The sequence below is a fragment of the Suncus etruscus genome, chromosome 4 (assembly GCF_024139225.1).
Source record: "Suncus etruscus isolate mSunEtr1 chromosome 4, mSunEtr1.pri.cur, whole genome shotgun sequence".
Lineage (NCBI taxonomy): Eukaryota > Metazoa > Chordata > Mammalia > Eulipotyphla > Soricidae > Suncus > Suncus etruscus.
In genome coordinates, this window is record NC_064851.1 from 93004846 (window position 1) to 93076934 (window position 72089).

Genomic DNA, 72089 nt, shown 5'->3' on the forward strand with positions numbered 1-72089 from the left:
CAGTGATTTAACTGGGGTTGTCCATGTGCAAACACCCTGCCCTTTATACTATCTTTCTGGCCCAAAACTCAGTACTATTTTAAATGAATTACATAAAAATGTTTGTAAAGGACTTTTGTACTGGAGAGAGGGAGGGGAAAGCACCATCAATTAGCAATTTATATGACAGCAGATATATAATACCTAGTAATTAAAGATACTTTTTTTAAAAATAATTTTTATTTTGACCACAGTGGATTACAAATCTTTCACAGTAATGTTTTAGGTACATAGTGAGATTGAATCTGGGACATTCCCACCACCAATATTGTCCTCCCTCCACCCTTGTTCCCTGCATGCATCACATATCCCCTTCTTTTGCACCCCCCCCCCCCCCCGGGCTGCTAGTATAAGTGGTTCCCTCTGTGTCTAGCTGGTTGTAGATTGGGTATCGATTCTATTGTCACTGGTTTTGGATTTGGTGTTTAAGTCTGATCATTTTTTATTTCTACTCATTCATACGATTGTTTGGTCTTTGTACTCATTACTTTTCCTCCAATTTGTGAGGCAGAACAAGATGGTTCAAGTTATGTGGTTCTGTTAGAAGGAAAGAAGAAAAAAAGAGGGAGGCAAAAATCAAACAAGCAAAAAAACGGGAGGAGTCCTTGTAGAGGCTATACATATCAATTTAAGAGAAGGAAAAAGGGAAGAAAAACGTTACCAAAAAAAACAAACAAAAAAAAAAAAGCAGAAAGAACCCGAAAAGTACCACAGCAATAAATGACATCAAACAAAATGATGGTCCCGAAATAAGAACAAGACAAAGCACAAAACAAACAAAAAAAACAAACCAAGGAACAACAACAAAAAATTAATTTGTGCCTTTTTTTTTTTTTTTTGCCAAGGCACAGTAAATATTGGAGAAATTAGAAATTCCCCTGGCTTAAGAGATACAGGGTTTCTCCACCCTTGAAGCATATTGTCATGGGAATAACTACAGGCTCTGTACATACAATTTTTTCTCTCCTCTATGTCCTTTTGTGATGTCTGGAAACTTTCTGATCAGTCATGGATGATAAAATCAGGCTTCTGTAACTAGGATCTTGGTATTTGCACAGGTCATAGGATGGAGCCTAGAATGGAGTCTTTTAAAGACACTTTTTATACTGAAGGCACATTGAGATCTAACTTCAGAGGGATCAAATGGTAATAACATCTTTAAACACTTCATCAGTTTGGGGCTTGAGTGATAGGACAGCAGATAGGGTGTTTGCTTTGCATGCAACCAACGGAATTGGATCCTCGACAACTAATATGGTCCCCCAAGTGTGTCATGGAGTAATTTCTGAGAACAGAGTCAGGAGTAACCCTTGAGTACCACTGGGTGAAGCCCTCAAAACAGAAACAAAAATCATTTTTTTCCAGTCAAAGAAAGGGCAGCTTATCCAACAGTACCAATTTATTTTATACAGAATAAAGTAGGTGAGTTACTCCCAACATCTAAATTTGAGTTATTTAATAAATAACAACACATATTTGCTTGAAATTTATTTATTATATAGAACTGTCATTCAAAACCATGGAACAACACAGTATCAATACAATAAAAGGTGGGGAATTAATGTGAATTATATTTATATTAATAAATACCTTAAAAGAAGCAAAATATTTTAAGTTACTAATAACACAGGTTACTAAGTTTTTTAAGTTAACATACTGCTTGATTTTTAATTTGAAGTTAGAATATATATATATATATTTCAATTAGATGGCAGCAAATACAAAAGCACTTAAACATGTCTTATTCTGTATACTATACTGAAAGCAGGAGTTTATTCTACAGCATTTCAACATTCTCCTGTCCTCAGTTTATGGGTTTACAGGCAGAAGGCATGCTGGACACCAGCAATCCACATCACAAACTATACCACTAATATGTGAAATCTATTATACACGTAATTTGAACAAAAATTATTTTTGAACACCAAAAAGAATGCCAGCTATTTTTGGCAGACTTGAAATTTCCTAGTTTGGTCACTATCAGAGCTGTTTTTCTGTTTCAGTCTGTCTTTTTTATTTTAATGTGAAATGGACAATTTTTAGCTAAGCACCTACTATAGCCAACTATTTTGTGACCTCAATTAGTCAAAATTTGACTAATTTTCAAAACTTTCAAACTGAATTCAATGAACTTTCTTAAACTCATGATTATTCCCCCCTTTCAGAATCTTTATCATCATGACACCATTCCTTTCCAGTAAGCATTATAATCTAATTGGATATCAATTTAGTATATGCCACTAGTTGGACTTCCTTATTTTGAAGGCTCTGTGCCTCGATCTCTAGGCATAATTGCACTGCTTTCCATCAAATACTCCTAGCTTATGATCCTATCTTCCCAAAATCTGGAAAGATTTTTCAGATGACCAGTATTTAAGTGACTTATTTATACAACTGTAGAACCAACACATTCACTGCAATCTACAGTAGGGCAAGGCATCAAACTTCACACAGCAATCTACTTCCTCATACTTTCTTAAAACAGCTTAAAAATCAAACTTGTAAGTTTTCTTTTACTGTTTGACAGACCAGAAATGAAACTAATCATATCCACTTTTCTAAACCACGACCATAATCATAAAGCTCTTTGTGATTCATACTAACTCACCTATAATTGACCTTGGAGAAAGTAATGAAAAACCTGGCAAGCAGTAAAATCTAACTCATGCCAGAACATTCAAGGAGTTACATGAGTAGCACACACATATATATCTTTACAAAATATATGAATACTGTTAAATTCAAACAAACAATTGCAGAGGAACTTTCATGCCAGAGTCCAGTTCAGTCAAAATCACGGTTTGTAAGAACTAATGGAGCCACTAGTGTCCAAACATACAGCACAATGCCAATCCAACTAGAAGAGATTTTCACCCAGACAGCTGTCCACTGACTTTTCATTTCATGTGAAGGTTCATACCTAAAATGTTTAAAAGGAAGAAGTTGGACTATTAGCAATCAAGCTACTAAGCTTCATGCTTCAGAAGTATTCTTTGTATAAAAGTTACGGTAACAGATGATTGCTGAACTTACCTGTTGCCTTGCTTTCCATACTACTTCAATGACTAATGTAACAGTAAAAAGTAATTTTTTCTTTAGGGAAGTAAATACACAGACTCTATTGTAGCATTTTTTTTTCAATAAGGATATCATACTGGGGTTTTCTATGTATTTTGACTTATTTATTAAATAGCAAGGAAATGAACTGCGACTTCTGGGTAAGGAAATTCATAAAAAATAGCGTTTATTCAAAATATATATAGGGAACCTTTCCCTCACTCTCTGCTTCCACAGATCTGAGTTAAAGAAGCATATTCCAAATTGAGCAGGTATTTTTTAAGCAACTTTTATGTAAAGTAGAGCCTGATAGCCAAAACTGAATTATTCAGAACTATTTGGACTCAGACTTCTATTTTTTTTTGTTTTGTTTTTTTGTTTTTGGGCCACACCCGTTTGACGCTCAGGGGTTACTCCTGGCTATGCGCTCAGAAATCACCCCTGGCTTGTGGGGACCATATGGGACGCCGGGGGATCGAACCACGGTCCGTCAGACTTCTATTTTAAAACATTCAAAGTTGTCAACAAAGATACCGTTTACTATATTACATTATTATTATTATTATTTTTTTTTGGTTTTTGGGTCACACCCAGCAGCTCTCAGGGGTTACTCCTCGCTTATGCTCAGAAATCACTCCTGGCAGGCTCAGGGGACCATATGGGATGCCGGGATTCGAACCACCGACTTTCTGCATGCAAGGCAAATGCCTTATCTCCATGCTATCTCTCCGGCCCCTATATTACATTATTTTAAAAAATATTTTATTAGATAAAATACAAATGTCTCTCTAAGAAATGTAACATAAAATTTTAATGTTAAAGATTTAGATATTCTGGGGCCGGAGAGATAGCATGGAGGTAAGGCGTTTGCCTTTCATGCAGAAGATCGGTGGTTCAAATCCTGGCATCCACAGGGTCCCCTAAGCCTGCCAGGAGTGATTTCTGAGCATAGAGCCAGGAGTAATTCCTGAGCGCTGCTGGGTGTGACCCAAAAACCAAAAAAAAAAAAAAAAAAAAGATTTAAATATTCTATTAAATTTTGGTTTTTGTTAAAGAATTAATCTACATTTCTTACACTTGATTTCTAACTTCATTAACTTCATTTAACTATAAATTTTGAAATATATTAGAGGTCTCCAAACTTATCAATACCCTGAAAAATTGCCTTGGTTTCATCCCAACTGACTGAACCAAATGATCCTTACGTGGGAATTGCTTTCATTATTTCACTTTGTTTTAGTTTTCAAGAATTTACTGATATTTAGTGAAGTTACACTGTACTCTATATATCCCTCATGTTCTGCAATGGGATAAGGAAAAGCATTCAAATTTTCCATAAGCAAAGTTTTCATAAATTATAAATACCTGTACCAGTTGGTAAGAGTCATCATGATATAAAGTGAAGCCAGGAAAAGCATAAAGTGAAAGAAGGAATAACTGTAAGTAACACCATCTCTTTCATTATCTAAAGCTCGGTGAACATCCTCTCCATCCTCCAGGGATCCATCACTTCGAGCTCCACCATCGTCTATTAAAGTTGATTCATCACTTGTAAGAGTCAGTTTATTAACCTGACTGTTGTTTGAAGTGCGTATACTATACAAAAGAGAAGACAGAGGTGAAAAAGAGCTTTAAAAAAAAAGATGCATAAATACAAAACTGAAATTATTGAAAAAGAATTCCCACATCTTACCTTGAATAAAACACACACAGTAAAAAGAGAATGAGTCCTATAATGCCTTGAGCATGCCACCACTGGACAGACTGTCCTTCCTTTGGAATAGAGCTTGTTGTATTATAGCCAATTATGCTCAGGAGACTTGGGTTGCAATTTGTTTCTGTAATATAAATTAAGGTAAACTTAGAACAGTATACAGATTATTTTCAAGGCATAGTTCTTTTAAACTATATCCTTGAAACTTCAGACTGTTTTGTTGAAAGGCATACAACTGTGCTGTCAGACAACCTATATTTATAAAGTGAGTGTCTTTAATTAATTTTGTCTTACTGGGCCACACCAGGCTGTGCTCAGGATTTATTCCTGCTCTGCATCTAGGGATCACTCCTGGAAGAATTTGGGGAACCATATGGAGTGCCAGGGATTAAATGCAGGTTGACTTCATGCAAGGCAAGTGCTGTATCTGCTGTACTACTATTGCTCCAGCAATCCAAGACCTTATAAATTGTATGGTGCTACTCAATTCTCCCAAAAGCTAAATCATTTCATTTTCAACACTATGTGGAGCTATTTTTTTTTTTTTACCTGATGAGAAAATAGGTGAATATTAGATGACTTCTATTAAAACACAAATGTGAGTTTAACTTAAAATTCAGATACTTTAAACCAGGGGTCTCAAACTCAATTTACCTGGGGGCCACAGGAGGCAAAGTCGGGGTGAGGCAGGGCCGCATAAGGGATTTCGCTTACCAAATATTCGCAATAAAAAACCGCATTTGTAAAAAGAAAAAAAAAATCGAAAAAAATCTAATTAAACATTTGCATACCCCAAACGAAATTGCTTGGAGTATGCGAATGTTTAATACGATTTTTTTCTTACTAATGCAATATTTGAAGGAGGGCCGCGGGCCACAAAATATTGTACGGAGAGCCGCAAACGGCCCACGGGCCAAGTTTGAGACCCCTGCTTTAAACTAATGTGAAGTAACAACAAACTTTTTGTTTCATTTTGTTTGCTTTTGGGCCACAGCCCATTGACGCTCTGGACTCCTGGCTATGCACTCAGAAATTGGTTGTGGCTTTGGGGGACCATTTGGGATGCCAGGGATCGAACCCATGTCCGTCCTGGATCAGCCACATACAAGGCAAATGCCCTACTGCTCCTACTGCTGTGCTATCGCTCCAGACCCCGTAACAAGTTTTTGTGAAACTCCCAAGTTGTCAAAGTACAGTTATATAAGGAAAATCATTTGAGTGCTTTTCTAAACACTTTGTAGTCATGACTAAATAAGAATATACAATCAATAATGCTCATTCTATTATTTTACTCCTCAGCTAGTGTTGGGCTGGCAAATTATCACAAAGTATACAATGTATTTATTACATATTCACTAAGATGCAATATCCCCCCCCAGAGATACAAAATTATTACTGAATTGTTAATATACAAAGCCATCTGGAAAGAATCTTTAAAGTCAATTATTAACATTTATTTAAAACACCAGGGAAGAGCTGCAGTGACACTCCGGAGCGTAGGGTATTTGCAAAAGGCCGAGCCAGATCCTATCCCCAGCATTGGCAACCCATATGGTCTCAGAGCCTGCTAGGAGTGATTTCTGAGCACAGAGCCAGGAGTATCCCAAGTGAAGGCAGGTAAAGCCCCAAAACCAACACTTCCCCCCAGAAAAACAGGGGAAAAGTTAAGAAATTTTTTCTAGTATAGTAATATAAACAAAAAATTAAATACTTTTCTTCAATAAGTGACTTATCATCTATGTAATTATAAATGTAATGAAATCAAATGCAAATATTATTCTATAATTTTTAATGAGATAATTTTTCCCTTTTCAAAAACAGTACTCAATTTCTCACTGATATTTATTAGGTTCTATTTTCATGGAATATAATGTTATTGGCCTATGAAAAGATTAATTACAAAGTTCAAGTATAATCACTGGTGGTATGGGAAAAAAATAAAAACTATTTTTGATTACAAGAAAATTAAGTGTCTATATAGCTTTTATTTCTTGGTACCATATGTACTGGATAAATTAAGTATAGATCTTATAATCTGCATATAATTTATAGCTCTTTTTTAACCAAGAACTGAAACCAAAAGTTAAGCATAACATCCTACAGATGTAAATAGTATTTTTATGTTATATTCCTCTAAGAATTTAAATGGTATAACTATGTTAATGACCATTTTTTAATAAAAAGTTTAAAATTAAAAACCCATACAAATAAAGCATACCTGGCTCATTGGTCATAGCAGACCACGTCAAATACATTGTATAAATGGTAATTACTGAAGACTGTAACAATCCAGATCTTGGCTGTGATTCCTAACCAAAATAAACACAAAAAAAATCATACAACACAGGTATCATTAAATATTCAATATTTTAAAATATTAAGAGATATTTTGTAAAACAATGATCTACAGAACATACTTGAATTTTGGGAAGTATAGACATTATAGAAGCACCAAGGCAGAGCAGCATGTTGACACTGATGAAAGCTTTGTTTTCTGAACAACTGGCTGGATGAGTGTAGTAAACAAAGAACAGGACGATAGCAACTAAAGACAGCAAATAATTCATTGCTGTAGCAGATAATAAAGCTGTGAAAGAAACATAATTGGAAAATTAGATTCCATCACAAATAATGAAATTAAGCATAGATTTCATTAAAAGATCAATCTTAATGAAAAAGTAGATAAATATGTATGTATGTATGTATCTATGTATGTATGTATGTATGTATAAATTTGTGGTTTGGGAGCCACACTGAGCTAAGCTGTGGCACTACACCTAGTTCTGTGTTCAGGGGTGCTGGATGGTATTTGAAGAGCTGGTGGGATAGGGAACAATTACACAAGGCCAGGAATAGACCAACATTGGTAACATGAAAATATTTGAACTATCTGTACTATCTCTCTAGCTTATATTAGATGGAAGGGTTTCTTTAGGGCAAAAGTAGGTAGTGCTTAGGACTTACCCTGGCTCTGGCTCAGGAAATCAAAATGGTCCTTTGTACCAGATTCCACCACATGCACTGCAAGCTCCTATATAATCTTTCCAGCCGTCAAAACTCAAAGAAGTTTTGTAAGAGAAATCTTACCTGCATACCAGCACCTTGAGTTCCCTTCTTCCATTTTTTCAACCCATGATTCATTCCAAGAGTGGGCAAAATCAATAAGTAAGACCAATTGTATAAGGATGAAGCAAAATGCGCCTGCCATGCCTACATAAAACCACACTGAAAGAGAAAAAATAAACACCAAAAAATGAATAAGTGATGGCTGAGTTTTTATAACTTAATTTTTACAATCAATATACAAAAGGGATTCTGTTGTTACTTTATTAGCAGAAAAATGCGAATCAAAAAAACGGTAAGTAAAATATCTCACAGCAGTGAGAAAGGAATAAATAAAGGAAACTATTTTCACTGTTGGTAGAAATGCTGTCTAGTTCAGACTGTATGCAAATAGGTAAGGAGAGTTCTTTAGAAAAAAAAGGTAAGCATCTCAGAGTGACCCAGTGTCCACTTCTTGACATCTAACCCTCCCATTATTCAAAAAATTATTTCTTACCAGTAGTAAAAGTTCCTTCTGGAATGAAGAAAGCCCCAATAATAATTGCAATTGCTGCAGCAAATTTAAAGAACCAGAATCTAAAAGAGAATATAATTTTTATAGACATTAATAGTTTCAAAATTTAACAGCTTTAAAAATAGCTCCATGACCTATTTTTTCCTAAATAACAGTAAGTATGAACTGTTTTGTGAACTACATTAGGACAGATCTAATTCACTGTGATAAAAAACATAGTAACAATTATATATTTTACAAGTTAACTTTACATAAGTGGAAAAAAGTTTAGAGTAGTTTTAAGAAGGCATTCCATATCCACATCCCAGAGCCTCTGCAATTTAAATGGCCCAGCTTGACAGCCTCATAACTAATTGCAGAAGAGATGCTAATCCAAGTTAATAAAACTCACAGGTAGGGGCCCAGAGAGATAGCACAGCGGCGTTTGCCTTGCAAACAGCCAATCCAGGACCAAAGGTGGTTGGTTTGAATCCTGGTGTCCCATATGGTCCCCCGTGCCTGCCAGGAGCTATTTCTGAGCAGACAGCCAGGAGTAACCCCAGAGCACCACGGGGTGTGGCCCAAAAAAAAAAAAAAAATCTCACAGGTAGATATGTCTTGAACCTAAAATTTCTGGGTCCTCCTCAGGAAGGAGGCCTACTAAGAATCGCTCACTAGGCTCAATAATCAAAAACATTACCACAAAAGGCTCAGCTAGCAGTAAGCAAATCAAATCCTCAAACAAAAAATTAATCACAGCATTGTGAGATATAACAATCTTCACAAATTTTACTGGGTTACTTTTTAATAATTCTACTTATTATTTTGTTATAACAAGCAATATAGAATAAATTACTTTGTGCATGCCAAGAGGGCAGATTTGGGAAATGGGGTGGGAAACTAGGACAATATCTGGAGGGAAGGTCACACTGGTGGTGGGACTGACATTGGAACACTGAAAGGCCAAAATAGTTGTATTGTGAACAACTTTATAAACTACAGTGTCAAAAATAAAAAAATAATTTAAATGCTTCAATTAATTAGTAATCTGGGGGGCAACCATACCAAATTTCCTAAGTCCCTATTTTCTCTCCCCATGTTTTTAACAGTTAATTAGATATTCACCACATTAATTATGGTATCTCCAGCAAGCAGCAACGCCAAGAGGTTTGAGAGGAATATCAGCTTTCTATGCATCTGATATTAGCAAGAAAAACCTTGGATATGGTGACTGTGCAACCAATAGATCTGCCTTATTCCCTCAGAATGGTGGTGAGGGACCAAGAATGCACTAAACTGGACAATTACCAATAAAAGAGAGTTTAAAAAGGCCAACTCCTGAGAGGGAGATTTTAGCATGTTAAGTGATGTTAAAAAAAAATAAGGAAAACTTTTGAGTCAAATAGAGAAAAAATAAATAGAAAAGAAAGTATATTATATAAATTAATTTGGGGGGGGCCACATCCAATGATGCTCAAGGGTTACTCCTGGCTATGCGCTCAGATATCGCTCCTGGCTTGAGGGACCATATGGGACTCCAGGGGATTGAACCACAGTCCATCCTAGATCAGCCACGTGCAAGGCAAACGCCCTACCACTGCGCCACTGCTCTGGCCCTATATGAATTAAATTTTATAACTAGTATTCCACAAAGAGAATAAAGGAAATTTTTCAGAAAACTTATTCTAAACTATATTAATGAGAAAATTCCAAAGTCTGTTAATTTTTGGACATATTAACTTCCTAAAGCTAATGAAAGCAGGCGTTATAGAAAGACCTTATCCAGGAAAGTATTAAAGATTATCAGAGGATTTCTCAGCAGAAATCCTACTAGAAGAGAGTAAATATTAGTGAGGAAAGCAAAAAAGAGCACTCAGCAGTTATCTATCAGATATAAAGGAAAAAAAAAACATTTTCCCAGAAAAACACACTATCAGGAATTCATAACAGACCTACAACTCCTACCAAAAAAAGAAAAGGTAAGAGGAATTTAAGCAGAAATGATGACTGAGTAAGTGATATGAATATAACCAAACACACTATGTAAAATAAAGATACAAATTTTGAAAACTCTTAATTCTTTGATAGTATAGTATGCTAAATAACTATCTAATGACATATGTCAGGTAAATGTAAAAGGTTAACTTAAAATTATTTTTTAAAAAATAGCTATATAATCTGTTAGTGAACACATTATTCAAAGGGTTAATTTGAAATAAAATATGGAAAAGGAGGAATAAATGAATGCAGTTTTTGTACACGATCAAAGTTAAGCTTATAGTACTTATTTATATGGGGGATAAAGGGGCGCCTTCCCTGAAATTCTTGGCTAGGGGCAAAGGGTGGTGTGATAGGATGCACTCAGGGTCCACTGGTGGAGGAAGGGTGATGTGGTGATGAGAAAGAACCTGACTCAATGTATATCTGAAATTCAACTATGAAGAACTCTGTAGAATCAAAATTGTTTCAATAAAATAAAATAGAAATAACATAATTTTAAAAGCATTATTTTAAAATTCCATTTAACAGTAATAAGACAGAACTTCTTCTCAAGTACACATGGAATAATACTCTCTAAGACAGTTCATCTAATAGAATATAAAACAATCTCAGCTAATTAAATCTAAGCAAATATCATACTAAAAATATTTCTGAACCACAGTAGAATGAAACTAAAAATAGCAGGCAAACAAAAAAATATGCAAGCATGTGAAAACTAAACAGACTACTGAAAAACCCAGGGGTCCAAATAAATAAGAGAACTGGCAAATAAGAAAAAAGTTTCAGAATACAAAAATGGAAGATGGGACACAAATGCAAAGACTACTGCAAAAGCAACTAAATCAAGGGAAGTTTAAAATAAAGGCTATGTGCTTCTTTTAAAAAATGACTAAAATGTGAACCTAAATTTAAATTTCAAGTTCTAGGGAAAAAGACCCTAAAGTTAGCAGAAAGGGAAAGGCAAAAAAAAAAAAAAAAATCAGAAAAATATAGCTCAACAAAATTAAACTATATTTCAAAAATTGGACATGAAACATCAGACACAATCTAGCACTATGAGACTATTATGAAGTACTATAAAATAAAATAGCACAGAAAATATAGATTGAGTCTTATAAACATAAAACCTTTCAAGATTGACTAAGAAATAAAAATTTTAACACCATCAAATAAGGAGACTCAGTAAGAAAAAGAAATCCAGAGTGATGGCATTGGTAGGTACAGCTTTTGCCTATGGCATGCAGCCAATCCAGGACCAACCTGATCCCTAGCATCCCATGTGGTCCCCATGAGCGATTTCTGAGCGCAGAGCCAGGAGTAATCCCTGAGCGCTTGCTGGGTGTGGCCCAAAACCAAAACCAAACAAAAAAAAATTCCAACACAGAAAGCCAATGACCAGTTTCACTATTAAGTTCTAACAAACATTTAAAGAAAAAATGATTATCGGCAAACCTCAAATTAAGTTATCGGCAAACCTCAAATTAAGTGAAGATGAGAGGGCACTTCCATAGTTATTTTACAAGTCCATCATCACTCTACTACCAGGTGAAATAACACAAGAAAACAAAATTAACCAATTTCCCTGAAATACGTGTACTTTTCAACTAACTTTTAGCAAACCAAATTAAGCACATTGAAAAGACCACATATAATGACTATAAGTAGGAGTTTTTGTGGGTTTTTTTTTTTTTTTTTTGGTTTTTGGGTCCCACCCGGCAGCGTTCAGGAGTTACTCCTGGCTCCATGCTCAGAAAATTGCCCCTGGCAGGCACGGGGGACCATATGGGATGCCGGGATTCGAACTTCCATCCTTCTGCATGAGAGGAAAACACCTTACCTCCATGCTATCTCTCTGGCCCCTACAAGTAGGAGTTTTATTCTTATTTCAATACATGCAAATCAGTGTGATAACTAAAAAAACATAGTGTTTTGTTAGTAAATTCAGGAAAATCATTTGGTAAATACAATCTTACCTGATAAAAACAAAACAAAAAAAAATGAGTGAACATGCCAAAGCCTTGTACAATAAACTATAACTACTATCATTCTCAGGGTTGCAAGATTACAATACAACCTTCTAATCAAAAGTCAGGAGCAATAAGACAAAAAGACAGTGGAGAAGGTAAGGCACTTGCTTTGCAAGCAGCCAACTTGGGTTCAAACTGGCACCACATGGGGGCCCTACACCCTGCCAGAAGTGATCCTCGAACATACCCAGAATAGTTGAGTGTGGTTCCCCCAAATCAGTGGTCCTCAAACTATGGCCCGCGGGCCACATATTGTATTTGTATCTGTTTTGTTTCTTCATTGCAAAATAAGATATATGCAGTGTGCATAAGAATTCGTTACTAAGTTTTGTTTTTACTATAGTCAGACCCTCCAATGGTCTGAGGGACAGTGAACTGGCCCCCTGTTTAAAAAGTTTGAGGACCCCTGCCCCAAATCAAAAATAAAATCAGGATCAAGACAAAGATTCTCACTTTTAATTAATGCAATACTTAAAAGTCCTAGCTAAAGTAATTAGGTGAGACAAAAAAAATAAAAGGCATTCAATAATCGAAAATTTTTGAGTACAAATAAGAGTAAAATTATTTACAGATACTTAGATTTTCTATTTAACAAAATATCTTAAAAAGAAATGAGACGGGGCCAGGCGGTGGCGCTAAAGGTAAGGTGCGTCTGCCTTGCCTGCGCTAGCCTTGGACGGGCCGCAGTTCGATCCCCCGGTGTCCCATATGGTCCCCCAAGCCAGAAGCAACTTCTGAGTGCATAGCCAGGAGTAACCCCTGAGCGTTACCAGGTGTGGCCCAAAAACCAAAAAAAAAAAAAAAACAAAAAAAAAGAAATGAGACGTCACATTTCCAACAGTTTCAAAAATAAATTTTTAAAATACTTATGAATATAAATGAATAATAAAAAAGAAATCCTGATGTGAAACATGTATAATGATGATAGTATAGGAAACTAATTAAAGAAACTAGTTTTCATTCTATAAAATCACATTAAGAAATGTTTTTTGGGCTGGAGAGATAGCATGGAGGTAGGGGTTTGCCTTGCAATCATAAGGTCTGTGGTTCGAGTCCCGGCATCCCATATGGTCCCCTGAGCCTGCCAGGAGCGATTTCTGAGCATAGAGCCAGGAGTAACCCCTGAGCGCTGGCGGGTGTGACCCAAACACCAAAAAAAAAAAAAAAAAAAAAAAAAGAAATATTTTAATAATAATGTAACATAGTTACGTATGTTCAAAAACATTCTTCCTGTATTTAATAGTGTATGGGGGAATATTAAAAAGAAGATAAAACTTAAAACATCTAAACTGAGTACTAAGAGTGCTGTTTATTATTAAGGTAGCAGACATTAAAATTTCTATGTTGCTCCATGAGTTAGAAGTATTCTATTCAGGAATAGCTATTTATTTTCACTACACTCTCATTAAGTGAATTAAATTAAATTTTAATGAGATTTATCTACCAAAAACTAAGAAGAAATGAAAGAATAAAGTGATTATTAGTCACAGAGCTTGCAGACTCTCTTTTGGGGATAGAACAAATAAAACTATGCTTCAGAGACTGTATTATTAAATGACCAAGACTACTCATACACATTTAACAATGTCTAGGAAGTTTGACAATTCTGTAGAAAGAGACAAGAGGCTTTTCTTTACCTTTCATTCATAAAAAACAAAACAGTTAAGTTCTGAATTACACTTTAAAATTTATTTAGCTAGACTCAAAATTACAGGAAAAATATGACCAGGTTTTCATATAATTGTTACAAAACCTACCCATTGTGGACTGCAGCTCTAGGGTCACTGCTACTCTTCACTTTGATCATTAGCAGAGAGAGGAGAAGATAGAACATAGCCAAGCCAAAGCACAAGCGGTAGACGGCTTTATAGCCAACCAGAATATTACAAGGGACAACACCTTTCTCGTTCTCACAGAATCCAGGAATCTACAAAAACAAAGTTTGTGGTTTAGAATCTTTATTTAATAGACATAATTCTGTGTATTAAATAGTTACAACTTTTTAGAAAGTTAAAAGTATATTTACTGTTTATGCTGTACACGTATTCAAAGTAAACATATCCCCCATCATATGGAGACTAATATATCGCTGCTGCTTGACCCTGGGTCACACACACACACCTGGGGTGTGGTCTACTAGAAAATACACATTTGGCCTCACAGCACCAAAAAACTCAACTTTATTCTTTACCATACAATTAGCCACTTTGTCTTACTGTAACTTACTAATGTGAACATATGAACTGCGGAAGTCAAACCAAAACTGACTACTTAAACTTGCAGTTATTCCAAACATTTTAAAACCTGCATTCACTATGACATATTGAACTGTTTTTATATAAAAATAAAACAAATTGCTATCGTTCTGGATCCTGAACTACATGTTTGAAGAGAAAAATGTAATCAATTAACATTTGAAGAATTATAGAGCATCTCACTCTAGTTATAAATAGCTTTTTTAAATTATGGTTTTACAAATCTAATGCTATTTAAATTCATTTTACATTTTAATTCCTTATTCTTATATGATATTAACTAGTCTGTCAACATACTTGCTGAGTGTGACTCAGTAATTTAACTTGGAAGCTTAAATATTCATATCAACTAGTCTGTCAGCATATTTTCTGAGTGTGACTCAATTATTTAACTTGGAAGCTTAAAAACTGATAACCGTTTCAGAATAACACAATGGAATAGATTACTCCTCCAAATTCTTTTAAGAAAAATACTAGAAGTGAAAATTATATATATTAAATGCATTAGAATTTTGCTAACATTAAAATCAATCAACATTTCAGAATATCTAACTACATTTTATTAATGAAGGTAGAATTTTTTATTTACTGAGCTGGTTTCCGATTCAGTCTATGTGTATAAAACCTTTTTTCTTTGGACTCATTTGAATCCTACATTTTCATCCCAGTTCAAACTTAATGGCAATATATACTTACCCATACTCAGTTACAACATATATAATAATAAATTACTGATTCCCTTACATGGAAACTTTACACTACACCTGGTCAATTTCCAGCATTAATTCAACCATCGATATTCAAATAAGCTTATCACAATAACAATACCTAATATTCTTGGCTTAACTAAAGCTAGATGTATTTTTTGCTCTATTGTTGCAAGTAATTAGTTCTGAGGATTATACATAATGCCAGAGTTCTGGCTACTGGAGATGATATTGTTTCTATACACCATGTACAGGTTGTGGAAAAAAAGTAATCTTGCACAGAAAGTAGAGATTCTATATATCACTTCTAGTCACAACTCATTTGTTGTTATGCATGGCATGGCTTTAAATAGCATAAATAGGTTGGGGAGTGGAATTCTTTTATGTTCCCAAAGTAGAAATGCTTCAGTATTTTTGATGAAAACTGAACCATTCTTATCTATGACCAATTAGACCAACAAAACTATAGAAATGTATTTTGCATGCTCCTTTCCTTATGCCAACAATTGACAACAAATTGAACATCCACATATGCCATGTACATACTAGTTATAAATTGCAAAAATCTCACTTCCTAAATTTTCACCGTTTTTTTCTCTGTCCCAAAGTCAACCTTTAAGCAACTAACTGTTTTCAAAATAGAAATTCAGACTGGAGAGAGTGGCTTTCATCTAGCAACTTGGGTTCATCTCCTGCATCCCTTATGGTCTTCTGAGCTCAGGAGTGATCCCTGAGTGAACAACAAGGAGGAAGTTCTGAGTATCCCCAGGTATGGCCCAAAAGCCAACTAAATAAAATAGAAGCCTTCTGACAAAAACAATCCTAACCTCAACTTTTCTCATCTTTCATTTGAATAAAGGTTATTTCTATATCCCTCCTATTAATACTTTATATGCCCTGTCAAACTATATCCCTATGTTTACTATTCTCAAAGTACAAATGATTCTTTTCCCATCCTAGAAAATTTATCCACAACTCACAGATTCCAGCTAAGAACTCATTCTTCATCATGAAACCTGAAAATAACAATTTATTCACATTAACTAGATCTCTTCCTGAGGCATCAAACAATGCATCTTGGCTTTCTTTTTTTCCATTTCTTCAGAGCTTTCCTTTTCTCCATCATGCACCTTAAGTATGCATTTTTCTAAAAGTCTGTATCTGATTATTCTTAATGTTACTTTCCTGATCGTCCTGCTTCCTGCCTTTATTTTTAAGATTTCCCCTTGATCTCAGAATATCTCTATACTGAATTTCATTTTTAGACTTATACAACCATGTTCTCTATGTCCACCTGAGTGGCATACTCCCTCTAAAAAACATGTCATAAACTAATAAACTTACTATTTTTTTTCAAATAAAATGCCTTTTTTTCCTCCTGGGTAATTTTCCTTCTACTTGTTTGAAATTAGAATCTTGTTTTATTATGTTTCAACAATCACATTTAAATATCACAGTAAATAAAGACAAATTTACATTCAAAAAATCTGCTTCAGGCCTATTATAAATACCTTGGCTACTTATTAGAACAATCTCCAGTTTCTATCAGGAACTCTTGTTAAAGTTTCAGGCCTTTCTTCTTTTCTCTTCATTCTGCTTACCATTTTGCAATTTGCACAGCAAAAGTTCTACTCTTCTGTTGGTTGGGTATCTTTCTCTGTGAGACCCACTAAGATTTTAATATTTACTTGGCCAGAGTTACTTGATTCCTCTGATTATAACATGTTTTATGTGTCACTTTGACTTCCCTAAGAGAGTAGGAGCTTCTATAATAGTAATCATATATTATTTTTACTATGTACAAATAAGTTTTAATTTGTAAGCATACCACACATTGAAACAATTTAAGAAGAAAAAAAGACACACCTTATTCAGTTGTTCTTCCATTCCTGGTATCAACATTACACAAGCTACACATACTCCAACAAGCAAGAAAAGTGCATAGATCAACCGAGTTACGGTGGAGTTGTTTCCACTAGGGCAGCATCGGCAAAGCAAACATGGAGCACTGCCACACAAGCATGGTATCTGGGAAAAAGAGAACCAAATATCAGTGAGGCTTAAAGAAATAGTAAAAAGTTACACTTTGATCATCAAAAAAGAAAGTAACTACCAGCAGACAGACATGTGCTTCGTTCACATATATTATCTAAAAACTAAGAAACAGCAAATTATTTATAAAAAAAAAAAGTGCTTAACTCTCTATCAAGCAAAATTAATACAATGAGTTTAAATAATCAAGGGAAAAATCAGTAGCAATTTAAGTCTAGTTTAAAAGAAAAATAAGAGGGCTGGGGATGTAGCTCAGTGAAGGACTACACACCTGCCCAGACAAACTTAGATGTATACTATGATTGCCTGAGGGACAGCTCAGTAGACAAGTGGATGCTTTGCATACAGGAGGTCTGTGATTGGATCCCCAGTATCCAGTGGTCCCATGAAAAGACCACTGATAGTGTAGGACCCCTCCCAAAAGTAAAATATTCATGATTACAAATTCTATCACTGACTCTTATTATCCTTTAACTCTCAGAAATGACATTAGTGAAGCCAGAAATTAAAAGAATTTTCAGATATCCAGAAGTGGAAAAATATAGTATCTTTATCCTTTACCCCTCTGGCTAGTGATAGTGATAATCCAATTACTATAGAAGTACGTAAAATAAAAAAAATCAATAGCTGGGGCTAACTTTCTTCAACAAAATTCCATTCTAAACAAGTAGCACACACAAGAGAACACTGATAGGGACCATCAAAAGAAACTAACATAAGAATCAGCATAATCACCAAACCATAAAACTATAGGATATTTTAAATATGGTCAAACTAGGATACTTCAGTCAGAAAAGGTGAAAAGAGGAAGAAGGCAAACAAAAAGTCTAAAAACCACAGAAAAGTATTATAATAAGTGCTAAAATAACTTCATTTTGTTCAATGTTGCTTATTTCTAACTAGTTGTGGGAGTAGTAGGTAGAAGAAATAACCAGCACTAAAGTAAATGAGTTTGTGAAGACATTTATCCAAGAGCTGCTCTCAGAATGTTATGTTGAAGTTACAGTTTCCAAAAACCTATCAAAGTTAAATATTAGAGAATAACCAATAAGATAGGAACAGAACTTCTTATAAGACAGGTAGTATGCAAATATGCAAGACACCCTAAGAAAAATAAAAAGAATCACATTATCTCAGATCAGTGGAATAGAGTTGAGTATTCAGAGACTGTTTCCCAGACATACAATAAATTAATCTTTGATAAAGGGCAAGAAACACAAAATGGAGCAAGAAAGTCTCTTCAACAACTGGTGCTGTGACAACTGATCAGACACATGCAAAGCTAACTCAGACTTCCATCTAATAGCATACCAAAGGTCAAATCCAAGTGAAGTAAAGACCTTGATATCAGACCCAGAAACATAAGATATATAGAAGAACACGTAGGTAAAACACTCTCTGACATTGAGATGAAAGGTATCTTCAAGGAGGAAACATTACAGTCCAAACAAGTGGAAGCAGAGATAAACAAATGGAAATATATTAAACTGAAAAAGCTTCTGCGCCTCAAATAAAATAATGACTAGGATTCAAAGGCCACCCACAGAATGGGAGAAACTACTTACCCAATACTGATCAGATAAGGGGCATATAATATCTAAGATATACAAGATACTGACAGAATTTAAAAAATCTAACTATATCAAAAATTGGGAAGAAATTAACAGACACTTCCTCAAAGAAGAAATACAAAATGCCAAAAAGCACATGGAGAAAATCTCCACATCACTAATCATCAGGGAGATGCAAATCAAAACAACAATAAGGTACCATCTCACACCATAGAGACTAGCACACATAACAAAGAACAAGAACAATTAGTGCTGATGGGAATGTGGGGAGAAAGGAATTTTTATTCACTGCCAGTGGGAATGCTTTCTAGCCCAGCCTTTCTGGAAAACAATATAGAGATTTCTCAAAAACAGGAAATTATATGATCCAGCAATATCACTCCTAGGGATACACCCTAGAAACAAAAAAATCACAATACAAATATGCCTCTACACACCTATATTCATTGCAGTGCTAATTACAATAGCAAGAATCTGGAGACAACCAACATGCCTGACAACAGATGAGTGACTAAAGAAACTGTGGTATATATACACAATGGAATACTATGCAGCCTTCAGGTAAACGAAGTCATGGAATCTTCCTATACATGTATGAACATAAAAACTATTATTCTGAATGAAATAAGTCAGAGGGAGGGAGAGAGACACAAGGAAGATAGACATATCTGTGTCTATCTCACTCATCTGTGGGATGAGATAAGAAAAATAAAATGAGATTTATAAGAAAAATAAAAGACAGTATGGCAATAATACCCAGAGACAATACGGTTGAGGGCTAGAAGGACCGGCCCATGATATGAAGCTTACCACAAAGAGTGGTGAGTACAATTAGAGAAATAACTACAGTAAGCACACTATCATGACTATGGTAGTGAGTAAGAGAAATAAAATGCCTTTCTTGAATACAGGCAGGGGGTGGGGGAGGAAGGAGTTGGGGGTCATTGGTGGTGGGAAGGTTGTACTGGTGAAGGGGGGGGTAATACATTTTATGACTGAAAACCAACTACAAACATGTTTGTAATTATGGTGTTTAAATATATTATTTTAAAAAATAGGCCAAAAAAAAAAAAGAGAGAGAGAACGACTAGTCTAAACAAAGGTTAATTAATAAACTGAACTAATGACACTTTAAATTCTCTGGAGTTCTTACAAAAAAATAAATAAATAAAATCAGAACGTGATAACCTAGGACAGATCTTGGTTCAATCCCCTGCTGTCCCATATGGTGCCCCATGCCTGGAGTGATTTCTAAGCGCATAGCCAGGAGTAACCCCTGAGCATCACTGGATGTGACCCAAAAAACAAACCAAAACAAACAAACAAAAAAAATCACATTGGGGCCTGAGTGATTGGGGCTGGATTGGTAGCAAAGCAGTAGGGCATTTGCCTTGCACATGGCTGACCCAGGGCAGATGCAGGTTCAATTCCCCAGCATCCCATATGGTCCCCCAGCCAGGAGCGATTTCTGAGTGCAGAGTCAAGAGTAACCCCTGAGAGTTGTTGGGTGTGGCCCAAAATAAAACAAACAGCAACCAAAAAAAAACACATTACCTCAAACTAGAAAAAAAAAATCCAGAAAGAGAATATAAAAATCTTTGGGCCTTGCAAGCAGCCAATCCAGGACCTAAGGTGGTTGGTTCGAATCCCGGTGTCCCATAGGGTCCCCCGTGCCTGTCAGGAGCTATTTCTGAACAGACAGCCAGGAGTAACCCCTGAGCACCACCGGGTGTGGCCCAAAAACCAAAAAAAAAAAAGTCTTTAAAGATAGCAATTCAATAAAATAACTTGGTAAGAAAAGGAAATTGTGTGGTCAAAGAGACAACACAGAGGTTAAAGTGCATGCTTAAGACCTCGGTGGGATCATCTGCATTGTATACAGTACAATCCTCCACAGAACTGGCAGGAAAGATATTTGGTTCAGGTAGGAACAGCTTAAACCTCACCAAAAAAGAAAAGGTTAGAAGGAGCTTCCACTTATAAAGTAAAATAAAGTAATAACAAAATAATAATAATAAAATCAATAATAAAAATATTTATTATATATTATCTATAAAAATAATAAGTTCTGGTGGGGATGTGGAGAGAAAGGAACTCTTATTCACTGCTGGTGGGAATGCTTTCTAGCCCAGCCTTGCTGGAAAACAATATGGAGATTCCTCAAAAAAATGAAAATTGAGCTCCGTTATGATCCAGCTATAACACTCCTAGTGATATACCCTAGGAACACAAAAATACAATGCAAAAATAACCCCTTCCTCACACCTATATTCACTGCAGCACTATTTACAATAGCCAGACTCTGGAAACAATCAGGAGGCCCCTCAATAGATGACTGGCTAAAGAAACTGTGGTACATATACACAATGGAATATTATGCAGCCGTCAGGACTGGATGTATATGGAATCTATTATGCTGAATGAAATAAGTCAGAGGAAGATAGACAGACAAAGAATAGTCTCAATCATCTATGGGTTTTAAGAAAAATTAAGGACATTATTGTAATAATGTCCAGAGACAATACAGATGAGGGCCAGAAGGACTGGCTCACAATATGAAGCTCACCACAAAGAGCGGTGAGTACAGTTAGAAACATAACTACACTAACAACTATTTTGACTATCTTAAAGAGTGAGAAAAATAGAATGTCTGTCTCGAATACAGGCAGGGGTTGAGAAAGAGGGTGGTGATGGGAATGTTGCACTGGTGAAGGGGGTGTTCTGTTTATGAATAAACCCAACTACAATCATGCTTGTAATCATGGTGCTTAAATAAAGATTTTATATAAAAAATAATTGAAATAAAGTTTAAAACAAATGTCTTTAACAAAAAACAAAACAAACAAAAAAACATGATACAAAGAAATTGTAGGCCTAAAGAAAGAAATTAGGAAAAAAAGAAACAAGACTAAATAATAATCAAATTTAACACATAGCTTTTATGAACTGAGGCGGGAGGGAGTAGGATGATATAAAAACTTTTTTTTTTCCAGACAACAGACAAGGCCGAATAGTAATTTCTGAGGAAAGAGAGACAACCCCTATGGTTAGTCCATTTTTCTCCATTGGAGTGAGGAGCATAGGAGAGGATCTAAGTTAAAAGACCAGTCTACCTGAGGTGAGGAAACATGCTGGGAAAGAGAAGTTCTGAGAAGTGAAGGCTGTATCACAAGACTTTTGAGGATCTAGAGGCAAAGGCTTCAGATTAAGTCTTCAGCAAACTATGAATTAGTTTATGTTTCTGAAAAAAAGCCACCTAAAGTCTCTGGGGCAGAAAAGGTGAAAAGTTGTAACCCACAAGCCAAGAATGTGACTGACTGGGGTACGGTAGGGGTAGAAAAGAAATCAGCCTTAAGATTGCTCCAGTTTCATTTAACAAAAATCCTAAAGAAAACAACAAAAAGATGAAACTTTCTTCAAATAACTTACTCCTCTATGTACCAAAATAAGTCTCTAAAACAACTTTTTAACACACTTACGTATTTCAAAATACAAATATTTGTAGCACTGACTTAGATAAAATTATAATGCCTGACATTATTTTAAAAATCTGTAGGAATACAAAAAGAGAGTAAAAAACCTTAAAAAATAAAAACGAACTTAAAACGCAATCTATAATGTGGTATAGCAATACAACTATGCTTCATATGCTCAAGGTTTCCATTAACAAAAAATGTTAATGGAAAACATGCAAATAAAAGATCCAAACACATTTCTAGAAATAAAAAATAAAATGGAGTCAAAAATAGAAAGACATTACAGGGAAAAATTCATGGACCTCAATGTAGAACAAAAGAATTATACAAATGAAGAGATAATAAAGACCAGGGAAGAAGAATATAGGATAGGTGTTGTGAGACATCAAACACCTAATATTAACTAAACTGGATCTCCTGAAGGAGAAAAGCATTCTTTTTTGGGAGGAGGGGAGCACACCCGGTGATGCTCAGAGGTTACTTCTGGTCACGTGCTCAGAAATCGCTCCTGGCTTGGGGAAACCAGATGGGATGTCGGGGATCGAATCAAGGTCTGTCCAGGGTCAGACTGTGCAAGGCAAGCGCCCTGCTGCTCCAGCCCAGAGAAAAGCATTCTTTTGAAGAAATATAACAACTCAAATCAGATTCAGGTCCCTAAAAAGCAAAGATACCAGAGTATCTTAAAAACAGGTGCAAAATAAAAGCATATTAAAATAAATCATTTTTAGTAAGAAACAAGACAAAATTTAGTTATGAGTGAACAAAGTTATACACAGGAAAGTATCTTTCAAAATTTCAAACAAAATAAAGCATTTCAGACACAGAATAGATGCCCCCTTCAAAAAAGATCTCAATCTTGCAGACCTAACCTACCAAAATATTGAAGAAAATGAAATTTTACAGCAGATAGAAATCTGGATATGGGGCCAAAGAGCTTTGAGTAAGGTTTCCACCTTGCATGTGGCTGAATCAAGTAGGATTTCCAGCATCCATATAGTCCTAGAGCACCAAGAGGAGTGATTTAAAAAAGCAGAGCCAGGAGTAATATTGCCAGGTGACTCCCAGACCCCCACCAAACATGGAACTACCCAAAAGAAATCTTGCAAGCAATTGACCCAGGTCCAACAGGAGTATGTCCAGAGCATCACTGGGTCTGATCCAAAAACCCAAATAGTAATACATACATACATACATACATACATACATACATACATACATACATACATACATACATACATAAAGGGTTCATGTGGAGGGCTAAGGATGAGAAATAAAAAAATTAATACATTAATTCATACAATTTAAACAGGGCAAAAACTCCCAAGTAAAAGGCAAAGACAGGGAGCCAGACAATAAAGCAGCAAGTTGGAAAACAGGTAGGCTGCTAGTTCTCTACACAGCCAACTTGGGTTTGATCCCAGTACCCACCATTATGCTTTCCTAGCTCACCAGGAGTGGCCCCTGAATATAGAGCCAGAAAGAACCCAGAGCACCAGCACCAGCATATGTATCCCTAAAAACAAGGGAGAAAAAGGGGCGAGACAGTCACAGTGCCTTAAAAAAAAAAAAGTAAGATATAGGCTTGCTTGAGATTTTCATGGGCTTACACTATTATTTAAACACCGTGATTACAAACATAATTGTAGTTGGATTTTAGCATGAAAAGAACACCCATCTTCACCAGTGCAACATTCCCATCACCTCCCTGCTGCCTGTATTCCAGACATGCACACTTACACGCATACACACACATACGTACACACACATACGTACACACACACACACACATGCACGCACACTCAAGAAAATAGAAATTAAATAGAAAATAGAATTAAAGCCTTCATAGGAAAATGTAAAGCAGCGATTAAAATCACACAGCAAAACTCACAAACACAAAAAGGCACTTGGTGATACCCAGTGCCTCTCTGTAAATAAAGCTAAAGACAAAAGTGACAACAGATAAAGTAGTTAAAAAGTCCTATATTTCATTCTCCAATTTCTTACACTGGCAAATTAAGAGCATAAAAGTGGTCTCAACGAGAGTACTACAACATTTTGTACTGAATAATTCTTTATTCTGAGAGGCAGCCATATATACTGAGGAATACTCAGTAGTTTTCCTGCACCTATCTATTAGATGCACACAACGCTCTTCCCCAAAATAGTGACAAAGAAAAAAATGTAAGCAGACAATGCAACTGTCCTACAGGTACCATAAAAATATCTACTCAAGGGAATCTCTTTAGAAAATGCCTCTGATTAAAATTACTGCATTATATAAAAAGTGTTTACTTAACATTTTTTTTCCAAGATAGTTTTTACTGAAATTTACTTAGAAAGATGTGAGGGAAGAGAAACTTGTGTTCAAGAGAGAAACAGGCTTCTACAGAGTGAAAACAGGCAAGCAAAGAAATAGACAAGCAAGCAAGATACAAACCAGAGCCAACATCCTTTTTTTTTTATTTTGCTAGCTAACATCAATCTAAAATCCATTTGAAATGTGTTTAAAATTTTGAAAAAATTGTTCTTTTGTCTGTTCACTTATAAGCATACAGAGAAATTTACAAGAATATACAGAATTTTATCCTCACATTTTTAAAGGTGGGCAGTAAAACAGGATGTCAAAATGGCAGACTTTCTTATATAACAGGCAAAAAAATTGTTAAGATTTAGCCATTGAAAATAATCTATCTTATTCATATAAATGTTTTTAGCTAGATATGTAGAGTTAATTTTCCCATTTACAGATGATTCAGAGTTTAAAGTAATCACTAATGGAATCATAGCTTCCATGATGTATGTATGTAATATTCCAAATATTACAATCAATCTAATTCGGTCAGTAAACAGTAATTTAGCAATTCGGGGCCGGAGAGATAGCATGGAGGTAAGGCATTTGCCTTTCATGCAGGAGGTCATCGGTTCGAATCCCAGCGCCCCATATGGTACCCCGTGCCTGCCAGGAGCAATTTCTGAGCCTGGAGCCAGGAATAACCCCTGAGCACTGCCGGGTGTGACCCAAAAACCACAAAAAAAAAAAAAAAAAATTAGCAATTCAATTTCCATGCAGTAGTATTACACATAACATTTTAATTTTATACGTTAATAGTTAATTTTTTTCAAGTTGTTCTAAAAATTAGGGGGAAAATTAATCCTGGAAATTAGGAGCAAGAAAGAAGCTTGTTTTAATGAACCTAGTTTGGTTGTTTGAATATATTTGGAAAAATTTTAAATTTGTCAATACCTCTTAAGTAAACAATCATGACTCAGAACTGTGAAAAAATGATTTGTATATTGCAAAAGAAATTCCCCTTCAATGGCTATTAAACTGTACTAAAGCAGTTGATTAAGTCAATTAATAAACAATTATTTCAAAAGAGATCTTACCAGGGAGGAAAGAGAAAAGATTACCAGAAGTGTGCATAATAAAATTGATTTCTGGAGAAAAATAACCTTGAACCAAAATGACCGATTTAATCACCTACCCTCTCTGCCAGTTACATTAATTCATTTGCTTTTCTGGGCCATACCTGGTGACGCTAAGGGGTTACACGTGGCTATGTGTTCAAAAATCGCTCCTGGCTTGTTGGACCATATGGGACGCCTGGGGATTGAACCACGGTCTGTTCTAGGTTAGCATGCAAGGCAAATGCCCTACCATTTGACCACTCCGGTCCCCAATTACATTATTAAGGAGACTACCTCCTAATTACTAACCTTAAATTTTACCTCAAAAGTAACAGTGTGGGCCAGACTGATACTGCAGCAGTAGGGCGTTTGCCTTGAACTTGGCTGACCCAGGAGAGACCTAGGTTCAATCCCAGGCATCCCATATGGTCCCATAAGGGCCAGGAGCAATTTCTGAGCTCAGGAGTAAGCCCTGAGCGACACTAGTTGTGGCCCAAACCCCACCCCCCACCCCCCAAAAAGTAACAATGACAGAAAAAGCAATTTTATCTGGTTAATAAAGGTGGAGATGACACCAATGGGATTATGACTTTTCCATACTGTTCACTAAAGTATTTCTTTTATCTGAAATATACCTTTCAAGGTATCCTTAAAATTTTCTAAATGTAAGCCAGAGTGATAGGTCACTTGACTTACACAAGCCGAATCAGATTCAAACAAGCATCATCCAGGAGACTGAGGAAAGAGCCAGAAGTAATCCCTGCACACAGTCCTGTGTGGACCCCACCCCAACCCCCAATTCATTTTTAGGTGTGAGATGCTGGATATGAATCCAGATCACTTCACACAAATACTCTATTCTCTACATCGCTCAATCATATCCCAATAGTCTTAAAGAAAAAAATGTAACTATAATTAATCTGAAGACCTAAAAGGGTTAGTTCTTCATTACTCTGAATTCAGAAAAAAAAAAAATGCAGAACAACTATCACTTTGTTTGCAGATGTTGCTGGACTTTATGCCATACTCAGGAGTTCAAGAGTCATACTGTGCTCTGGGGACCAAAGGTGGTGTCAAAATTGAAATGGGCTCACTCATAGTACAGGGCAAGTACCTTAACCCTTGTACTATATTGCCTTTTAGAACTGAACTGTTTCCAAAAGAGATGCTAACTTAGGGCACAAAATCTGTCACAAGACAACTTAGACTGAGGGGTGAGAGAATCCAAACAACTGTATTGTAACCATGAGAACCATATATATAACAATTAAAAATGCCCCTTTGGTATTCAAAAACACAAAATAATTTCCTAATTTCTTACTGGCACTATTTTTCAAAAACAAAACAAAACAAACAAACAAACAAAAAAACTAAGGTAAAATTTTGTGCATGCCTAAATGCAAGAGAGATATAAGGCAGGCATGGTGTTGGGACAGGTTTAAGGAGCTCAGTGTACTTGCAGCCAAAACAAAAATATTTAGAAATGATATGAGGTATGTGTAAAATAGTCAAAACGCTGACAAATGTCGTAAGAAAGGGAGGCACCTGGAAAGTTAGACAATAAATTATTATAGTCAAACTTGCAGTTCATTAACTTCCAACCCAATTTCTTGCCCCAAACTAAAAAAATTATTAGATGTTAAGTCAAAGTTGAAATTCTGGGGGAGGAAGGGCGGCGATCGATCAAGAAATCGATCGATCGTACTGGGCCCATCAAGTAATGGTTTCGCTCTCAACAACATAATCTAACGCAGATGCACCCTGCATCGAATAAGAGAACATTAAGCATCCTGGATGTCAAGTCCTGATAAACCACGGGACGGACGGATGAATTTTCAGACAAAGAAATGAATTCTTGGAGAATCATGAGCACGTTCTTAGGCCATTCAGCGGGAGGGGATCCAGGCACTGCGCTAGCTAGATTTATTATTATTATTATTATTATTATTATTATTATTCCCTTTGCAACGGAATTCCTGCTCGACCGCCCCAAGTGGGGGCCAGGTAGGTCGTCGCAGAACAAAGACTGACTAACGTGACTCCCGGGATGACAGGGATGTTGCAGTCGGAGGAGGCCGGGGGAAAGGACACGGGGAGAGGCGCAACGCCACAGCCCTTGGGGAGACACAGAGCAAACTGGGGGGGGGGGGGGGGAGGGCAGGGAAAACGAGGCACAAGCGTTCGTGACGAATGCGTGGAAAAAGCCAGCAGCATTCATTCTTGCTTGCTTGTTTTCTTTCTTTCTTTCTTTCTTTTTCCTTTTCCTGTCTTTCTTTTTCTCTCTCTTCTTTCTTGACTTCATTCTTTCTTCCTTCCCTCCTTTTCTTTCTTCCTTTCTTCCTACAGGGATCATCCCCCATTTTCTAGCCCTATCCAAGGCCTGGAAGTCACAAGACTTGAGCGTAGTCGAGACTCAGGCAGAAAGAAAACAGGAAGAAAATGGGGCCGCCAGAGAGGCCCTCCCTTAGGGTGGGGTACCACAGTCTCGGCGCCCTGGAGCCAGCTCTTCCCTTTATTCTTCACTACTCGCGCTAAGACCCCGCAAGACCGCTCCAAAAATCACTTACCCAGCTCGCCAGGGAGCACAGCCCCAAAACGTTCCCCATGGCCCCGACGTCGCAGGGGAAGCCGAGGAGGCCGACAAGATGGAGCCAGCTGTCTCGCTCCCTGCCAGCCGACGCTTATTTACTATCCGCAGGCAACTTCCGGGCGGAGGCCGGCCCGCCCCTGACGTCACTTCCTGGAAGGCTGGGCGGGCCTGGCTGGGGAACGCAGTGATTTGCGCGTGCTCAAAAGCTCTGCCGCTGCTGCTCTAAATAGAATTTGTTGCTGCAGGCCCAGAGCAGCCGTTCTTTGTACTGCTGCCCCCACCTTAGTTAACCGGTTTAAAGAAAGGATTCAGAGCAGCAGCCCAATTTTACTTGAAGGCCACGGTTGCTTAATTAAGGGTAGAAGTAGAGGATGAAGTCCTAGCTGTGATAGTTGCTATTCCACTCCCGCAGTCAATCTCACTGCTTTAGGGAATTGCTTTCTGCTGCTCCATGTTTGTCTCCATTTGCACTTATTTCTCATCTTTCCACCTCTGCACCTTAGTTCCCTTATGTTCGCCGTTTATTCTTGCAATTTATTACCGGGGGCAAATTTTATAATAATGAGTTTGAAGATACTTTGAGAAAAGAGTTCATCATACAGGATAACTCGAAATAATGACATAGCTAATAATAATATTTGTAAGATCAAAAAATTTGACTTGCCGCAGGAATCAGGAAGAAATGCAAGTTTGAGCTGATAGCAGAAAGACAGGAGATGCACTGTCAGTAGAGTTTAATCTGGACAAGTTACTCTTGGCGTTTCTGAAGTTTTATTCCTGAGCATTTGAAAATACAGGTTTGGAAACCAGATTGTTGAGATACAAATGTCAACATATTTCACAGTGTTATTCGGTTGAGGGAAACAGAAAAATGTAGACTTACAAGAGACCTTACCATGCAATAAAAATACTTGGAAATTTTATTAGGTTATTCCCCTTGCTTAATAAAGTTAAGCATTCCATTTCCAAGGCCTGTATCTTAAATTCAGTTAACATAAGTGAAAATACCTTTTAGATACTTGACTCTTCTAAATGTCAATATCCTCAGTGATATATGAACCCAAAAGCATTCTGAAGATTAAATAATATCCCCTACCTGTAAAATGGGAGATTTCATGCTTCTGTGACTTTAGACATTCTTCTCTGAGGAAAGATGTTGAACTCCATTTTCTCATTCTTTATTCAAACTCAACCCTTTTCTAAAATATCTTTCTTAGATCCCTTATTCCCATCTCTGTCCGGAACAAACTATTTTGTGTCTCCATGCTATAATTACTGGATTCTCTAAACCTCTACCTCTCTTACTTCAATTTCAGAGCTAATGTTTATTCACCTTGACCTTAATTGCAATACCTACTGCAATAAATGAGCCCAACAAACAACAACATACAAATTATGGCTAACATTTCTTTTTATATTCCATTATTTAAGCACCATAATTACAAAATTGTTCATGATTGAGTTTCTGCCATAGAATGTACACCACATTACTAACATTACTAACACAATCTTTGCTCAGCTTTCCTCCCAAAGACCTACTCCCACTTGCCTCTGGGGCAGACATTTTATACTCTCTCCCACACACACACCATCTTTTAATCTATTTCCTTTTATAAACTGTGGTTTGTATAATTATTAATGAAGGGGTATCATGCATGTCACTTTATATCCCATTTTTGTACCCAGTTCTTTCCCAGAGTGATCAGGTCCAGCTGATCATAGTGAAACCTTCTCTGCCCTAACTTCATGGTAAACTTCCTATTATGGACTCATCCTCTCAACCCTTGTCTATTTTTCTGAATATTATTACCATACTATCTTATTTTATTTTTATCTCTTATTTTTTTATCTGAAATTATTCTATGTCTACCCCTTCTCCTCTGACTAATTTCACTCAGCACAATAATTTCCATATCTATCCATATATAAGAAAATTTCACAACTTCATTTTCCTAACATAATATTCCACTGTGTAGATGTACCACTATTTATAAAGCCACTAATCTATTCTTGGGGAACATGGGTTGTTTCCAGATTCTGGCTATTGTAAATAGTGCTGAAATAAACATAGGAATGAGTGGGCTTTTCTACATGGTGTTTTGGGTTCCTTAGTAGTGGTATTGTTCAATCATATGACAGCTCAATTTCAGGTTTTTTGAGAAATATACAAATTGTTTTCCCAAAAGGCTGGGTCAGTATACATTCCCACCAGAGTAAATGAGAGTTTCTTTATCCCCATATCTGCTTCATCACTGGTTGTCATTGTTCTTTATGATATGTACTAGTCTCTTTGGTGTTAGATGATTCCCCATTGTTGTTTTGATTTGCATCACTGAGATGATTAGTGATGTAGAGTATTTTTTTTTTTTTGGTTTTTGGGTCTCACCCGGCAGTGCTCAGGGGTTACTCCTGGCTCCATGCTCAGAAATTGCTCCTGGCAAGCACGGGGGACCATATGGGATGCCGGGATTCAAACTGATGACCTTTTGCATGGAAGGCAAATGCCTTACCTCCATGCTATCTCTCCGGCCCCAATGTAGAGTATTTTTGATGTTTCTTTTGGCCACCTGTATTTCTTCCTTGAAGAAATGTCTGTTCATTTCTTTTCCCCATTGTTGAATTGGGTTAGATGTTTTTTCATGCTAAGTTCTATTAGTATCTTTTTTTTTTTTTTTTTGGTGTTTGGGCCACACCCTGTGACGCTCAGGGGTTACTCCTGGCTATGCGCTCAGAAGTCGCTCCTGGCTTGGGGGACCATATGGGACGCCGGGGGATCGAACCGCGGTCCATCCAAGGCTAGCGCAGGCAAGGCAGGCACCTTACCTTTAGCGCCACCGCCCCTTAGATAGTAACACTTTACCTGATGGGTACTGGATTGTTTTTCCTATTCTACCGGTAGTCTTTGTATTCTTTTTGTGTGTGTGTGTGTGTGTGTGTGTGTGTGTGGTTTTTGGGTCACACCCAGCAGTGCTTAGGGGTTACTCCTGGCTCCAAGCTCAGAAATCGCTGGGATTTGAACCAATGACCTTCTGCTCAAAAGGCAAACGCCTAACCTCCATGTTATCTCTCCGGCCTAGTCTTTGTATTCTAATCAATGTATCCTTTGAACTTCAGAAGCTTCTCGATTTAATGTAGTCTCCTTTGTTTATCTTTGCTTTTACTTACTTGGTCAGTGGTGTTCCGTTGTATATAATGCTTGTAATGAGTTTGTGGTATATGGCTTTGACAATATTGAGGAAAGTTCCTTCAATTTTCATCTTGTTGAGAGCTTTTATCAAGTTTCGATCTTATCAAATGCTTTTGATGCATCAATTGATATGATAATACAATTTTTATTATTTTAGGATATATTAAATTGATTGACTTGTGTATAATAAAACATTCTTGCATCCCTGTTCATCATGGTATATAACCTTCTTAATTAATTGTTAAATTCTATTTGCCAGTTGTTTGTTGAGGACATTTGCATATTTGTTCATCCAGGATATTGTCCTATAATTTTCTTTTTTTGTGGTATCTCTATCTGTTTTTGGTATCAGGGTGATATTACCATCATAGAAACTATTTGAGAGTGTTTCTGTTTTATCAGTTTCCTCAAATAACTTCAAAAGCATTGGCAGTAAATCCTCTTTAAAGGCTTGAAAGAATTCACTAGTGAATTCATCTGTGCCTGAGATTTTGTTTTTGGAAAGTCTTATGTTACTATTTCAATTTTTTCAATTGTGATAGATCTGTTCAGGTATTCTAATCAACTTGGTTCAACCTTGGGAGATTATTAGAACCCAAAAATGTATCCTTTATTTCCAGGTTCTCTTGTTTTGTGGCATAAATTTTCTCAGAGGTAATCTCTGATTAACCTTGGAATTTCTGTAGTATCTTTAGTAACCTCCTACTTTTCATTTCTTTTTTGTTTGTTTGTTTGTTTGTTTTGGAGTCACACCCAGCAGCACTCAGTGGTTACTCCTGGCTTTATGCTCAGAAATCACCCCTGGCAGGCTCAGGAGACCTTATGGAATGCCATCATCCTTCTTCATGAAAGGCCTTACCTCCATGCTATCTCTCCGGCCCCTGCTTTTAATTTCTTTTTTTTTTTTTTTTTTTGTGGTTTTTGGGTCACACTCAGCAGTGCTCAGGGGTTACTCCTGGCTCCATGCTCAGAAATTGCTCCTGGCAGCACGGGGGACCATATGGGATGCTGGGATTCGAACTGATGACCTTCTACATGAAAGGCAAACACCTTACCTCCATGCTATCTCTCCGGCCCCTGCTTTTAATTTCTAATTGACTTTATTTCTTTCCCTCCCATTCTTTGTGAATCTTGCTGATGGTTTATAGATCTTATTGATTTTTTCTAAGAACCAAATCTTGCATTAATTGAACTTTTAGATTGAGTTTTTTGAATTTCCAGTTCACTTGTTTCTCCTTTGCCTACCTATTTTTGGTTTATTTTGTTGGTCCCATCCAATTCCTTAATGTGTGCCATAAAGTTACTTATGTAGGCCCTTGCTTCCTTTCTGATGAATGTTTGCAAAGCTATAAATTTCCTTTGATATCACTTTTTTTGTGTCCCACAAAGTTTGTCTTCATTCTCATCTGTTTCTAATAATCTTTTGATTTCCTCTCTGACCCACTGTTCAGTAGTGAATAATTTAATTTCTATATGTTAAAGTTTTTTATCTGTGTCTGTTTAGTAATTTGCTTTTATTTTCAGTGCATCATGATCTAAGAAGACAGTTGATACTATTTTTATCCTCTTAAGTTTATGGAAGTATGCTTGTGGGTCAGCCTGTGGTTAATCTTGGATAATGTCCCATGTGCATTGGAGGAGAATGTGTGTGTGTGTGTGTGTGTGTGTGTGTGTGTGTGTGTGTTTTAGTGGAGCCTACAGCTTCCAAATGAAGGTCTGGTGAGACAAAGGCTTGGAAGCAAATGTCAACGCAAGAAATAATCCACATGATGAAGAGGTACAAGAATGGGTTCAGTAAACCAGTGCTCAAGCAAGGAATTCAACCACCCAAACTTTCCACTCCTAAAATGGAATGCAGTTCAGTGGAAGAAGACCAAAAAATAAGAATGAGCCTCTGCTTTCCTCAGATTCCTGATTTTATTGACAAGAATAAAGCCCCACCCTAGGGTGGAAGAGGAATAACAAGTAGGGAATAATCCAATCTTCCATCACCAGATCACACCCAATGGTGAAGTACAAATATTGATTAGGGTAGGATCAGTAACCCAGCATCGTGTGTGTGTGTGTGTGTGTGTGTGTGTGTGTGTGTGTGTGTGTGTACACTAAGACAATCTCTTCTGTTTTTCTTTTAAATCCAGTATCTCTTTGTTAAATTTTAGCCTGATTGACTTATCTGAGGTGACAAGGAACTTTTTTTTTTTTTTTTTTTTTTTTTGTTTTTGGGCCACACCCAGCGGTGCTCAGGGGTTACTCCTGGCTGTCTGCTCAGAAATAGCTCCTGGCAGGCACGGGGGACCATATGGGACACCGGGATTCGAACCAATCACCTTTGGTCCTGGATCGGCTGCTTGCAAGCCAAACACCGCTGTGCTATCTCTCCGGGCCCGACAAGGAACTTTTTTAAGTCTCCCACTATTATTGTGCTATTGATGTTGCTATTGATTCAACTTTGTTAGCAGTTGTTTTAAATATTTTTCTGGTACCTCATTTGCTGTTTAGAAGTATTATTTATTTACGGCGTACACATTCTTTGATTATTAACTTATGTCTTTTATAACCTTTTTTTAAGCCTAAACTATGTGTTATATGATATTAATATGGCCATCCTAGTCTTTTTAAGGGAGATTTTGCTTGAAGGCTTGTCCCTCAACCTTTGACTTCAAGTCTGTGCTTGCTCTGACTATCAAATGTGTTACTTGACAGGCAGTAAAATGTTGGATTCTTATTTCTGATTCATTTTGCCACTCTGTGTCTCTTTACTGGTGTATTTAGTGAGAGATAATTGTCATGGGATACTGTATCACCTTTTGTAGGACTTTTGTTGTGTTGTTGGACTACTTAGATTGTCTCAGATTACTCTAAATAGTTGTTCTTTTAAGTTGTTTGTTTGTTCTTGCTTTTTTGGGCCATAACCTGTGATGCTCAGGGGTTACTCCTGGCTATAAGCTCAGAAATCGCTCCTGGCTCCAGAAACCATATAGGACGCCAGGGATCGAACCGTGGTCCGTCCTGGGTGCCATTATCTGGCCTTTAGGGTTTATTTATTTATTTTTTTGGGAGGGGAGGGGTGGGCCACACCTGTTTGCCACTCATGGGTTACTCCTGGCTCTACACTTCAGAAATCGCCCCTGGCTCAGGGGGACCATATGGGACACAGAGGGATCCAATTATGCAGTCCGTCCTAGGCTAGCACTTGCAAGGCTTACCTCTAGTGCCATCTCTCCAACCCCACCACTACCTTGAATCATGAAGGTTGCTTATAATAAATCTGCTATAAATCTTAAGATTGCTTTTCTATATGTATTTTCTTTTTTGCACCTTGCTGCTTTTAGTATTATATCTCTATTCATGGTTTTCATCATTGTGATGATGATGGGTCTAGATATATTATTCTTTGGTCTATTTTATATAGAAACTTTTGGACTTCTGGTATGTGGTTGCATGTACACTTCAGCTCTGGCAACTTCTCAGCAATGATGTCCTTGTCTATTGATTTTTTTTTTACAAGAATTCATTTCCGGGGCCGGGCGGTGGCGCTAAAGGTATGGTGCCTGCCTTGCCTGCGCTAGCCTTGGACGGACCGTGGTTCGATCCCCCGGTGTCCCATATGGTCCCCCAAGCCAGGAGCAACTTCTGAGCACATAGCCAGGAGTAACCCCTGAGCGTTACCGGGTGTGGCCCAAAAACCAAAAACCAAAAAAAAAAAAAAAAAAAAAAAAGAATTCATTTCCTGGGCCTGCTGATGGATAATGCAGTGAAGAGCAATGGCCTTCTCTACAACCGCCTCTTCAAGTTTTTTTTTTTTGTTTTTTTTTTTTGGTTTTTGGGTCACACCCGGCAGTGCTCAGGGGTTACTCCTGGCTGTCTGCTCAGAAATAGCTCCTGGCAGGCACGGGGGACCATATGGGACACCGGGATTCGAACCAACCACCTTAGGTCCTGGATAGGCTGCTTGCAAGGCAAACGCCGCTGTGCTATCTCTCCGGGCCCTCTTCAAGTTTTTTTGAACAAGTGCCACCAATTCATTTTTCCTCCCTGTCATCGATGGCACTCCATCAGTTATTATTTCAACAAACCTCTTCCATGGCAAACCTGCATTCTCAATGGCATCACACAGATGCCAAAATATCTCATTAGCAGTGGTCTGTCCATGCATTGGAATTATTGTGAGCAGCTCCTCTGTCAATTCAAAATTGCAATCAACACCATGGACATAAATTGTGAGCTGCGCAGTGTCTGTTATATCTGTGCCCTCATCAAGAACAACTGAGTATGCATCAAAACATTTGGCTTTCTCACACAGTTGATGATAAATATCACTTGACATGTCAGAAATATTCTCTGCCACAGTGTTGGCAGAAAGACTGATTTTGCTAAACTGACCTTTTTTTTCCGGACAGATAATACTTGCAGCCTGTAACATGCATTTTTTAAACAAACTCTCCTTCTGTGAATGGTTTCCCTGCCTTAGCAATCTTCTCACTAACCATGTAACTAGCTTTGACTGATGCAACATTCTCTTTGGTTGCTTTCTTGAAGAAATCTTGTTGCCTCATTAGACATGCTTTAAGACTGGCAGCCGGCTTGGCTCTCTCATTTCCTTGATATATTGCACATACCTCAGATGTTTAGTTGAATAATGGAGTTTCAAGTTGTATTCCTTGTGCACTGCAACTTTCTCTGAGCAAATAAGACATGTGGAGATGCCCCTGTGCTCAACAAAGAAATACTGTGTCTCCCACTTTCCTGAAATTGTCTGTGCTCGTCATTAATTTTTCTCTTCACTGCAGGCTTTGAGGAAGTCATGATGAAGGTATGACAAAACCTAATTCTGTAATAAACTTCTCTCCCTTCGGCCTCCAATAATGCAAGGGACAGTGGGCAGGAGCAGCGGAAATGACATCTGCTCTAGGCGCAAACTATTTGCGATTATTCACTTACCGAATATTCACAATAAAAATTGCATTAGTAAGAAAAAAAATCGCAAAAAATCACATTAAACATTTGCATACCCCTAACGAAACTGCTTGGGATATGCAAATGTTTAATGAGATTTTTTTCTTACTAATGCGATTTTTATTGCGATTATTCGGTAAGCTAATAATCACGAATATTTGAAGGCCGGCCGCGGGCCACAAAATGTTGTACGGAGGGCCTCAAAAGGCCCGCGGGCCGCGAGTTTGAGACCCCTGCCCTAAAGGAACAAAACAGGGAGTAGCCACTGACTGAGCATAGCCAAGTATAGCCTAAAACGAAAGAAAAAAGGGGAAAGAAAGAAAAGGAGCAAAAAAGAGGGAGGAAGGAGGAAGGACAGAAGGAGGAAGGAAGGATGGAATAGAAGGAAAGAAAATAATAGAAGAGAAGGAAGTAAAGAAGGAAAGAAGAAAAGGGAAGGAAGAGATAGAAAGGAAGAAAGGCATAGAAGGGAATGAAGGAAAGAAGAACAGAAAGAAAGGAGTAGAATGGAAGGAAGACATAGAAAAGAAGGAAGGCATAGAATGGAAGGAAGGAGGGAGGGAGGGAAGAAGAAGGGAGGGAAGGAAGGAGAGAGGGAAGGATGAAGGAGGAATTGGAAGGAGGGAAGAGAAAAAAGAGGGAGGGAAGTAGGGAGGGAGGAAATAAGGAAGAAGGAGAGGGAAGAAAGAGGGAGGAAGAGGAGGGAGGGAGGAAGAAAGGAAGGAGGGGAGGGAAAAGAGGAAGGAGGGAAGGAAGGAGGGGAGGGAAGAAAGGGAGGTAGGGAAGGAAGGAAGGGAAGTAGGGAAGGAAGGAAGGAAGGGAGGAGGAAAGGAAGGAGGAGAGGGAGGGAGGAAGGAAGATGGGGAGGGAGGGAAGGAAGGAAAGGGGAGGAAGGGGTGGAAGGAAAGATGGAAGGAAGGAGAGAAGGAAAGATAGAAGGAAAAAGAGAAAGAAAGAAGGAGAGAATGAAGGTGGGAAGGAAGAAAGTTAATGTATTGTTCACACAAATTAAGGATCTGAAACATGATGAAAAAATGTTTACTACTTTGAAACAAAAGGGGGCAGCAGTGGGCCACCAGTAGAGTGGAAGTGATGTGTATGCTTCAAGAACAAAGAGGAGACTACTTTAACTTTGTTTTCGAGATCAGAAACTTTATTTATCTAAATATAAAGGTGGTATTTAGGTTTACATAAAGAGATAGGACAGTAGCTAAGAAGTTTATCTAGTACATGGAAGGAGCTGGGTTATATCTCAGAATACTTCTGATCCCAGGCATGATTTCTGACCACACGCGCAGGAATAGTTCTGAGCAACACCAGGTATAGCCCCAAAACACACCAAAACCAAACAAACAAAAACTCCAAACCAGCTATATACACACTGGGAGAAACACATAATTATGATGTTTATTTCTCATGGGACAAAAGTTTTAAAAAGAGCAGAAGCAAACAGAACTCATTCTATAGCGCATCCTTGAGCTGGCCAGGAAGTGGGCATTTCTTCTAAATTTTAATCTAGGAACAGTTCTGGAGTCACAATGATTACACAGAGTACTCAACAATATGGGGCCAAAGTTAATCTCAGGAACTTTTCCATAAATAGAATTATATTTCTTCTCCTCTGGTTCTTGGATCAGAATGGAATGCTATTGCTTTATTTCCAATGTTCTAAATTCTTAAACAATTGACAAATAGTAGGAAAATGTACTAAAATAATTTAGAAAAATATCAGCAATAACAGTCAAGAAGATTCTCGGGGTTTTAAGTGAGATATTTGTTCTTCCTTTAATCCAACAGGTATTTAAAGTATATTTTCTATTTTCTGCAAGGTGAGCTTATTTGTTTAATCACTGAATAATAACTTTGTTACATTAATGTAGGTTTTTTTTGTACTCTGGCATATTTGAAACTTTGTGCTCCAGTAATTGATTCACTTTAATTCATTTATTCTTTTTTATTAATTAATTTTTATTTTTAATTATGAGAACAATGAAGAAAAGAGGACAATGTAAAGTTACAGTGAAAGGACAATTGCCCATAAACAGAGTTCTCTGAAGAAATCCCCTTGCTGATGCCTAAATATTGAACTTACAGTCAAAGAACATTAAGAAAAACAAGGCAGAACGCATGTACAATTACTTTGTCCACAAGTCCCCAGATTGTAGTACATTATAACATTTCTTAGCAGTACACAAAGCAATCTAAAGCCATGAGATTTATGTGACTCCTTAAACATTGAAGACATAGTATTTTTTTTATATTTTCATGCACATGCATATTACTTTAAGTTAATATCAAAAGTTTAAGAGGTTTTTTTTAAGGGTTAGTCAAAAGAGCACAGTAAAAACAGTATTAGAATGGCAAATATTGCTTGCATAGGCCCACCAGAATATGGAGGGCATGGAAAGGAAAAGCCTTGGTCTAAATACAAGGAGACCCTACCCCTGAAGTTTCCTGGCATAAGACCAACTCTAGGTTCCAGGCAAACTAGTTTATTCAATCCAAGTCATTGTCTGTAGTGCGAATACAGTTTTAATTTTCACCCAGTCTCTATTGTTGGCATCAGGCTTCTGTATTAAAGATCCTGGAATCTGCATATCCTACATTGAATTCAGGCTGGTGTGGAGTATTTTCTAGTTTCACTTCACAATTAAGAGGGAATACAGAGGGGCCGGGAAGGTGGCGCTAGAGGTAAGGTGTCTACCTTGCAAGCGCTAGCGTAGGACGGACCGCGGTTCGATCCCCCGGCGTCCCATATGGTCCCCCCAAGCCAGGGGCAATTTCTGAGCGCATAGCAAGGAGTAACCCCTGAGCGTCAAACGGGTGTGGCCCAAAAACCAAAAACCAAAAAAAAAAAAAAGGGGGGAATACAGAAATTTCTGTCCAGTAAGCAGGTCATTGTTGTTGTTAAGTCTTCTCAGTGTTAAGGGAAGTCTTTTTTGAGTAGGTTGATGTCAGAGCAGCGTTAGGGTCTTCTCTGGTAGAGGATTGCCTCCAGGTAATGTTATAGACAACCTTGGATGTTTCGTAGATGTCTTCCCTAGATCAGGGGTGAATGGAGAATGCCCATTCTTCTGAAGCCTGTGCCAGGTCTTTATGTCAATGTTCAGGGTGTAAGGTCCCATTGCACTACAAGATTTGTGTGTTCCCATCTCTATTACATAAGAACTTATTTGTATGTATAGTATTTTCCCATTTTAGTGTGCCTATGCAACAAGAAATAAAGCCACATGGTGTTATCAGAGTATATGGGGGTGTAAGAACATGTCCAACAATACCCATGACTTAGTTCAAACATAAGCAATAAACTGAGGGACTCTTTCACCAAATTCCCTATTAAACAGTTCAAAAAGAGAAGAAAAGTTAAAAAGAAAGGGGGGGTAGATCGTCACTGTATAAGAAAATATTCAGCAAAAGTTATAGCTGTCAAAGAAAACATAAAATGTTGAAAAGACATACGTGTCCTTTTTATGCCTTTTGGAATAGTTGGGTGGGTGTTAATTCCAGGGCACCACTTTGGTCTGTGACTTAGGACTCTACAGTACTTAAGTTAAAAAGGGTAAATTTGGAGTAATGATGATAGGGGGTAAGAGAGGTAAAGAGAAGAATGATCTTTTGTAGGCGTGTGCAAAAGGGCAGAGTACAAAATGGACATTCTACATACATAAAAACATAATTCAATGACAGTGAGTACTATTAATGTATCTTGTGCGCCCCCGCGCGGTTTTGAAAATATAGACTGGTAAGAGATTACCAATCCCATGCTGCTAGAGACTCCTGGCTCCCAGGAAGGAAAGAGATCCTTCAAGAAGCTGGGAGGCCGGAAGTTCAGAGCCCCACCCAGACCCTCCCTAAGGAGCCGAATGGGGAATGGGGGAAAGCCTAGACTTCAAGCTCCACCAAGGGACCCACCTCACTGGCTTGCCCAGGCATGTGGCCCAGGGAAGCCCTGGAGATCTGGAGCAAGGCGGTGGAGGGGTTCTGAAGTCACCCAAGTCCACCCCCGCCAGGCCTGGTTAAGAAGGCCTCTGGCATGGCGGAGGCCTGCCGAACCCCATGGTGCTAGAGACTCCCAGCCTAATTCATTTATTCTTGATAAGAATTTATTTCTATTATACTTTCTGTTTATTTTATCTGAGCCTCATTATTAGTTTTCTACCCAATGAATTTTAAAAATTTATTTTGAACTGTTAATGCATGAGAAATATTAAAATCTCCCTTCCATGAAAATTGTGTATTATTCCATTACTTCATTTGTAAAATACATCTTGTAATACCTATTTTAATATGATCCTTTCAGCACAGAGTGCATAATGTTTAACAACTTTGAAATAGGTTATTATGTATCCTGTAACTTTGATATAGATAGTGCCTTCACTAGTGAGACCTTTTAATCCTGATATTATACTTTGTCCTGTTTTATGCTTTTTCTATGAGCTCCTAAATTGCTTTTCCGTTAATTTAGAATGTTTCTTCGATTCTTTGGTTTTCTATTTACTCTCCTTTTTCATTCAGAATTTTTTATTATACCCTACACTTCCTTTATTATCTTCCCTTAAACATCTTTATATAAGGGATGATTTAATTATTCTAATATTTTTCTTTTTTTTATTTTTTTGGGGCCACACCCATTTGATGCTCAGGGGTTACTCCTGGCTAAGAACTCAGAAATCGCCCCTGGCTTGGGGGGACCATATGGGATGCCAGGGGATGGAACCGCTGTCCTTTCTTGGCTAGAGCTTGCAAGGCAGACACCTTACCGCCACCTCTCCGGCCCCTATTCTAATTTTTTTCAACTTCACTATGATCTTTCTCTCTGTACACTTCAGATTTTGGGCCACTCAGGGTTACTTGCTATGCTCTCAGAAATCGTTCCTGGCTTGGGGAAACATATGGGACGCCAGGGGATCAAACCACTGTCCATCTAGTTAGCAAGTGCAAGGCAAACGCACTTATCACTTGCGCCACCGCTATAGCCCCTGTACGTTTTTTCTTAAATCCCTGTCAGTTTGCCATTTACTTCACTATTTTTTTATAATAAATTCTTAAATTGAATCATCATGAGATACACAGTTACAACGTTGTTCACGTTTTCACATTTCCGGTGTACATTTCCCAATCCCCAATGACCCCAGTTTCTCTACATCCTTCTCAGTGCCCTTTCCCCTGCCTGTTTCTGTGAGATATTTTTCCACCTCTCCCTTTTTCTCCTCTTCCTCCCTCACTCTCTTCCTCTTTTTTCTTTTAGATATTGTGCTTTACAATATTGTTTCTGAAGGGGTATTGTGTAAAAAACTTTATCTCCTTTCAGAATCTGTTCTTGTCCAGAGCTATCATTTCCAATTTTCATTTTTATAGTGGTTTCTTCTCTGCTCAAGCTACACTCCCCATTCTTTCTGAATAGCTTTCTACCATGGAGTAGTCTTCCTGGCTTTTGTATTTATTGCCCATAGATATTAATACCATAAAAAACTATTTTATAGCACACAAATGATTGTGTTCATTCTATGTCTATCTCTCTCCCTCTGACCCATTTTGCTCAGCATAATAATATCCATTTTCATCCATGTATAAGTAAATTTTATGACTTAATTTTTATTAAAAGCTGCATAGTATTCCGTTGTGTAGATGTTCCATAATTTCTTTATTCACTTACCTGTTTTGAGCATTATGTTGTTTCCAGATCCTAGTTATTGTGAATAGAACTGTAATGAATATAAGACTGCAGAGGGATTTTCTGTATTGTGCTGCACTGATTGTTTTTGTTTTACTCACTAGGTACTCAGTGATTACTCCTGGTTTTGCACTCAGAAATAACTCCTGACAATGCACAGGGAACCATATGGAATATGGGGAAATACCCAGGTCAGCCATGCAAGGCAAGTGCCCTACCTGCTGTACTATATCACTCCTGCCCTGCTCCACTGCTTTTTTTTTCCCCTTGAAGCCATTTATCTACTGGGTTTAGAATAGAAAAGTGAGATGATCTCTTCTGTGCTGTTTGCTTCATTGCTTACTTTATATGTACTCTAGTTGTTTTTTTTCTTTTTAAATAATGCATTTAAGCACCACAATTACAAACTTAATTGTAGTTGGGTATCAGTCATAAAAAGAACACTCCCCTTCACCAGTGCATCTAATTACTTGTTTTAACAATCATTCATTTTTTTTTGTTTGCATTGTTTTGGAGCCACACTTAAAATCCTGGGGTGGAAGATCATATCTGGATGTACTCTCAAGAAACCAGATAGTGCTCGGGGATTTTTGGAACCCAAATTGGCTTCCTGTATGCAAGAACCAAGAATAGTAAGTATTATGCTAATAGAGAAAGAAAATTAGAAAAATACTCTAACTGTAATTGAAAAATCAATTACTAAATACAGTGAGCTATGATTAAATACATTTAATCAATAATGTGGTTATTGAAACAGAGCCTAAGTTGATCTTTGATAAATAAAACAATTTTCTTAATAACCATTCAGTATTGAAGTCATTAATTATTTAGTAAAATTAGGAATCTAGGGAAAAATACTTCAACAGACTGAATTATTATGTATTAGAGATTGTATCATATTTGTTGATTATAATATATATACTAAATGGTCAATAAATATATTTTAAAGCCTGAATTAGCTAACTAAATAAGAAAGCAGAAGATTGCCCATTGGGATGGGGTAGGTTCTTCCAAGCTTTATTGATGATTCTCAACTGGTGGGAGTTGGATTCAAGGGCCCACAGATTCAGTGCTGCTGGCTGGAGATACTAGGGTCATATTAGCAGTGATAAGGCCCACCAGGACCACACCTTGCAGAGACAGATATGTATTAGTACAATTAGTAGTCTCAAAAGAGATTATTTATTTGGAAATTTTGTATGAAAGTGAAGTGAATCGATATTTTTTCTTTGTGATAAACTTTGTAGTAATTAATAATGAGTTCACATTTTAAATTCAGAGAGTATAAAAGTGTTTTGGGTTGGATATTATATCTCTAATAGTTCTTAGGGCTGGAAGATAGCTCCAAGGACCAGTGTACATGCTTTGACTGTGGGAACCTCAGTTTGATCCCTGGCAACTCATGATCCACGAAGCACCACAAGGTATAGTCCTAAACAAACAAAACAAAAAGATATTTTCATAGTCTGATATAACCCATAGTTTTTATTATGTTTACCAATTAAATGTGTTTTTATTTTAATAAAATAATTCATTAAACATTAAGTCCACTATATCTTAAAGAGCACAGGCCTGATTACCTCAAATAAACTGACATTTAATGAATCATTGCTTTATTTATTGTGATGTAAATGGAATCTATGCCATAAATGAAAAATGTCTAGCAGATGAGTGCATTAATTATAATCATATTACCCCTATTTAAGATACTTTAAAAATTTATGTCAGTGTCTCTAATTATTTTCATTTGTTTATTATTGGCACCTGGATATACAGAAATAGTTATTTGACGTGCTTGAAAGATTATGCTATATTTTTTGGCTTTAAACTACTATCTAGAAGTATATAATTTGGAACAGGGCAGGTAGAATTGACAATGAGATGGACTCAAAGTGTGTGTGTGTGTGTGTGTGTGTGAACTTGTGCTCTGTGGGTGTCAGCATGCTGTTTAGTTTAGGATGCAGCATCTAGATTCCAGGTAATACCAGAACAAGTCCATCAAAGTAAAAACAAAATCTAAATATACATGTATATGAATATATATACATATATATATAAAATTGTGCCATGCTATTTTAAATTTTCTACATTCCCTTTCTATTTTGGTATATATAGCACTATATTTTTAGCTGCTGAAGGAAAAATGTTTTATATATACAATCTTAAAACAAAATGTTAGTTTTAAAATATGAAAAATTCACATCAATACCTTAAGAGAGCCATATTAGGTTCTTCTTAAATTGCTGTATTTTTGTGGGACCTGTGTTTCTCCTGATTTCTATTTCTTTAATTTTTCTCCTTTAAGACTTCTCATTTTATACTAATTCCTTAAATCATATCAAGACTCTATCTTTGTCTTCTTTTTCCTCTGTATCAGAAGTTGAAAACTGATATGTTCATAGGTCAAATTTAATCTTCAGAGACTAGAGAATAACAACTGTTAATACTATGCTTAAGTATTTTCAAAGAAATTGAATAATCAAAAATTTGGACATTACATATTACGTTTGTTTTTTGCTTTCTCTGTAACAACAACAAAAAATCCTGGACTGTCTGGACACCTACCGTATTTTCTGGTGTATAAGATGACTGGGTTCATAAGACGACCCCCTAATTTTGCAGTTAAAACATAAGTTTAGGCTTATATTTGCTGTATCAGACAACGTTCCTGTGCTGCAACTGTATGTACCACAGTGAGCCAATCACAACAAGCAAAGGTTCAGAGGTTATACTGTAATAGACTTCCTCTCTGACTCTGGCCAATCTGAGCAGGCTTTTTACAGTGTAGATTCGGGTCCAGAACATTGTCTAATTTGCATGCATAAGAAGCCTGCTTGGATTGGATGAGTTAGAGAGGCGGTCCGAGCAGCTTTGCAGTGATTGGTCCCTTATCATAGGCACCTTTTCTGGCAATTCCCTGATGGCGTCAGTTAATCTCCCCCACTACATGAACCAAACAACACCCCATCCTCGGACCCTAGCACTGAACCACCAACACGGTTAGCTGGGTTTTGCCAGAAGTGGCCCCCAGATCTCCTGAGTACTGTTTGGGAGCCCCCAAAAAAGAGATTTGGAAACTCTGCTGCCTAATTTTTTTTTTGTTTGTTTCATTTAGCGGCATATTGAAACATTTTTCTGGATATACTCGGCGTATAAAACGACCTCAGATTTTTAGTTGACTTTTTTTTTTTTTTTTTTTTTTGTGGTTTTTGGGTCACACCCGGCAGTGCTCAGGGTTTTTTCCTGGCTCTGTGCTCAGAAACTGCTCCTGGTAGGCACGGGGGACCATATGGGACGCCGGGATTTGAACCGATGACCTTCTGCATGAAAGGTAAACGCCTTACCTCCATGCCATCTCTCCGGCCCCTAGTTGACTTTTTTTTTGTTTCAAAAGTTGTCTTATACGCCGGAAAATACGGTAATCTAAAATTTTTTTCCTGGCATTGTTAGTTAAAACTGTATGCTGGATTCTCATTTGGACAGCCTGCTACCACTCCCTGTAGCATCCTTCACTCAATAAGTCTGAGCCTCAGTTATAACTAATAATACTTGTACTATTATTTTAATTATATTAGATATCTTTTGATATACTTGCCTCCAATAGAAAGTAAAAGACTTATATAACTTAGCATTTTAAGAAAAATTGGAAGAACTCAAATGTTAACATAGAACTGGAAAGTATGTCTTATTCCTAAAATACTCAATTTATGATATTATATAACATTTATAACCACTTTTAATAGTAATGATTCTAAAATATTTATTTTCCATTTATTTTTTTGATTTGTTTATTGTCTACATCCAACTGAACCCAAGTTCTGAGTTTGATTTGGCTCTGTGCTCAGAGATCACTCCTGGTGGTGCTCAGGGGATATATGTGATGCTGAGGGTGGATGCCTCCTGAGGCATACAAAGAGAGCACCTTACTCTATGTACATTTTGAATTGTGTCAGTTCTCTCCACTTTTTATTCAGAAATATAATTTGTGGGGCCAGAGAGATAGGTAGGAGGTAGGGTGTTTGTCTTGCATGCAGAAGGATGATAGTTTGAATCCAGACATTCCATATGGTCCCCCGAGCCTGCCAGGGATTAAACCTGGGCCTTTCATGTGTAGGTATACTTACATCCCAGTGATAATATGATATTTTATTTTCTTTTTTAGATTTTATTTTTTGAGATTTTATTTCCTTAATTGTTTTATTAATTTATAAAGTGAATCATCTTTGGTTTTTAGGTATACTACATTCCAGTACCAGTCACACTGCCACTGTGAAAGATCCTTTCACTTTATTTATTTTTTTGCCATACCCAGCAGTGCTCCTGGCTCTTTCCTGAGCCATCACTCCTGGTGGGCTCAGAAGATCATATAGGGTGTCAGGGAGCAAACTTAGCTTGGCTGCATTCAAGGTAAACATGTTGCCTGCTTTGTAATAGCTATTACCCCACAAATTTGAGAGTTTAAAAGGAAAAATTGTCTTTAGAAAGATTCTAATAACTCAAAGGGTTTATTTATTTTTTTTATAATATTCAGAAAAATACAGATAAATGTAGTTTATAAAAGTTTTGTTATCTGTTTTATTTATACGTTATTTAAAGATATGTATCACATAGTTGACTATAATACATTTGTTTCAAGATAAGTGAAAGCATGGTTATTGAAAAGAAACAAGAAAAAAGAAAAAGGGAGAAAAATGTTTTAAAAAAACAAAGGAAGAAAAAAAGCAAAAGTCCAGTAGCAAGTACATTGTGAAATCATTGAACCTCTAATTAAATCATTAAAACAATGGCATAAGGTTTAGTAAGCTCTTGTTAGCTGTCCATTCTATAAAATTGATGTGATTCTATAGTGATGACAGCATCAAACAATTTAAGTTTTCCAGAAATTCAAAGCATTGTTACTGACACTGTGACATTTAGGAGCATATACAGAGGAGCTGCAAGGTCTCCTGAAAGGAGGATGCAAGGGAAGGGTGCCAGCACTTACTCCAGAAAGCCCTGGTGATATCAGCCCAAAGTCTGATAACTGAAATTTAGTAACATTGGTGTCCACAAAAGGCATCATAGAGAAGCAAAGAGGCAGGGCCATTGGGGAAAAAGTGATTCTTGGTGGTGGAGGCAGCAAGCAGGGCTTTGGCAGGTTGAGGCTTGGCCCCTCTTTCCTGAGTTGGCTAGCTCTCTGCTTCATGGGCCAATGCACCCATGATCTTTCACAGCTTGATTTTAAGTCTTGTTTTAAATAAGAGTGAGTCTATGGAGGTCTATGGAGCTGACATTGTTTGAATATGGCAACTTCTTTTCTGGGTGTTGTTACAGCTGCTAAGCATCTTGGGAAAAGAAGATATAGAAGGAGGGTACCCACACTTGTTTTGAGTAGCCTGGTTATGTCAACTCAAAATGCCATATCTGAAGTTTGGTCAGTTTGGTGTCCCCAAAAGGAGTCATAAAAACATGGGAGACATTTTTAACAACCTCTGCTCTGCTCTGAGAGGTGGCAGAGTACCACCCCACCCAGAACAGCTCCTGAGGGCACAAAACAGGAAACATCTCCTGAGGGCTCATGAGTAGAGGTGAACTATCTTTAACTATGAAGGATAGAGCAAGAGGAGCATGGCAGGAAAAAAAAAGCTAATGAACCCCAGCACAACATATAAAAAACACCATACTACAAGCATGTCAATGGGGGAAATAACAGGCCAACACCCTGAATAGAGAATGAAGGTGAAAGCTCTGATGACACAGAAAGTGCCAACCACCTATTAAGCTACTCAGATACGGAGATTAGAGAAGAAATATGGAGGATCCTCGTAGAACACAAAGAAAACATGAATCGAGCTGAATGAACCAAAAATAAGAATTAAGAGGATATGAAAATGAAAATGAAAAAACTTCATACTGAAATAACAGGACTGAAAACCTTGGTAGGCAAAATGAAAACCTCATTGGAAAGCCTCTCCAACAGAGTAACAGCAGCTGAGGGCCAAATCAGTGAGCTGGAAGATGAGATGCATTAAAAACTTCATACAACAGAAGAGATTGGAAAAGAGCCTTAAAGCAAATAATTATACAATGAAAAAAAATCCTCAATGTGAACAGATGAGACTATATTAAGATGAGAAGTTTCTGCATCTTAAAGAAAATAGTGACTATGATACAAAGGCCACCCACAGAATGGGAGAATGGGAGAAACTATTCACCCAATACCCATCAGATCAGGGGCTATTATATAAGGTATATTGGTCTATATATTTTTTTGTAGTATCTTTGTCTGCTTTTACTATTAGAGTGCTGTTTGCTTCATAAAAAACTATTTTGGAGTGTTTCTATTTCTTCAATTTCCTGAAAGAGCCTGAAAAGGATTGGTAGTAGTGACTCTTGAAAGGTTTAAAAGAATTCATTAGTGAATCCATCTGGGCCTGGGCTTTTGTTTTGGGGAAGACTTTTTATTGCCATTTTAATTTCTTCAATAGTGATGGGTCTGTTTGGATATTCCAGATCATCTTGATTTAACCATGGAAAATTATAAGAGCCCCAAAATTTATCCAATTCTTCCAGGTTCTCATATTATATGGCATAGAGTTTCTCAAAGTAGGTATATAAGTTACTGAAGAAATTAACAAGAAAAAAACATCTAACCCCATCTGAAAATATGGAAAAGAAATTATCAGAGATTTCCTCAAAAGATATACAAATGGCCAAAAAGCACATGAAAATGCTCCACATCACTAATCATCAGGGAGATATGCATATCAAAACATCACTGAGATACCATCTCATGCCATAGAGACTGGCACACATCACAAAGAACAAGAACAATCAGTGCTTACCAAGATGTGGGGAGAAAGGAATTTATTCACTTCTGATGGAAATGCCATCTAGTCCACCCTTTATGGAAAGCAATATGGATATTCTTCAAAAACTAGAAATTGAGTTCTCATAAGAACCAGCTATCCTACTCCTAGGGCTCTCTCCTAGGAACAAAGAAAATAACAAAATACAAAAATGCCTTCTATGGGGCCGGAGAGATAGCATGGAGGTAAGACATGCAGAAGGTCGATGGTTCAAATCCTGACATCCCATATGGTCCCTCGAGCCTGCCAGGAGCGATTTCTGAGCATAGAGCCAGGAATAACCCCTGAGCGCTGCTGGGTGTGACCCCCCCCAAAAAAAAATGCCTTCTGCACACTTATTGGAGTGCTATTTACAACAGTAGAATCTGGAAAAAACCCATATGCCTGGCAACAGATTAGTGGCTAAAGAAACTGTGGTAAATATACACAATGGAATACTATGCAGCCTTTAGATAAATGATGTCATGAAATGCCATGGATGGCATGGTAATTATTATGCTGAGTGAAATAAGTCAGAGGGAGAGAGATAGAGACAGAATAGTCTCATTCATCTGTGTGATTTAAGGAAAATAAAAGACAGTTTTATAATACTACCCAGAAACAATAGACAGTGAGGGTTGGAATGACCAGCTCATGATATGAAGCTTACCACAAAGAGTGGTGAATTTAGTTAGAGAAATAACTACACTAATATCTATCCTGACAATGGTAGTGAGTGAGAGAAATAAAATGCCTTTCATGAATAGAGGCAGGGAGTGGGAAAGGAGGGGGCATTGGTGGTGGCAATGTTGCACTGGTGAAGGGGGTACTCTCTTATATAACTTAAACCCAACTACAAACATGTTTGTAATCATGATGCTTAAATATAGATATTTAATAAAAGGAGTCATAGAGGGGTGATAAAGCAGGCTCTTTGTGAACATGATTATGATTTCATGGAGTCAGCATGCATGGCTTCTTCAGGGGCAGTGTCTTGGCCTATTATCTCTTTCTGAATTGCTCAGCTTTCTGATATGTTGCTGGTGTATCCATAATCTTTCACATATAGGTTTACATCTTGTTCAAGAAACAATATGGAGCTGTTCTTGTTGGAAAACAATCTATAGAAATTTTATAATGAGATAACGCTAAGACCACCTAAATCAAACAAAGAATATTTTATTTCCAAAACCCCAGAAAGTACTCACTAGCAGGTATTATGCAACTCCCAAGTCACACTATTCCAAGTGTCATTACTTGAAAACGTGTTTTCTTATTCTATCACTTACAGGAAATTCCTACACGCTAAACTAATATTCACTAAACATTTTCTCAGCACTATAAAATAGGGATTTTAAACAAGAATAAATTTCAGAACTAGGGATAAAGCTCAATGGGCTATCTAAGGCTGGCTAAATCTATGCACTTCATGGTCCCTCAAATCTGGAACAATCTCCAAGCTTTAAGAAGCAGTATCCTGGGCCCGGAGTGATAGCACAGTGGCATTTGCCTTGCAAGCAGCCGATCCAGGACCAAAGGTGGTTGGTTTGAATCCCGGTGTCCCATTTGGTTCCCCGTGCCTGCCAGGAGCTATTTCTGAGCAGACAGCCAGGAGTAACCCCTGAGCACCGCCGGGTGTGGCCCCAAAACCAAAAAAAAAAGAAGCAGTATCCTTTGAGTACCACAGGGTATGACCAGCAAAATTAAGGAAATAAAGCAAATCCAACTCGCATCAAACCTAACAAATAAAATAATAAATGTCAACTTTGCACTATAAAAAGAAAACTTGGTAAACTTTTTCTGTTAAAGACCTATATTTCAGATTTGGTGAGATAATGTGATCTTTGTAGCAGCGATATAACTCTTCTGCTATTGTGCAAAAGTACATGTGTCAAAATAAAATTTTATTTAAAAATACTAAATAATAATATTATTAATATCAAGTAACATTTAATGTATTAAATATTATTACTAAATAATAACAATTTGCATATCATGAAATTAGTCAATATTTCCCTCTATCTTTCATTATTTTTCAAAACATTAAATATATAAGCAAACTTAGGTTCTGTTCTCAGAAAATGTTGTGTGCCAGAGAATTGAGATTTATTCAGCCTCTACCCAGGGTATAATCAAGTTGAATGTGTTTATTAGAAAACCCAGAAATACTTGAGACTGTCCCAATTTAAGTATTGATCTGTCCTCAGATAATGTTGAAACCAGCAATGTCATCAGGTCACTGGATCTTGTAACTTCCTATGAAGACTTTCTTAGATAAAGATATTTAATGAAACTATAGTTTGAACAAGATGATATATCAAAATTATCTGAAATATTTTGAGAGATTTTGGCGCCTAAATCTAAATATTGCAATAACAAATTTAGCTGTATAATTTACATAACAGAAGTCAACATGGCTTCAAAGAAACTGAAAGCTACAAGTTCAAGGACAAAGAGGAGCTTGACATTTCCAGGTTCTTTTCATCACTACTGCTCAAAATGGATAACAAAATTGTCACTGCATTGTATGTTGAAAAAAAAATTAACATTTGATCGATTGTATAAACAAGTAGGGAAAATAGAACAACATATTGACAGAGCCTGGAGATTCATTTTTACCAACCCAAAGGAAAAGTAGGCAGTAGTTTTATATCTAGCACAGGAAATTGAAAAGGCAGTAGACATCTCAAACAAACCACAAAAAGGTGAAAATGCAGCATAGGACTATGGATTGTGGTAAAGAAAAATATTGTCAAAACAAATAATAACAACAACAATGAAACAAAAACAAAAGCCACCAAAAACAAAATTAAAACATAAGCAGAATAGTAGTTTGCCATTTACTGTCAACCAGTGGTGTGTCTACCACTTCAAATAGAAGTAGGGGCTTTAGAATTTTGTTTGAATTTCCATTAACTAAACTTAATACTTCATAAAAACAAGATATAACATTTAGTCTAAGTTCTGGAGGAAGTGGCTGGCCAATATGTGGACAACAAATTTGTCATTTGTAGTGCTAGATCAGTATTGTTTTAGTATTGCTGCAGCTCTATACACTCCTATAACATGGAAGTAGAATCATTTATTTGTTTTGTTTTAAGCAGAAATATTTTCCTGTTCTATGTAATTTGTGAAAATACAGACCAAACAGAGTTTTATATAGCTTTCTAAAGTTTTGTATACATTTTTGTTTTGAGTGAGTACATGATACATATAATAACATAATCATAATAATCATAAGATGATGTTACTTTTATATGCAAAAAAATCAGACTTAGTACATAAACTATTTTAGGGACAATGGTGGGTTCAGTTTGGCCTTCATATCCAGTTTTATATCCAGTTAAAAAAGTTAACATTCAAAGAAAACAGAGATGAAAATGGATTCTTTCGTTTAAAGGAAGTATGTAAGTCTTTGGAGTTCATCTGTTCATTTGTGTTGGCAGATTTTAGTATAAAAATAAGGAAGCAGGTAGTCTGCTGAAGGTTTGTAGGACCTGTATAAATATAAATCATTTGAGCAGGGAAATGAAGACAGAAACAGCAACAGGGAAAGAGTGGGAGGAGCTGTCTTTTATGAGAGAACTTTTTGGGAGGACTTTCGGCATTTCTGTAGGAAAGGGGAGAGCCTAGAGGATGTCAGGCATCAAATAAATGCACCTATTGATATTTTTAGATTAAGAAACAGGAATGAACTTTATATATGGTCAATTCTTATTAATACATATTTGTATTATTTAATACCATGCTCTTTATATTTTGTTTTAATTTTTTTTAACTTGGGGCCCACACTCACACCCTGTGATGCTTATGGCCTAGTCCTGGCTCTGTCCTCAGATGTAATTTTAGGTAGCACTCATAAATCATATATGGTGCTTGAATCCCTAAATCCCTGAATCCCTAAATTATCTCTCCTGCCTTTGGCCTTCATTTAAAAACAATTAAATAGACTCAAAATTTGGGTTAACCAGTCTTTACCCTAAACAAAGATGGCTTTTTCTATACATGTCAAAGACCCACCTAGACAGTAATAGTTTTTAGATAGGTCTCTGCCTCCTTTCTCCCCATTCATGAGAGTAGTCTAATTTCCTAATAAATACTGTGGTTTTGGCCAGCCTCTTACTCTTGCTCCATGAGCTGGAAAGGCTCTGAGCACATCTTTCGTCCTCCTTATCCTGCTTTGGATAATTTCCTGCAGCAGACAAGGGTTAACTAATTTTCACTCTAAACAAAGTTGGCTTTTTCTTTATATAGCAAAGACCCATGTAGGTGTGAAGGGCTTCTAGATAGTTTCTTTGCCTTCACTCTCTCTGCCCATTGAGGTGGTCTAAATTTCCCAATAAATACTGCAGTCAAGGCTGATCTTTTTCTCTTGCTCTATGAGGTGGAAAGGTTCCGGAATACATGTTTCACCCTCATCAGCCTGGCTTGGATAATTTGCTGCTATGGCCCCTGCACCAGACCCACTTCTTTGATGTGATGTGGGAGCCTTTACTGTCAGCCATAATCACATTTAAAAGAAAGTTATTTGTTCAAACATATTTAGAGTACCACAAGATAATAATTTTACTATATGTTAGATATAAAAAATGAAATAAATATCTGGCTTTAGGAAACTTTCTAATGGAACAAAAAATTTTGGTATACTTCAAAAGTAATTACTTTGGAAGAACCATCTCTCAGAGAAAGAGAAAGGTAATGTAGGTCATACAAACCTACACTAATGGAAACTGTAAGGAGTAGTGAAACAAACAAATAAAACTTTAATAATTTCCTAATCTGAAGCTAAGAGGAAAATGTGATCAGTTTGATTAGAACCCTTACTCTAGCTGTCTGCAATGAGGGAGGTACTGGGTTTAATAACTGGCACTTCAAAACAAACAAATAAGCAAACAAAACTCATCTATGATGGTTGATGCTTAAGCCAGGGAGATGACTCTAAGCATTGGAGAGCTGAGAGTAGCAGTGAACCTCAAACATCAATAATAACAAAGCAAAACTTAGTTTTCCCTGACTAATGAAAGGCCAAATACAATTTCACCACTGAAGACACTTTCTTCTTACTGTTGTGAGTAAAGGATCATGATAGTTTTTAAAAATCTATTTATAATTAAAGATTTACATGAAAGAGTGGTAGCAATATAATAATTTTTATTGTAATCAACAATTTTTTTAAAAACCAGAATAAAAGAAACCTTTACTAGTTGAACACTAGATGGAAGCAGAAGATATCATATTGGTGTAGCTTATCAGGCCCATCATGACCCAGATGATGGCATCCTAATTTAACCTCTTATCTCTCCATTTTTGGATTGAATTGTTTACTTTTCAACTTTTTTTCCTGCTTTGCAAGAATTCCTTCTGAAGCATTATTCATTCACAAAGTAGCTTGATCTTCCCAGTTATGTTATATTTTTCTGTTGAGATTAAGACCAAGCACTCATTTCAAGAAATCTCAAAATTCCACCTAACTTTAATTTCTACAGATGCTCTCTGATGTTGAAATTTTTGATGTGTGGGTTGGTATCTTCAACTAGATTACAACTTTCTACATTAAAAAAAACACACACACCCAACTGTGTCTTTCTTAAGCACCCTACACCTCACACTTAGTGTTTAGTAACTGTTTACTGATGCTTTCTTTATATATTTGATGCCTCAAATAATAGACCTAAGTAAACACATATTCTGTCTTTGTTGCTTCCTGATGCCTCAATATAAAAACTTACCATGATTAATTATTAATGCATCTCTTTCAAATAGGACTCTTATAATATCAATAGTTTCATTCATCACAGGACTATTTAAAAGACAGTTTGAAACTGAGATGATTAACATGTGTCTAAGAGCAAGCATAGTTTTCTCTCCTGTTTTATTCTCCCATCAATACTGGATCCCCTTCTAAAGAGGTGATTTTTTTTCTCTCTTTATTCCTCTCCTTTTCATCCTTTCTTTGACAAACAGTCCCAAACTTGAAATAATTTACTTTATAATTTTCTTTAAAATACTTAAAATTTTATCATATAATTTTTGTTTAATCATATGTGTTTAATTATAGTAAAATATTTATTTTATATCATTTAAAAATTTAAAAGGACAATATGAACAAATTGTTGTGTACTAAAAATTTTAAATTCTTTAATGCTTTCATATATTTATCTACATTGTATTTTAGTTATGCAAATTGCATAGTGATTTACAATGATCATAGTTATTTATGAATGTACTGTTTTACTCAATATATATTCTCTTTTGGCAAGGTCCCAGTCATTTTCTCTTCCATAAGTAAGATTACAGATTTAATATGCTTAATTTATAGACATGAAGCTTAAAATTTTCTATTAATAGAGTTTCCCCAGCTTCCTGATCATATTCTTTCAATCTTGGTGAATATTACAAGTTAGGTGATTTACTTGCTGTATTAATTCTCTGGCTCAATATACTAGCTCTGATAGTAAAATGTAATACTGACTTTATTATCCAGTTAATTATTTAACTAACATTTCTAAAAATTTTGAGTCATTGTTTTACACTGCTTTTTCTTGTTCCTGTGTGTAGTAATGGTGAGACCTTTATTCCAAACTCAATTGTGTTATTATAAAGTCCACATAATTTTTGACATGGCACTTTATTCTTTGTAGACTTTCCTATGAAATCTAGTTGACTATTATTAATAGAAAAGTATATTTGAGAAAGATTTAATTTATGGATTTGGAAATTCAAACATTCAGATTTTAAACTTTTGTTCCACATTTTCTTAATTGGGTGTTTTAAGAAAATTTCTTAAGTGCTCTAATTCTTGATTTCCTCCTTTTCAAAATAAGAATCATGTTTAAAGTCCCTTTTAATATGAAGGTTAAACAAACTTATTGATAAAACAGTCCTTGAAACTTTGGGTCAATTAATAGGCTTTAGAGTATCTTTGAACCTGATTCTAATGTTTTTGGGTTTTGTTGATTTTTTTTTTTTTTGTCTTACCATATGTGTCCAGGGTTTACTTCTGGTTCTACTCCAGATCACTCCTGAAAGAATTAGGGTGGGACCATATTAGGTTCTGGGTATCAATCCCTGATTGACTGCAATCAAGGTAAGTAAGCTACCTGTTGAGCTAGATCTCTCCAGTCCAATGAGACAGTTGCATTTTGCATGACATTATCAACAACTTGAATTCTTGGTCATGTTTTTTTTTTCTTACATGGAGTACATGATACAAAAACTGAACACACCAACAATGTTGGGACAGTACCTCTAGAACCTTAAAGACTTTATCCTACACCTTGTCCTAGGACCTGCGCAAATACCAAGATTGCTTGCTACAGTGGCCTTATTTTCTCATCCACAACCGAGAGAAAAGATTCCTGACACCACAAAAAAACAAAACAAAACAAAAAAGAACCCTGGGATATGGCAATGAGAAGGTATGGAGCCAGTGGTTGATCCCATGACAATATGCTTCAAGAGTGGAGAAACCCTGAATCTCTTAGGCCACGGGAATTTCCTTCCTTCCCCAATACTTACTGTGCCTATACAAAAAAAAAAAATGGTGGGGTAACACCAAGCCCTGCCACTGCACCACTTTTTCTGGTTTTGTTTTGCTTAATTTTTTGTTTTTTTGATATTATTTCACTTCTCTTTTTTCTTCTACTTTTTTCTTTTTCACTTTTGTGGATATTATTCAGTGATTTTTTTTCTTTCTATTTTAGTAGTTGATACCAAGTTTTTTCTTCTCTTTTCCTTAACCTTATTATCTCCAACAGAATAGCATAACTTGAATTATTCAGCCTCATAAAATGAGGGGGGGAAAGAATAATACCAGGACCAGTCATATGAACATGTAGTGTAAATAAAAAATGACCAGACTGGAACACCAAACAGAATAGATACCCAACCTATAACAAGCTGTAAGGTGGAGACCAGTTACACTAGGATTCTGGGGGGTAAAGGAGGGATATGTGGGAGACAAGCTGGGAACAGGAGTGGAGGGAGGACAACATTGGTGGTGGGAAAGCCCTTCATTCATTGTCACTATGTACTGTAATTAATTCTGTGTAATGAACTTCAGTCACAATAAAAAAAATAAAGTAAAAAAAAGAAGGTGCATCTTTTCTTTCTAGATTTTTTTTCTTGCTCCTGCCAGAAAAGCATTTCAGGAGATGGGAAGTGAACTATATAGATGACAACAGCTGTAACAGTGTAAGAAAGAGAAACTATGACACAAATAATATATAGTTTGATAGAAAAATACACTCTGTAGTTAATCTATTGCAGTCAGATATGTTACTTGCCTCTGAAAACAATCACAAATTGATGCAGGATATGCTTTATATTGATAAATGTATATATTTCAGAAATCTCATCTCCTTTCTATCAGCATTAAAAATTTTATAAAAAATAAAAATTTGGGGGCCAGAGAGATAGCATGAAGGTAAGGCGTTTGCCTTTCATGCAGAAAGTCATTGGTTCAAATCCCGGTGTCCCACATGGTTCCCCCATGCCTGACAGGGTCTATTTCTGAGCAGATAGCCAGGAATAACCCCTGAGCACTGCCAGGTGTGGCCCAAAAACCAAAAAAAAATTTTTTTATAAATAATTATGCAGGGGCTGGAGAGATAGCATGGAGGTAAAGCGTTTGCCTTTCATGCAAGAGGTCATCGGTTCGAATCCCAGCGTCCCATATGGTCCCCTGTGCCTGCCAGGAGCAATTTCTGAGCATGGAGCCAGGAGTAACCCCTGAGCACTGCCGGGTGTGACCCAAAAACCACAAAAAAAAAAAAAATAATTATGCAAAAAAAACTCAAAAACAAACTTGTCACATCAGTCCCCATTTTTTCCCCTTTTTCTTTTTTTCTTCTTTTAAATTTATATTTATAGCTTCTAGACAGGGCTCCTACCAGATTTCTTTTTTCTTTTCTCTTATTTTCTTTTTTAACAGAACCATAGAATATGTATTATTTTGTTCAGCCTCATATTTCTATGGCTTCTTACAAACTGAGAAAAAAAAGTGAATGGTACCAGGGCAAAGCGGTCTCATGAGCATTGAGTGGAAATAAAAAAATAATCAGACCTAAATACCCAACCCAAAGTTAATGACAATAGAATCAAGAGACCCAAAATACAACAAGCTATACACAAAAGGGTTCTGTTACACTAGCACTCCAGGGGGCTAAGGGTGGAGGTATGGGGTTCCCATGGAGGTCAACATTGGTGGTGGGAAATGCCCTAATTCACTGTCATGATGCAACTTAAATATAACTGTGAAAGATTCTTAAAAAAAAATTACATTCAGATCAAATTATCTGTTAATATTAAGTGAAACTCACAACCAAAATGTGAAAATAATCTCCCAAATAATCAATGTCTGGAACAAGAAGGTGGGCCAAGCTTTAAATTGGAATAGAGTTTTGAGATCTGACCCTTACATAGCAATAGTGCATTCCAGATAACTCAGTGCCTACAGCAGAAACTGGGTGAAAATTTCCCATTTTTTCCTCTAAACAAAGTATAAAAACAAAAAACTAAACAGGCCATTAATTGGAAAATGACCAAGAAAAAATGTGAACCTGTAGAGAGGAGCAGGGACTGGCTCTCAGGACAGCCAGGTGTTTCCTGGGGTTATGTTTGTGGATGAGTCAGTCTGTAAAGATGCTTTTCAGTGCCAGATAAAGTCAACAAGGTTTTGCCTACTGAATGTAGAATCTCAGAAATATGGATTTTTCTCCTAAAACTCATTTCTTTTAATGCAAGCTTGTCAATAAACTGTAAATACCAAGTGATTTTCTGTCTGCTAAATTGAGCTAAGGTAGTGTAGATATTAACTGATGAAAGTGCAAATTGCTAGAATTCTTTCAAATGTTACTTCTGGGGTGGTTGGAGGAAAGTGAGGATAAAAATATAGAATTTTATGACTGCCAGTATTCCACATTTTCAGAGCTGTTAATACAATAAATAATCTAATGGTTAAATATAATATATTCCAAAATATATTACTTGAGCATATAACTCACTACTTTTATATGTTCAAGATGATAAATATGTTAAAAATGGGTTGAGATGTTAGAAATTCACTTTAATTTACATCAATTTTTATGAACTATATACATGCACAAGCATCCTAGTAACTTTATTATGATATATTCAAAATGGAATATTGTACACACATACACATTTACTATGATTTAAAAATATTGAATGAGCTGTTTTTATTATATAGTTTTATATATAAATTATTCATATATCAAAACTATAACTATGTAAATGTCCAACAACATTAAAAAAGTTCTTAAATATTATTTTTGGTTTAATTTCATGTAGAAACTGTGGTTCATGTTATTAAAATAGTTTCTTTACTGAATTCTTGAGATATTAATGGATGATTTTAAGTACAAAAAACAATTATACTGTGAATACTAAATAAATATATTCAAACAAAGAACTAAATACAGCTACTTAATAAACTGTATTTCAGGGAAGGATGAGGCATACAATAAATCGTAGGAAATGGCAAGTATTATAGGAAAGCTCAGAGTGTTCTACAGATAAAGGAAAATATGCAATTCTGAAAACTGCTCTGCATCATTTTAAACTTATTTTGTATTATATAATTTAGCATTAGATGAATAAAAGAGCTGAATTAAAACATAGTTATGTGAATATCTTACAAGATTTTATTTAACATTCATATGTCAGGCAATATGAACGTGTTGCAGGCATTTTGTTGAAGTTTTTTTCATCTAATATTGATGCCAGATTTGAAAATGTGTGATAAAGGAAGCCAAAGGTAATTTAATTTATATGGGCCTGTTTTGACATGACTCTAATTAATTGGAAACACACACTGACATTTCAACAGCTTAAAAAAAGCTCATCTCATTTTCTAGTAAAAATCTAATTCACAGTGAATTTTAATTTTATGAAAGTAAGCTTCACGAGCATTTCATGTTGAAATGTCTTAAGGTTCTATAATTTATGTGACAATACATGCATAGAGTAAAATAGGGAGAAAATATTGTATAGTTTAAGGATTATAGTTTTATTTCTAGTTAGAATACAGTGTTGAATGGTTATGCAAGTCACATGTAGATATTATTCAAAGTGTTTCAATAATAGGATGGCAGAGTGCATACAAAGTAGTCAAGCATTTTATTTTATCATTCAATTTTCATCCTTTTAGTTTATAAAGATAGACAAATATGGCAGGTGTACAATGATTAAATTAGCAGGAAAATGAAGCTAAGTAGTTAGAGTTTAAATTACATAAATCAGAATATATTAGGAGTACAATGAATAATATTAGCACTTTGAGATTACAAAGAAAAGAACATTTAGGCATACCTTGATTATGCTTTGAATTCATTAACATGGAAATTTACAGAAATTATCTTTCCTTTATAACTATATATATTTGAGTAGATAATTAATAAATTTTTAAAAGAAATGTTTTGTATGAATAAGTAAGTCACCTCTATTTTCTATTTTAGTATTTTAAGGTTCTGGTAACCTACAGCAGTAATTTTTCAACTTTCTTGATTAAAACACAAATAAGTACAATATAAAAAACACAGTATTTGGTATAAGATGTTAATCTAGTTCATTCCATCCATCTCTTTGAAGCAGAATCATGTTTCAGCCAACTATCATAGATATGTGAATATGAAGCTCTGCTATTCTTGTATCTGTGTATGTGTGTGTGTGTGTGTGTGTGTGTGTGTTGTGTATGTATGAGTGTTGGTGGTTGTTTTGTCACACCAAGCTCAGGGCCTACAGCTGGCTCTGCCCTCAGAGACCACTCCTATCAGGGGTTTCTGACGATCATTTGTGGCCCTGAGGATCCAGATCAAATCAGATTGTAACAGCCATGTTACCTATCTGCTCTGTAAAGTCCTTGCAACCCTGAAATTCTTCTTTTCTTAAAGCTACTATAATTCAGTTTATCTATAAAATTAAACTAAAAATTTACCTTACAGGATGTAGATAAAGCAACTTTTATAAATATATTATAGACAGAGGCAGTAAAATAGAAAATATGATCTATTACTATTATTAGATATAAGATAAAAGAATACTTTTTGAATACATTTCTCATAATTTTTTCCCTCTGTATTTTTTAAGGACACTTGAATCCTTTACAACACTTATCATATTTCTGTAAATTTAATCTGTGATTTTTTGAGGTTAAGAACTTTGTTTGATTGCAATTTTATCTTCAGCATAGAGCATAAAAGTGAGTGCATTATGGCTTATCAACAACCCTGTGTTCAATAAATGGTAAAAGAAAAAAATTTAACCCAGTATATTATTTTATTTCCTCATAATTAATTTTAAAAACAATTATGCACACTAATTTATAAGTCAAGTATATAAAAAGTACACTGCTGAAACTGGAGTGATAGCACAGCAGGTAGGGCATTTGCCTAAAAAAGGTACTTTGTTTTCTGTGACATTATTCTCAATTTCTTTCCCTAGTAGATTCTTTCCTTTCTTTTAGTTTTCATTTTTTCTTTTTGCTTCTTGGGCCACACCTGGTAACACTCAGCAGTTACTCTTTTTATTTATTTATTTATTTATTTTTAATTTTTATTTTATTGAAACAATTGTGATCTACGGAGTTCCTCATAGTTGAATTTTAGATATACAGTGAGTCAGGGTCATTCTCACCACCATTGTCAACTTCCCTCCACCAATGGATCCAGATTACTTTCATTTGCCACCTGGCCTGCCAGTATAACAGGCCCCTTTAACTTTATATTGTTAAGGTTTAGATCCCTTAACTATATTATTGTTGACTTTCCTTGGATCTTTAGTTGTCTTTATTTTTCCCCCCACAGTGCATCTGAGACCACTTGGCTCAAGAGTTACTCTTGACTGCACTTTGAAATCACTCCTGGTAATCTTAGAGGACCATCTGGTATGTTAGGGATCATACTCTTGTGGACTGCTTGCAAGGCAAACACCCTACCCACTGTGCTACCACTCTGGCCCCAAGATTCTTTCTTTTGTCCACACTTCTAAGAAATCTGCTCATATCCCCATATTTTAATTATACATGTTCAGATAATATATATTAAATTTCCAATAGGGTAATTTTCATTTTAATATTTTTTCTCACACATTTCCAATATCAGTTTAACATAAATTTTTATTTAGATTTATATTAACTGCTTAAGTATCAAGACTGGTAAATTATATTCATAGCTGAAAATAAAAGATTTTAAACAGAAGTAAGCGCAGTGTTAAACGCTGGCACTAGAGGGCAATAAAGAGACGTCGTAGGGAAAAAGTCACTGGAAACTCCATCTGCAGCTCAGGTGTCTTCCTCTGCACTGGGCTCTTTCAGTGCAGGCAGCTCTAGTCCCCCATTTTGCAGTTCAGAGTGGGTGAAAGCAGACTATAACAGTCTTCCGTAATTCTGCTTATAGGTGTTTTTTATCACAATGCGCCTCCAGTGAGTCACCATACTATGAATAGTTTTTCCTTGCACCCTTGAAGGTGTACATCCAGCATCACTTTGCCTTGTTTGCACCCACTGTACCACATTCTGTCTTTTCCAAAGGTCTCAGCCTGAAGAGATGGAGGTAGATTTATTCGTGGGCACAACCTTATCTTAAGAGGTAGTAAGTTACTTATCACATCCTTCATTTTTGCATTGTGTAGAGTCCTTTTTATTTTTTAGGAGCTAATCCCTGAAACTTTGCTACAGTTGAAAATTTTTTAATAGGGGCCACATCTGGCATTGGTAGTGTCTCAAGGCCACTATTTAATATATTGTGGGTCACTAAGATTATATCTGTCAGTGCTTGAGGAACTATGTGATGCCCAGATCAAACTTAGGCCTTAATCATGCTAGGCATGTGCTCTATACTTGAGCTATCTTTGATGACTACCTATTCTTAAAATTCTTCATACAAAACTATTCTTGCATAGATACTACTACTATAATCACATGGATGTTACACTTAAAATTCACAGAAAAGTGTCTTACATTCCCAGGATAGTAGCAGGCTTTCTATGGTCGTTTTATTTGTCCCTAATCAACATTCATTGTCTTCTTGCTATTCTGACTGTCTTATTTCCTGTTTCTAAACACTCATTCCACAAGATCAAATTACTTATGGTTTTCAGAATTCACAAAGCAGTTATACATTCTTGGGCCTTAAATAAATCATTACTCAATTTTAAAATGCCCTTAAAATTCAATATATAAAGATACCCTAGTTCAGCAGTGAAAATATCACTCAAGATTGTGCAGTGCTGCTATTATCTAAAAAATCTTTCCTGACCTCTTTCTTTTCTCTCATGAAATTAGTTGTTTTCACTCCTTGCTCCCTTCAAGAAACAAATTGTTCACAGGTCTGTCTTTATAAGTTTCCAGTGAACCCTTTATCTTTCTAGATACTAGACCTAGCATGTCATCCTTTTGCCACATATTGAGAAGGCAATAATCTTTGTGAAATAAATGCATGTGTTTAATTTTTTAAGAAATTTAATTCACACTTCCATTTATAGAATATGGAGTATGACTATAAAGCAAAATCTCTCCTGAGATTAGCATAAAGTGACACAGGTGCTTCTAATTTAGCTGGAGTGAAGTGACACTTCTAATTTTTTCAGTATATTCCAGAGTTTTGGTGAACATTTGATTTTATAGGTCAATAGGTATGGCTGGGAATTTTGCAGAAATGAGTTAGAAATTAGCACATTTTACCAGTTTAAAACTCTGTTGTATCTACTTGAAATTAATTTAGTCTGCAAGCCAACATAAAAATGAAGACAACACTATACTATTATATCTACAAATAGTTATTTAAAGATATGATTTATCTATAATGATGACATAAAAATGATTCACTCCAATTATAAAGTTTCCTGAATTTTTCCAAGTACTGTGTGGCTAACCTTTGAAAAGCACATATTTCATTATGTGCTAACTAGGTTTTTGTTTAGACATTGTGTAGGCTGTTAGAGATATGTATTAGATAAGTCTTGCTCACCTTTATCTTTGGAATGAATGACTAAATGCAGATATATCTACTAGGTCTTTAACATATTCCTATGCTTACATTTGACTGGCATTTGTACTCTCCTCAAAATAATCTCTAGAGTGCTAGGCATTAGATAGTACAGTACTTAGTACAAGACAGTGCATCAAAAATAATCAATAAATCAAAACAGAAAAAACCAGCCATTTACAAATAACCTTTAAACAACTCAAATGGAAAGAGCATTGCTAGTGATTTAAGATATTTGGGGTCTTGTGGCCAGAGTGGTGGCACAGGGTGTAAGGCGTCTGCCTTGCATATGCTAGCCTGCAACCACGGTTCAATTCCTCGGCATCCCATATGGTCCCCCAAGCCAGGAGCAATATCTGAGTGCATAGCAAAGAATAACAGCTGAGACTCACTGGGTGTAGCCCAAAAACAAAAAACAAACAAACAAAAAATGATATTCGGGGTCAGGAAGATAGTATAGAGCTTAGAATGATACCATGTTTGCGCCTGATGGTGGTCTTACTCAGGTTCAATCTCCACGCCAATGACATTCCAAGCATTGTTGGGCAGACTTTGAAAACTCCCTAATAGTGCTGAAGTGGCCCAAGTACTCCTAGTACTCCAGAGCCTGAGCAGTACAAATGCTTGGGCCTTAGCATTGGATAGGATCTAGTATCTCTGGGAATGACTTCTGCCCCCCAGAGTACTGCTTGGAAGTACCCCCTCCCAAAATAAGATAATGGAGTATGAACATATTTTGGGAAAAATTCCCTTTTTAGATTTTGAACAAAATCAATGTAAAATACCAGCTGAATATAGACAGAGTACAACATTAGAAGAATTGAACTAGGGCCCGGAGAGATAGCACAGCGGCGTTTGCCTTACAAGCAGCCGATCCAGGACCAAAGGTGGTTGGTTCGAATCCCGGTGTCCCATATGGTCCCCCCGTGCCTGCCAGGAGCTATTTCTGAGCAGACAGCCAGGAGTAACCCCTGAGCACCGCCGGATGTGACCCAAAAACCAAAAAAAAAAAAAAAAAAAAAAAAAAAAAGAATTGAACTAATAAAGTTCGATCTATCCACTCATGTTCCAAATTAGGATTAAGACAATCATGTTTTGTTTTGTTCCACTTCTTGAGTTAGGCATAAATGAGGAAATAACAAACTTGTGGTGATCAATCTAGTTATGTCTAAGTCAATGCTGGGCAGAAACACAGAGGTAGGGTTGATCTACTTCTTTCGAGTGATAGGAATCTGAAGAAATAATGTTTGAATTGTGTTTCAGGGTAAATTGAACAATCTGAGAAAGAGGACGGTGGCTATTTCTAAGAGAGGAATTTTTATTTTTGAAGACTGGAAACTATTAAATAAACAAACAAAAGAACAGAACTACAATGTATTATAAGAAATTCAACACCACTATAGAATACTTTGAGGACAGAGGTGAAACAGGAAGGACAGAGTTAACATTTGGGTGAACTTTTGATTTGAAGGAACCTTTTGCATTTTGGTTCCAAAGGGTTTGCTTTCCTCTTCCCTTTTCTGGTCTTGCAAGAGTTGCTTAGGAGAACAAGAGGCTTGAGGACCCTCCCAATGATTCTTAGTACGTAGACTGAGGGTTCAGTTAGAGGGCTTTAGGATGTAATTCAGCTGAGGTCCTTTTATACTGACTTAGTACTGGCAGTTCTAGGGACCTTCAGAATTATACCCTAGATGCCCAGAGGACCATGTGGGTTTAGGGATAAAACTTACTTGGTTGCATGCATCTTAACCTCTGTACTATCTTTCCAGTGCCAAGGATATATTAAAAATAGTGTTGAAATATGGATGAAGCTAGAAGGATAATTGGAGGGACATAGTTAAGGGAGCCTTTGGCACTGAGTTTTTTTGTTTCATCTATAGGAAACAGGGAGCCTGATAAAACTATGGCAGGGATAATTGATAAATAGCAGCATTTAGACTGAGGTACCAAATGATAAGAGCAAGGAAAAAATATAGTGAAGACTATAAAAGACTAGTCCTCAATTTTCTCTTTGATCGAGAGCTGTAGTTATTTCTGCTAATACCCTTTCCCTTTCAAATTTCCATTAGGCCTTTAGCCTCTATGTTTTATCTTAGAGTTCTGCTTTCTTTCAGAATATTACTTATGGCTTGTTTGACAGTCCTGCTCATTATCATTTAGTTCTTCCTGATTAGTGATGATACCTTTGAAGAGGATAGAGTCATGATTACATGCTAGAGAAAAACTGGAAATGTAAGGATACATAAATATAGAAATACAACATAGTAGCCTTGTTCTTCCTAGCCCACATGCCCCAAAGCTAAGAGTCATCTTCAGACTCTTTATAATGATTATGAGATATGAAATTCCTTAGAATTATTTACTCATTTTCACTCTCCTCATGTAATTTTCCCCTGACCCCTCTTCTCATATAATTTTATGTAAATTTCTTTACTTTTATTTTTATTTCCTATTATTATAATAATCTTAAAATTACTTTTAGTTCCCATACTAGATAATGACTTTTTCCAGAGTATTTGAGTATTACTCATTTTTGTGACTCATTACATTATAATATGCAGTCAGTTAATATTAACTGATTGGGCAATACTCAATAACAATGAAACAAAATTCTATTTACAAAATAGGTTACTTTTTTAATTTAAATTTTAAAATTTAAATTTATCTAAAATTTATTTTCACTTAACTTTGTTTACTCATTTAAGTAATAATTTTATAAGTTTTAATTATTGCCTTGGTCACATGCTTACAGTAGCTGGCATTTATTGTTTTAATGTAGATAATTATCATTATCACCAAAGTGCCCTCAACCCCCTACCATTGTACTTACGTTTTTCTAGATTCATAAATTCCCTTCTCTACTTCACAATTTTTTTTTTTTTTTTTTGGTTTTTGGGTCACACCCGGCATTGCTCAGGGGTTACTCCTGGCTGTCTGCTCAGAAATAGCTCCTGGCAGGCACGGGGGACCATATGGGACACCGGGATTTGAACCAACCACCTTTGGTCCTGGATCAGCCGTTTGCAAGGCAAACGCCGCTGTGCTATCTCTCCGGGCCCTCTACTTCACAATTTTGATTGATATACTAAATTCTGTAATTCAAGATAAAAACTTTGTCATCATTTAATACTAAGCCCTGGTTTTATTTCTTTGTATACTATAAGTCAGATCATTTGGTATTTGTTATACTCACTCTAACTTATTTTGTTTAATATAATACCCTCCAATTAGCAGAAAATTTTAAGATTTAATCTTGAAGAAATGACTGAATAGTATTTTATATTGTTTATTTATGCCAAAGCATTTATATATATTTTTCAGTTATTGGATATTTGACTTACTTCATATCTGATTGGCTACTCTTCTAAGTATATACTGTGATAAACATAGTTGTACATATAACTTTTTAGATTACTACTTTTGTGTGCTTTTTTAATAATTACATAATTTAAGCACCACAATTACATAATTGTTCATAATTGAGTTTCGGTCATAGTGTACACAACCCTTCACCAGTGCACATTACCCACCACCAATGTCCCCAGTTTCCTCCTCCCCTCTCCCTGTGTCTTGGCAGACATTTTGGTTCTCTCTCTCTCTGTCTCTCTGTCTCTCTCTCTCTCTCTCTCTTGTCTTTCTCTCTATATTCCTTTTTGACACAGTGGTTTGCACTACTGTTAATGAAGGGGTATGTATCATGCATATCATTTTATCTCCTTTCTGCATGCAGTTCTTGTCCAGAGTGATCAGTTCCAATTATTATAGTCAGAGTGGAGCCTTCTCTACCATAACTGCACTGCTTTGCTATTTGTGGCAAGCTTCCTACTATGGACTGGTCCTCATGGCCTTCATCTCTATTGTCTCTGATAGTATTACCATACTATATACTTTTTACTTACGGTATATCCCACACAGGAGTGAGATTATTTTATGCTTATCTCCTCTCCCTCTGACTCATTTCTTTCAATATAATAATCCCATCCATTCATGCATAAGCAAATTTTATGACTTCATTTTTCCTAAAAAGCTGCATAATATGCCATTGTGTAGCTGTACCACAGTTTCTATAGTTACTTATCTGTTCTTGGGAACCTTAGTTGTTTCTAGATTGTGGTTGTTATTGTAAATAATGTTGCAATAAACATAGGAATGCAGAGGACTTTTCTGCATGGTGATTTGGTTTCCTAAATTATATCCCTTAGAGTAGTATTGCTGGATTATATGGAAACTCAATTATTTTGTTTTAAGTGTTTTTGTTTGTTTGTTTTCAGGCTACACCCGGTGATGTTCAGGGGTTACTCCTTGCTATGTGCTCAGAAATCGTTCCTGGCTTGGGGGACCATATAGGACACTGGGGTATTGAACGGTGGTCCGTCCTAGGCTAGCGCCAGCCTCTCCTTTAAGTATTTTTTATTTAAACACCATGTTTATAGGGTTGTTCATACTACAGTTCTTTTCCACAGATAAGGTTGTTCATGATTGAATTACAGTCATACAATTATAATACCTTGCCAAGAAATTAAATATAAAGTAATATTTAATCATATTAATGAATACTTATGGTAATTATAATTAAGTATAGTATGAATATAATTAATTATATAATTAACTATATATACTTAAAAACAAATCTTAAATTGGAATTTGGTTGATTTTCATTAGAAAATAGAAATTTTGGAAAATCATTTAGCCAATATATTATTTGTTTTTATCTATTCTGTTTTATTTTTTGATGTTTAAATAATTTTTTTATTTTTTATTTATTATATCTTTAAGCACCATCTATTCTGTTTTAAAAGAGTAATTATTAGGGGCCGGGCGGTGGCGCTAAAGGTAAGGTGCCTGCCTTGCCTGCGCTAGCCTTGGACGGACCGCGGTTCGGTTCGATCCCCCGGTGTCCCATATGGTCCCCCAAGCCAGGAGCAACTTCTGAGCACATAGCCAGGAGTAACCCCTGAGCATTACCGGGTATGGCCCAAAAAAAAAAAAAAAAGAATATAATCTGTTTTCCTAGACACAGAGGTCTGATTTTACCATCCATGACGAAGCAGAAGTCTTCCATACACCACAAAAGCACCTAGGGGAGAGTAAATGATCATGCAAGGAGTCTAGAGTTAATCCCATGACAGTATACTTCCAGGGTGGAGAAACCCTGTATCTCCTAGGCCAAGGGAATTCCCTCTATAATGCCCCCAATAGTTTCTGTGCCTATGCAGGGGGAAAAAGAAAAAAAAAGCATAAAATAATCCTTTTATCCACTTATATATTTAATTATTGATTGATTTTTTTTTATTTTTTATTTTTTTGGTTTTGGGCCACACCCGGTGACGCTCAGGGGTTACTCCTGGCTATGCACTCAGAGTCGCCCCTGGCTTGGGGGACCATACGGGATACCGGGGGATCGAACCACGGTCTGTCCTAGGCTAGCGCAGGCAAGGCAGACACCTTACCACTAGTGCCACCACGCCAGCCCTATTGATTGATTTTTTTCTGACTTCTTTATTTTGGTGTAGAGATTGAAGTTGATGTCTCCAATTTTATTTTATTTCATTTTATTTTATTTTATTTTATTTTATCTTTCTCTTTTTTTGCATGGTTTGATTGCAGGACCAAGAGTATTGTGTGGTGCTTGTCTTTATTGCTGCAGTGCTCACTGGATATTTTATTTGATATTTCTTTCTGTATTGTTGCGATGTTTCAATTACCTTTTTCCTGTCCTCTCTCAAATTGAGGTTGAAAGCCTCTAGTTCTAGAAGGACTCTGCCCATTTTCAGCCTATTTGATTTTTTTTTACCCCATTCTATTGCTTTTCCTTCCTTCAAACAAAACCACATAACTCAAACTATCTAGCTCTGCCTCTCAAATAGAGGGGGAAACAAGGGAGGGTACCAGGACCAAACAGATAGATGATCACTAGTAGTAAGCTAGACACAGATGGGACCACTTACTCTAGCAGCCCGGGGGTGATGGTGGAGGATATGGGTTGCAGGAAGGGAACGGGTGATGAGGGAGGACAAATTTGGTGATGGGAATTCCCCTGATTCAATGTTAATATGTACCTAAAATGCTACTGTGAAAGATATGTAAGCCAATATGGTCAAAATAAAAATTAAAAAAAGGAATATAATCTGTTTTAATTGAATCAAAAATTTTTAAACAACAACAAAAACTAGATACATGAAATAGGAAGGCTTATTTATGTTATTTTTTTATTTTGCTAAATTCTGCTCAACATCCTGTGTAACACCAAACCTGCTTTTTCATTTCCTTTAGAAAACATGTAAATTACAGCTGATGGAGAAATAATCCCAATTGCCTCTTCCTGTCTCTGTTACCACTTGGTGAGCAGTTCTGATTTTTATATTACAGACAGAAGTCTGCCAAATGCCCAGAATCTGTCATCAGTCACAGACTTGGGTTTTATCTCTGGTGACACTAGCATCAAGGACTTTTTGGTGATTGTAAATCTAATATATAGCAACTTCCTTAAAATTGTCCAAGTAATTTTGTAGAAATAAAAACATAACTATGTCATACTGTGATCTGGGCAAGATGGAGTCATTAATAAACCTATAGTATTTTTAAAAAAAGAATTGAACTTCAGGTTTGAAGCAATTGGTATTTGAAATTTACAATTTTTTTGGGAAAAGAAAATTTGCCCTTTACAGAATTTTCTGGCTTCTATCATTTACCCCACAGTTATTTTATTATATTTTTTTTATAATGTGAGGTTTTACTTTTCTTCTTGATTTGTGATTGGTAGTTATTATCAAAACTAGCATTGTTAAGCATAACGAGATGAACAGAAAAGAAGTCATGCAAATTACTCAGTCGGAACCTCTCAAAGGATTTAAATAGCTTTTGGAATGGAAGAAGAAAAACCACTTTGAGTTTAAACACTTGCCATATAAATATTGAAAAAAATTGCCAAATCATTAACATTTCAAGGACCAAGATTAAAGGTTTAAAATAAATTTGATTTTTATCTTATACAAACTTAATACTCTATTCACTGTGTTTTGTTCTTATAATTCCATGATTTATACAAACACATTTGCATTTTTGCATTTTTTTCTGTTTCTTCCTTATTATATCTTAATCTCCTTTGTGGGCAGGGATTACTGCAAGTCTTTAATTGTGCCAGATGACTCTGACTCTAAGTAAATATTAGCTGAAGGAGCTATGAATCTATATTTTCATGATTGCCATCCTTCTGTCTTCATGAATAAGAATGGACCACATCTGAGAGTTGCTCCTGTCTGTCTTTGGGATTTGCTCTGGTGGGGCGCAGGGATTGTAACTGGAGCTCCTGCATATAAAGTATGTACTCAACCTGTTGAGCTCTCTCTGGCTTAGGACTTATACATTCATATAGTAGTAAATTTCTGGGGTAGAATTTTTTTATTTGAATAATGATATGGGTAATGTACATTAAAAAACACTAAAGAATGGTCTTACAGAATTAAAGTTTTTGCGAATTATTCTCTAATCTAGTTTTTTAATTTTTTCTTTGCTTATCAAATTATTCAATTTTCATAATTAATCATACCATAAACTTTTAATGCATTATTTTAGAATGATAACAAGCCCACACCTATCCCTACATCTCTTTAAAAATACATACATTTTCACAAACATACATTCTGCAATTATAATTTGAATGAGTCAGTTTCTTTTAGGCACAAACAACAATTATAATAAATTTTAGTAATCACAATGATGATATTAAGGGTAATAATAATAGTTGATTCTCCATAAATTTATTTTAATAGATTTATTTTATTTTTCTTTACTTGAGAGATTCTTTAGGATCATCTGAATATCAACTGGGATTAGAATAGAGAGAGCACTTTTAGACAAAAACACTCATTTGGAAATATTATTTGAATGGAGTGTGGAGGGTTTTTTTTTTTTTTTTTTTTTTTTGCAGGGGTGGCTTCCTTCAGGGATTATTCCTGGCTTTGGCTTAAAAATAACTCCTCCTGGC

The 72089-nt window shown here is 36.2% G+C and overlaps 1 protein-coding gene across 1 annotated transcript; it reads right to left on the minus strand.

Moving 5' to 3' along the window:
* Nucleotides 1-1512: 1512 nt before the first annotated feature.
* Nucleotides 1513-28590, minus strand: SERINC1 (serine incorporator 1). Its single transcript, XM_049771119.1, has 10 exons — nucleotides 28431-28590; nucleotides 17223-17384; nucleotides 14152-14321; nucleotides 8370-8449; nucleotides 7898-8035; nucleotides 7228-7397; nucleotides 7029-7119; nucleotides 4790-4934; nucleotides 4462-4692; nucleotides 1513-2959 (listed from the first exon to the last, which is right to left on the minus strand). Exons 1-10 carry the CDS (start codon nucleotides 28467-28469, stop codon nucleotides 2824-2826), a joined length of 1362 nt encoding a protein of 453 aa, XP_049627076.1. The 5' UTR covers nucleotides 28470-28590; the 3' UTR covers nucleotides 1513-2823.
* Nucleotides 28591-72089: the final 43499 nt, after the last annotated feature.

Excerpts from the sequence above, each read along its gene's own strand:
- SERINC1 (XM_049771119.1), bottom strand. The coding sequence starts at position 28,469 with ATGGGGAACGTTTTGGGGCTGTGCTCCCTGGCGAGCTGG. Across the intron at positions 17,385-28,430 it reads TGTGCTCCCTGGCGAGCTGG|ATACCATGCTTGTGTGGCAG; the intron begins GTAAGTGATTTT and ends TCTTTTTCCCAG. Across the intron at positions 2,960-4,461 it reads ACTCTTACCAACTGGTACAG|GTATGAACCTTCACATGAAA; the intron begins GTATTTATAATT and ends TAAACATTTTAG.